At 38.7% G+C, this 72,077-nt stretch overlaps 3 protein-coding genes across 4 annotated transcripts; 1 reads left to right on the forward strand and 2 right to left on the reverse strand.

Moving 5' to 3' along the window:
- The first annotated feature begins 1,117 nt into the window (after positions 1 to 1,117).
- LOC127653000 (coenzyme Q-binding protein COQ10 homolog, mitochondrial-like) lies at positions 1,118 to 10,102 on the forward strand. 2 transcript variants are annotated; one of them, XM_052139471.1, is made up of 6 exons: positions 1,118 to 1,336; positions 1,938 to 1,974; positions 2,059 to 2,090; positions 2,230 to 2,422; positions 8,444 to 8,545; positions 9,555 to 10,102. In XM_052139471.1, exons 1-6 carry the CDS (start codon positions 1,239 to 1,241, stop codon positions 9,711 to 9,713), a joined length of 621 nt encoding a protein of 206 aa, XP_051995431.1. In that variant the 5' UTR covers positions 1,118 to 1,238; the 3' UTR covers positions 9,714 to 10,102. The 2 variants fall into 2 exon arrangements, with proteins under 2 accessions (XP_051995431.1, XP_051995430.1); XM_052139470.1 differs by having other exon boundaries at positions 1,938 to 2,090.
- A 5,967-nt stretch (positions 10,103 to 16,069) lies between these two features.
- Positions 16,070 to 58,772, reverse strand: LOC127653308 (ATP-citrate synthase-like). Its single transcript, XM_052139954.1, has 28 exons — positions 58,624 to 58,772; positions 44,374 to 44,544; positions 42,249 to 42,371; positions 41,167 to 41,229; positions 39,471 to 39,661; positions 34,168 to 34,247; positions 32,424 to 32,554; positions 30,394 to 30,512; positions 27,845 to 27,981; positions 27,699 to 27,760; positions 27,499 to 27,616; positions 27,131 to 27,285; positions 26,342 to 26,435; positions 25,628 to 25,769; positions 24,931 to 25,099; positions 24,725 to 24,829; positions 22,421 to 22,617; positions 21,654 to 21,735; positions 19,471 to 19,581; positions 19,159 to 19,286; positions 18,961 to 19,054; positions 18,706 to 18,860; positions 18,357 to 18,507; positions 18,124 to 18,267; positions 17,112 to 17,225; positions 16,899 to 16,981; positions 16,694 to 16,770; positions 16,070 to 16,383 (listed from the first exon to the last, which is right to left on the reverse strand). Exons 2-28 carry the CDS (start codon positions 44,530 to 44,532, stop codon positions 16,289 to 16,291), a joined length of 3,279 nt encoding a protein of 1,092 aa, XP_051995914.1. The 5' UTR covers positions 44,533 to 44,544; positions 58,624 to 58,772; the 3' UTR covers positions 16,070 to 16,288.
- A 3,662-nt stretch (positions 58,773 to 62,434) lies between these two features.
- LOC127653422 (2',3'-cyclic-nucleotide 3'-phosphodiesterase-like) lies at positions 62,435 to 71,060 on the reverse strand. Its single transcript, XM_052140108.1, has 4 exons — positions 70,894 to 71,060; positions 66,055 to 66,750; positions 65,843 to 65,970; positions 62,435 to 64,174 (listed from the first exon to the last, which is right to left on the reverse strand). The coding sequence occupies exons 2-4, from the start codon at positions 66,716 to 66,718 to the stop codon at positions 63,707 to 63,709; spliced, it is 1,260 nt and encodes a 419-aa protein (XP_051996068.1). The 5' UTR covers positions 66,719 to 66,750; positions 70,894 to 71,060; the 3' UTR covers positions 62,435 to 63,706.
- Positions 71,061 to 72,077: the final 1,017 nt, after the last annotated feature.

The raw sequence follows: 72,077 nt of genomic DNA on the forward strand, positions 1-72,077 counted from the left end.
CTTCACAGAGTAACGACATGTTGGGTTAGGCTCAGACAGAAGCAAGCAAGATTTTTCCTTTACTCTCAGCATTTTTCAAAGTTCAAATGCTTCCCTGCCCCATTTGTCATTGTTCTGGACAGGTTAAAGGTAATGTTTTCCGCAAAGTATTTTTGATATTAACAAAACAATACACACACATTTACACACAACATCTGATAACTGATGCCATAAGAGAACATGTTTAAAGTAATATTTTGGGTTCAATACAAATTAAGCTCAAGCAAAAGCATTTGTGGCATACTGTTGACTACAACAAAAATGTATTTCGACTTGCACCTCCTTTTCTTAAAAAAGAAGCAAAAAGCAACAACAGTGCTTACATTGGAAGTGAATGGGGCCAATTTTTGAGGTTTTAAATGCCAAAATGTGAAGCTTAGAATAATAATAAAAAAAACATTAATTCTTCTGTTAAAACTTCTGTTGTGTATTATTTGAGCTGTAACGTGTTTAAATCATCATTTTTACAGTTTGTTGACTACATTCTTTGTTACACAGAAAAGGTAAGAAAGCAATTTTTTCACACTAAAATTATGTTAACACATATTGTTTATGTCCTGTGGCTGTACTTTTTGAACAGTGAGTATTTTAACATTTACAGATTGGCCCCATTCACTTCTGTTGAAAGTACCTCACTGATTATATTTTTAAGAAAAGGAGAGGCGTGGCACAAATAATTTGTGTGGTATCAACATTATGCCACAAATGCTGTGGATTGAGTTTAACTTGTTTTGAACCCAGAATATTCATTTAAGGACCCATGAACTAATACACTGAAGAACCAACAGTGGGCTATAATGTAACATAAATAGACAACTCACAAACTAGATACAGACTAAATGGTTCTTGAGGGGTGGATGGTTAGTTAAGACTTTAATTGTTAGTAGGCAAACTGTTGTAGTTGGATGCCATATTAGACTAGACTAAATCTCTCTGGTAAGACCTGAAAGCACACGATTTATCCTTGTTCACTGACTCGAGAATGTGAAACCCCTGAAGGTGTAATATGACCGGTTACCTGTCTGGGTGTTCTCAACTCCACCCCTCTATTAATGCGTCACTCAGTAGTAGCTACAGCCCTGCCCTTTAACATTACACAGTTTCACTATCGGCCAGATTTCCCGAATATTAAGACAGTTATCATTGTGAAGGGCACATTGACATATCTTCAGAGGGTTTACAAGCTCTGAAAAGTACTAATGGCAAAGAAGGCTACATCGCTTTTTCTCCGGGCTCTGGAGATGTCGGACGGACAGTCGTGTAACGTCATGAGGAGAAACACAAATGCTATTATCAGGTAAGAACGCAACACTCGACCCTTGTGATCGAAACAGTAAAGATGATTTATCAAGTTTTGTTGATTAATTTCATTTTAACATATTACTGTATTATATGTATTCAGTTATATCAGTTTCAGTAGACTGATTTTCTATGTAAACTTGCGCTAGACGAACGTCTTTGAAGGTTGCACCGCGTTTTAGACGCCTTGTCAGTTAAAAAGAACTTAAAGCGTCTCGAGACACCTGTTTGGTTCTATTGGTTGCGTCTTATTTCTTCTTTAGCGTACGAACGATTCTGTGTTAACGGCCCGTTAGTGCCTCGTTTGAATAATGCAATGCATGCCAGGGAGCGCCAGCTGGCCGTGTTCCATACAGCTGTGTAGAATGGCATAACCTGTATTGATCGACTCCTCTTCACTATTTACTAGAAACTACGTCATTTTACCGGGTCAACACAGACATTTCTAAAAACACTGCGTCATTGTATTTGTATCTGCCTACACACGTTGCAACCATTTAGAGACAACAAATTTGTAGTTGCAATATTCAGTTTAACTGCTATTATAAAATAACACAAATAATTGAATAATAAAACATGGCTGTTTTTTTTTTTTTTAGGCATTTAAGCTCATGCGGTATCCTAGCTACAGGACGGGTGAGTTTACTTCCCCCTTCAGCATCTTGTCAGATTGTGCCTTCCCTGAGCTTCATTAATTTATCTGCCCACCTCATAACACAGAGAATGGAGTATTTAGAGTGCCGGAACCTTAGGTAGGCACACACAGACACACAATAAGAGCTGATAAAGGAAGCGTTCATTCTCTGCTACAATTTCCTTCTCTTCTATCAATATTTTTGGTAACCTCCGCATCAATGAGCAGGTCATAAACGCAAGCTTATTTCCCTCCAGCTACTCACCTGAGCAGATGTACAATGTTGTTGCCAATGTGGACCAGTACCAGCAGTTCGTGCCTTGGTGCAAGAAGTCAAAGGTCACAAGGAACAGGAACGATAACATGCTAGTTCAGCTCGAAATTGGGTTCCCGCCAATAGTTGAATGCTACACCTCGGAAGTCACAGTTATCCCAAACCACCAAGTCCGAGTGAGTCTACAAATTAATCAGAGAATTAATTAGATAGAAGCAGTTTAAATTGTGAAAATACAGGAAAGTTTGAATCTTAAAATGTTCTAACTATAAAGGCTAATGTTTTGGGGACTATTCTTGTCATGTTGAATGGTGAATTAAGATTTCTTCATATTAGAGGAATATTCTGGGTTCAATACAAGTTAAACTCATTTTACAGTATTTACGGCTTAATGTTGATTACCATAAAAATTATTTTGACTCTTCCCTCCTTTTCTTTAAAAACAAAATAAGAATAAATCTGGGTTTTCTTTCTAACATTAGTTTGGTATCACACTATGGGTAATGTCTCGGGTGTACAATCCTGGAGGGGGCTGTTTGTGCTGTAATTAAGACACATCCGCTTAAATCTCCATGCTCTGAAAGACACCTTTTCATTTGTGTGTATACGGGTCTGCCGGCAGGGGCACTGTATTGTGGAAAATACACATAGGGGGATTAATTCATGAGGGCCAACCCTGTGGAGCACCTATTCCAGTACAGAGTAAATAGTACCTGTAGTGGGTCTGGTTGGGGAATTCCTCCGCTGAATTTGCGGACCAGAGGGCTAGGGAGGACGGACATCCAGGGTGCATGAATTTAGTGGACTCTCCTGGGAGAAAGGTGCACGTGAACACCTCAGTGGAGGGGAAGGGTGCTATGTGCAAGCAGAACACCTGGTCAGACGTTCTGTATTCCAGAGTTCAACCTGAGAGAACACGGGATGAGACCGACTCAACCCCGAGATTGTAAAATCTTGTAAAGGTATTGGGTGTTGCCCAGCCCGCCGCTCTGCAGATGTCTGCTAAGGAGGTCCCATTTGCCAGTACCCACGAGGATGCCACACTTCTCGTCAAGTGTGCTCGAACCCGCAAGGGGGCGGGCATGGCCTGGGTGTGATAGGCCAAAGCGATGGTGTCAATGACCCAGTGGGCTAGCCTCTGTTTGGAGACAGCGCTCCCTTTCCGCTGTCCACCAAACAGACAAAGAGCTGCTCAGGTTCTGATCCAAGATGGCGGCGCGGTAGCACGCAGCAGCCACTCCGGATCCACAATGGTGCTATTTTTGTTAAAAAAGCCAGACTTTTGCAACACATGGACATCGGAGCAACCGGTGTTCGTGTCTACCATCGCCAGACACTACTGAAATATAAGACTCATGCAAAAACCAAGCTGCATGATGACCTGCAGGAGGTGCTACGCGTACTCGGCTTGCTGCGGAGACCAGGCCTCCAGCCCTCGGCGTCGCCTGATGCCGGTGGCCGGGGGAGAGGACGTCGTAAGCCGTGTGCGAGAAAGCGGAAGCGCGGAAATAGGGCGGGGGTCCATGCTAGGCTAAAAACAAACCCTAGCCGGCCGGCTCTCCCGTCTATCCTGCTCTCAAGTGTTTGCTCCCTGGACAATAAACTGGATTATATCCGACTCCAGCAGGCTACGCAGCGTGAGTTTAGAGACTGCTGCGTCTTTGTTTTCACGGAGACGTGGCTCAGCGACAGAGTTCCGGATGCCGCCATTCAGCTAGACGGGCTCGCCTCATTTCGTGCCGACAGAAATACAGCTCTCTGCGGTAAGACTCGCGGTGGTGGCTTGTGTGTTTACATCAACACGGAATGGTGCAAGAACTCTATGCTAGTCTCTAGTTAATGTTCATCGCTGTTGGAGCTTGTGACTGTTAGATGCAGACCTTTTTATCTACCACGGAATTCACCACTGTTTGCATAACCAGAGTTTACATTCCCCCAGCTAACGCTAAGGAAGCGCTCTGTGAACTGTATGGGGCTATGAGCTGAACTGCAGAACGCTCACCCCGACGGACTGTTTATTGTCGCCGGAGATTTCAACCATACAAATCTCAAGACAGTACTCCCTAAATTCCATCAGTATGTGGACTTTGCAACGAGAGGGCTGAACGCGATTGATCTTGTTTACGCAAACATCCCAGGCGCTGCACGGGCGGAGCCCCGCCCCACCTCGGCTACTCAGACCACATCTCTGTTATGTTAATTCCAGCATACAGACCGCTCGTCAGACGCGCAAAAACCGCTTCAGAAGCAGGTGAAAACCTGGCCAGCAGGAGCCATCTCTGCTCTTCAGGACTGTTTTGAGTGTACTGACTGGCACATGTTCAGGGAGGCTGCAACATATGGCAATTCTACCAACTTGGAGGAATACACACCATCAGTGACCAGCTACATCAGCAAGTGCATTGATGATGTCACTTTCTCCAAGACCATCACCACACGCCCAACCAGAAGCCGTGGATGACTGCGGAGGTGCGCACGCTGCTGAGGTCCCGAGACTCGCCTTCAGAGCAGGCGATAAGGCAGCCCTAAGAACAGCTAGGGCCAAACTGTCACGGGCAATCAGAGAGGCAAAGCGCGACACGCCCAGAGAATCCACAGTCACTTCCAGGACAGCGGTGACACGCGGCGCATGTGGCAGGGCATCCAGGCCATCACCAACTACAGGACAACATCAGTTGCCTGTGACAAAGATGCCTCCCTTCCAGATGCGCTGAACGACTTCTACTCTCGGTTTGAAGTGCAGAACGACGTGATGGCGAGGAAGTCCACCCCTCCTCCCAACGACCAGGTGCTCTGTCTTACCACGGCAGATGTGAGGAAAACTCTACGTAGAGTCAACCCACGGAAGGCTGCTGGACCAGACAACATTTCTGGCAGAGTGCTCAGAGGATGTGCAGACCAGCTAGCAGATGTTCTTACCGACATCTTCAACATCTCTCTGAGCAGCGCCGTTGTTCCAACGTGCTTCAAGGCCACCACCATCATCCCCATGCCAAAGAAGTCTTCAGTGTCCTGCCTCAACGACTACCGTCCCGTCGCACTTACACCCATCATCATGAAGTGCTTCGAGAGGCTCGTCATGAGGCAGATTAAGACCCAGCTGCCCCCTCACTAGACCCACTGCAGTTTGCGTGATCGTTCAAACCATTCAACGGACGATGCCATCACCACAACCCTCCATCTGGCCCTCACCCACCTAGACAATAAGGACTCATACGTTCGAATGCTGTTCATAGATTTCAGCTCAGCATTCAACACAATCATTCCCCAGCACCTGATTGGAAAGCTGAACCTGCTGGGCCTGGACACCTCCCTCTGCAACTGGATCCTGGACTTCCTGACTGGGAGACCTCAGTCAGTCCGGATCGGGAACAGCATCTCCACCACCACCACACTGAGCACTGGGGCCCCCAGGGCTGTGTGCTCAGTCCAATGCTGTTCACTCTGCTGACTCACGACTGTGCAGCAATGCACAGCTCGAATCACATCATCAAGTTCGCCGATGACACGACCGTGGTGGGTCTCATCAGCAAGAACAACGAGTCAGCATACAGAGAGGAGGTGCAGCGGCTGACGAACTGGTGTAGAGCCAACAACCTGTCCCTGAATGTCGACAAAACAAAAGAGATGGTTGTTGACTTTAGGAGAGCACAAGGTGAACACACTCCGCTGAACATCGACGGCTCCTCTGTGGAGATCGTCAAAAGCACCAAATTCCTTGGTGTTCACTTGGCGGAGAACCTCACCTGGTCCCTCAACACCAGCTCTATCACCAAGAAAGCCCAGCAGCGTCTCTACTTTCTTCGAAGGCTGAGGAAAGCACATCTCCCAACCCCCATCCTCACTACATTCTATAGAGGGACTATTGAGAGCATCCTGAGCAGCTGCATCACTGCCTGGTTTGGGACTTGCACCGTTTCGGACCGTAAAGCCCTGCAGAGGATAGTGAGGACAGCTGAGAAGATCATTGGGGTCTCTCTTCCCTCCATCAAAGACATTTACAAAAAACACTGTATCCGCAAAGCAACCAGCATTGTGGTCGACCCCACACACCCCTCACACAAACTCTTTACCCTCCTCCCGTCTGGCAAGAGGTACCGAAGTATTCGGGCCCTCACGGCCAGACTGTGTAACAGCTTCTTCCCCTAAGCCATCAGACTCCTCAATACTCAGAGACTGGTTTGACACACACGTGTCCTGAGTTGCACTTTAATTACTGTCACTTTATAACTGTCTGCTACCTCAATAACTGCTATGTGCATAGAACATTATCTCATAGTATGTTATGTTTACATTTTTAGAAACTGTCATCTTTTTGCACTACTGAGTACTGGTCGGCGCTGCACTGTCTATTGTCCTGTTCATTGTCAGTAATTTGTTGTACTGTCCTGTACTTTTTGCACATGTTTGCACGTGCACTTTATATAGGTATATATAGGTAGTTTATATAGGTATTTTATTTCGTTGTGTAGTCTCATGTGGTCCTATGTTGGTCCTTTGTTGTTTTTATGTAGCACCATGGTCCTGGAGGAACGTTGTCTCGTTTTGCTGTGTACTGTACTAACTGTATATGGTTGAAACGACAATAAAAACCACTTGACTAAAGCACTGCGTGCGGTCCACACAGGTACGCAAAGCACGCACCGGACACAACAACGATAAGGGTCTGCCTCCTCCCGGGGCAGCGCTTGCAGGTTTACTACCTGGTCCCTAAAGGGAGTCGTAGGAACCTTGGGCACGTAGCCCGGTCGAGGTCTTAGGATGACATGGGTGTCTGCTGGACCAAACTCCAGGCAAGTGTCACTGACAGAGAACGCTTGCAGGTCCCCAACCCTCTTGATGGAAGCAAATGTGATCAGGAGGGCCGTCTTCAAGGAGAGGGCTCCGAGCTCGACTGATTCTAGCAGCTCGGAGATGGATGTCGGAGAAGGAAAGCCGTGACTGCAACGTTGTCATGGTTAAGTTCTCGCATTGAGAACAAGAACCATCCACAAACGCTGCCTCAGTGTGACACACAAGGCAGACACACAAGGCAGCGTCTATGACCGTCAGGAGCGGAGAGATATCGACCGCATCCAGGAACTACACAGGGGTGGAAAGGCATCTTTAAAAAGACGTGTCCTGAATAGGACGTTCAACGCCTGCTGTGTGTACTCTTATAGAGAAATAAACTCTTTTAGAAAAAATATTCTCTTTTCAGAAGCACCCAGGGGCAAAGCTGCACTGGCGTGCAGAGAAGGAGAAAGCTGCTGATACGTGCCATAGATCCAACAGCAATGCTCTGCAGAGGTGAGTGGAACAGAAGTGATCTCAGCTCGCTGATCGCACAACCGCTTGGCTCCGAAGAAGAAATCTGAATGAACAGATGCACGATTCCCTCCTTTTATACCCGTATGTCCAGGGGAGGGACATGCAAATTCTGTCTGCCAATTTCTCATTGGCCTTTTCTCAAGTTCAGAGGTAACCAAGGCCTTCAAGAAAGTCCCCTAGTGTCGTTTCATTCAACACAACGTCGAGTGAGTGACAGACAGGGAACTCCTGTTATCAGAGAACCAGGGTTATGCGAGTAACCTAAAGTTCCAGCGAGGCACTTACAATTGAAGTGAATGGGGCCAATTTCTGGAGGGTTTAAAGGCAGAAATGTGAAGCTTTTAATTTGATAAAAGCTCTCATTCATTTTTATGTTAAAAGTAATGTATTATTTGAGCTGTAAAGTTATTTAAATTGTAATGTTTACAGTCATTTTAGGGTTTGTTGACATAACATCATCAGAAAAGGTCAGTGAGCGACTTTGTCACAATCAAATAATTTTAACACGCATATTGTTTATGTCTTGTGGCTATACTTTGGAAACGTGAGTATTTTAACGTTACAGATTGGCCCCATTTGCATCCATTATATGGGCCTCACTGCAAACTTGATTTTGTCAAGTCAAAATAATTTTTGTGGTAATCAACATTATGCCACAAATGCTGTTGATTGAGCTTAACTTGTATTGAACACAGAATATTCCTTTAAATGGTACTTTGGTTAGATCTATGATTGAGGCAAAAGGTCATATACAGATGTTAGCAGAGAGATATGACGTGTGTACAGTTGCTGGTTTTAAGACTTTACAATGTGTCCATACAGCATAATATATATTTATGGCAAAGTGTACTGTCTGTGGCCCATCTGAATGTGTACATGTATTTCAGGCGGTGTGTAGAGATGGAAATCTCTTCAGTCACCTTGAAACATTGTGGCAATTCACTCCTGGGGCTGCAGGCCAAGATGATTCCTGCAATGTGGAGTTTTTTGTAAGTAGTGCATCTTACTGTACACACACACAACACACTTTCTTAAATGGAAATATTTTGTATAGAACCCTACTGAACCTTTTTTTTTTGTCTAAAAGTGACAGAGACACAGACAGTTATGTATGCAAGGTTCTAAGATTATGTGGCGTTTACGCAGACAGAATCACTCTTCTACTATCTTTTACAATTTATGTGTTTGACACTTGTTAACCTCTTGTCCCTTGCTCTTCTTTGGTGGTTTACTCACATAAATCCTGTTCAACGTGAGCACATGTATTACATTAGAGGCTATTTTTACCACGTGGCTTGTTTTCTGGTCCTCCTTATATGGTCAGTAATAGAGACAGGCATGATAACTATTCCAGTGCTGGCGGGCACTCCATAACCTAAATGTCACGGGATTAGAGATAGTGCGATTGAGATGAAGACCACAGGAAGGTGACTGGGATTTGGCAGATTAAAGGACTCATTGAGACAGAGTTTGACTAAAGAATTTATAAATGAATGTGACCATCAATACAAAACCTATGTTTGACTAAACATTTTTTAAGTTTCTACTTAAAGAACCGATTTTTTGTTCAACTGCACCTTTAAACATTCAAATATTATTAAAGGAATAGTTCACCCAAAAATAGAAATTCAAAAGGAAAAATACTGAAGAATATCCAGGGTCTTTTTTTAGTACAATGGCAGTCGAGAGTGATTCCGCTATTAAACTACAAAAAGGAGGCAAAAGTATCATAAAAGCAGTCCATGAGGATCGTGCAACATTTTTTAATTCTTTTGAAGGCTTCCCATAGGTTCTGGTGTCATTAGTCAGTGAAAATCTTGACGTCTGAGTACATAAGAGAGGCTTGTTGAAACGCATGAACTTTCGTTGTTTAATCCTGCAGTAAAACGTGTTGCCTGAGATATTTTTTTAAACAGTTAGGCCTACATAAGTTTACACAATTGTTAGAAATGTGTGCTAATTTAATCAATATCTCTGTTCTATTCTTCTTTACTCTAGGTGTCTTTTGAGTTTAAATCATTGCTCCACTCACAATTAGCAACACTGTTTTTCAATGAGGTGGTCAAACAGATGGTTAATGCTTTTGAGACACGAGCATCCAAACTTTACGGCACCGGCATCCATCGACTGCAGACTCCACTCAGAAAAGCAACATGAGAACATTTCTCCTTTGTTGAAATGGACACAAGATGTAATATAAAAACAAATACATTGTTACAATGTATCAGCTCAAGAGAAGAACAACTCATTTCAACACTTATTTCAGTCCAGTTTGTTGGATTTTGGACTGTTACTACCAGCACCTATACTATTTGCTAAAAAAGTTTTTAATACCTATTTATTCAAATCATAAGAGATATAATTTATTGACAATAATGTGAATATAATTTTACATTTTGTGGAATGAAAGAGGAAGGTGAATAGATGTGTTATTTTTTTTAAATATACATATTTATGATGAGTATGTTAACATTTTTGACCAAAAGGGAAAAAAATCAGTTCTGAATTATTATTGTTGTGTGCACTTTTTGCAAATTTGTAGTAAAGAAAATAATATATTTTCTTAATCTCCTGTCATTACTTTCCTTATGGTACACATAAAATCAAAATTGTATTGAAATATTTTCTCACCACTTCACTTATCAGAAGTTCAGTTCTTCAAAGATCTACCTAAGGGTTACAAAAATGAATCTCACCCATCAAATTCCTAATGTTAAATGATTAACCTGGGCTGCACATTATATATTTCTTTCCGGTGGGTTAATTTAAAAGCTAATTTGCTAACTCTAACCCTAAATTTTGCAGTAATGGTTGGTCTGCTTCATACTGATCTCAAAATTCATTCAAATCCATATTTTTAAATAAATCATAATATTGCAACATGAGAGGACACAATGTTTGCATATATACCGATGAGACAAAACATTATGACCACTAACAGGTGAAGCGAATAACATTGATCATCTCCTTACAAGGCCACATGTCAAGGTCTGGGTTCATTAGATGGTAAGCGAACAATAAGTTCTCATAGTCAACGAGTTGAATACAGGAGAAATGGGCAGTAAAAACCAAGTTATGGCCAGACAATGGGGTCAGAGTATCTCTGAAACAGCAAGGCTTGTGGGTTGCTCCCAGTCAGCAATGGTGAGTACCAACCTACTGTGGTCTGAGGAGGGACAAATCACAAACCAGCGATGAGGTGTTGGGCACTCAAGGCTCATTGATGCAAGATGGCAATGAAGGCTATTCCATCTGGTCCGAACCAACAGAAGGTCTACTGTGGCACATGTCACAGAGAATTTGAATGATAGTTATGGGAGAAATGTGTCACAACACACAGTGCATCGCACCCTGCTGCATATGGGGCTGCGGCCATTCATCTGGATGTCAATTTGACATGTGACACCTACCTAAACATCGTTGCAGACAAGGTACACCCCTTCATGTCAATGGTATTCCCTTATGGCATCTTTCAGCAGGATAATGCTCCCTGCCATACTGCATACATGGTTCGGGAAAGGTTTGAAGAACATGAAGAGTTCAAGGTGTTTCCCTGGCCTCCAAATTTCTCAGCTTTTAATCTGATTGAGCATCTGTGGGATGTGCTGGACTAACAAATCCAATCCATGGCAGCTTCACCTCGCAATTTACAGGACTTGAAGAATCTGCTGCTAATGCCTTGGTGCCAGATACCACAGGACACCTTCAGGGGTCTGGCGGGTCGGTGGCACCCAGAGTACCAACAGCACATTAGGCATGTGGTCATAATGTTTTGGTTTGATTATGATAATGATTTGTATTGTTTGATAAACTAATCTTGCAGAAACTCTCCCTGAAATAAATCTAATCTCCAACAACAGGTTGTTTAAACAAGCCTATTTTATACACCATATTTTGCACTTTATAAAGCTGTTACGTTTCTCATCCTCATAGTATCAAGTTAAAAGACAAGTGTGAAGTCTTAAAGATGTTCCAAGAATTTCACATGACTTCAAGATCATTTACATAAGCCCTGAATGCCCAACAAAGACCACACCCCTGTCTAAACAGCCAATTCCTCCCTGTTTCCTTAAACGTCATAACCAATCACAAATGAGCTGAGGGTAACTCAAGACACCACTTGTGAAAATATGCACAGGGGTTTTAATACCTCCTATGGTCTCAATGCAATTGTGTCCAATGAGATTCAGACTGGCAAATGCATTTGTATAAATAGTCCGTTGGTCAGATGCCACTTTGCAACTCATGATGATGCATGATGCAAATTTCTGATTACAGTAATCAGTTTATCACAAAGAGAACACTATAATTCACAAATCTACATACTGATCTTAACATGTAGCATGCAAATAGTATACTGCACTGATGCAACTGTAAATATGCGCACAGACTGATTTTAATTTCTACTTATCCCACTGTCACTATCTTCATTATTTTAGATTTCATACAAGAACTTTTGTTCTCTTCTTATACTTTCTATATCTTTTATTTAATGTCTGTCCAGTGTCAGCAACTTCCAAGTCAAATTTTGTATAAGAAACATATTCTTATTTATAGATTGAAAGCTTTACACACAAAATCCAGAAAGTAAACAGTTTTGTTAGCAATATATTATTTTGCTTACAATCTCACCATTGATTCACAGGGGCTTTGGGTCTTATATCATGTAGCACACAATAGCTGAGCTTGTAGTTCAGGCTGTCATTTCTCTAATTGATGCTATTTTTGTGTCTTCAAATTGGCTCCAACATAGTCACTAGACTAAGTGAGTCCTCCACTACTGCTAAAGGAGGGTATGATGTTGTCAATATGACATTACATTACATTAATGATCACTTTCATATAGCTAATTTTTATATCAGCTACTTGAATAAAAACAATTGTTTTTTATATTTTCTGAAGTAAATGTGAGTGGTATTCGTCTGTGCAAACCTCACTGCCACAATTATTGGGACTTCTGGGTGGTAGACAGGTTTCTATGGGGTTGTTAAGGTATTCAGGGTGATTGCTGGGGAAAAAGACCCCACACCCAAGTCCCTATGATATTCTGGTCCTTCGATATGGCTTGGGTCTCTCCTTTAATGCACGTCTATGGAATTCTTCACCATTTTATCCACCAGCAGGTGAAAATCTGAAGCGTGATTGCTTAGAAATGTCATGGCAAATCTCTCCTCCACATTCTGCATGATTTGAGGTATCATATACAGTACAGTATGTCCATAGCACGCAGGACAAACTCCGCTTAAAAGTTTAAAGGAATGTTCCAAGTTCAGTTAAGGCATAGTGTTAATTATTACTTCCAATTTAAACTCAGCCCTAACTAATTTACTTTTTTTTTTTTTTTAAAAAGGGAAAAGAAATTAGGAAAAGTTATAGTAAGCCACTTACAATGGAAGTAAAAGGGGCGGACTTAGCACCAGTCAAAGGTAGGCAACTGCCTTGGGCCCCTAAAAGCGTAGTTCCCCCCCCCTAAAAATACAAATAGTATTTTTTTATTATTATAATGCAAAACAGCATATGCTGAAACTTAAAATAATCGCTGTAATAATGGATAATTACACACACACACATATACATATATATATATATATATACATATATGTGTGTGTGGCAGTGGTGGCTCAGTATATATATATATATGTGGCAGTGGTGGCTCAGTGGCTCAGGGTTACTGACCAGAAGGTCGGGGGTTCAAGCCCCAGCATCACCAAGATGCCACTGTTGGGCCCTTGAGCAAGGCCCTTAACTCCAGGTTGCTCCGGGGGGGATTGTCCCTGTAATAAGTGCTCTGTAAGTCGCTTTGGATAAAAGCGTCTGCCAAATGCATAAATGTAAATGTAAATATATATATATATATGTGTGTGTGTGTGTAATTATCCATTATAACCATTACAATGGTTATAATGGATAATTACCAGGATATATATATATATGCTATATATTCACAGCTAAGAGGAACAAACTTTGCAGACATACGGAGTGTATTTGCAGAACACCCCAACATCCTCTCGCACACAACTCAGTTTATATGCCAGGTTGGCATCTTTATAAAATTCCTAGGGTTCATAGTCTCTGTCCTTTGCCAGCTTCTTTTTCCTGACCTACTGGATCATGGAATACATGCACAAAAAAGCCTTTACCAGTACTGAATTACATAGTGGTATAGAAACACTCAGGAAGTGTTCGTCTAGTCTTCATAATGCACGTCAGGAAGAGTTCGTCTAGTCTTCATAATGCACGTCAGGAAGAGTTCGTCTAGTCTTCATAATGCACGTCAGGAACAGTTCGTCTAGTCTTCATAATGCACGTCAGGAACAGTTAGAGTAGTCTTCATAATGCACGTCAGGAACAGTTAGAGTAGTCTTCATAATGCACGTCAGGAACAGTTAGACTAGTCTTCATAATGCTCGTCAGGAAGAGATAGACTAGTCTTCATAATGCACGTCAGGAACAGTTAGACTAGTCTTCATAATGCTCGTCAGGAAGAGTTAGTCTAGTCTTCATAATGCACGTCAGGAACAGTTAGAGTAGTCTTCATAATGCACGTCAGGAACAGTTAGAGTAGTCTTCATAATGCACGTCAGGAACAGTTAGACTAGTCTTCATAATGCACGTCAGGAACAGTTAGACTAGTCTTCATAATGCACGTCAGGAACAGTTAGTCTAGTCTTCATAATGCACGTCAGGAACAGTTAGACTAGTCTTCATAATGCACGTCAGGAACAGTTAGACTAGTCTTCATAATGCACGTCAGGAACAGTTAGACTAGTCTTCATAATGCACGTCAGGAACAGTTAGACTAGTCTTCATAATGCACGTCAGGAACAGTTAGACTAGTCTTCATAATGCACGTCAGGAACAGTTAGACTAGTCTTCATAATGCACGTCAGGAACAGTTAGACTAGTCTTCATAATGCACGTCAGGAACAGTTAGACTAGTCTTCATAATGCACGTCAGGAACAGTTAGACTAGTCTTCATAATGCTCGTCAGGAAGAGATAGACTAATGCTCGTCAGGAAGGGTTAGTCTAATCTACATGATGCATGTCAATCTGACATATTGCACTGACCCTATAGTTGTAGAAAACCATTTTGGAATCCTAGCACACTTGCATTGGTCATGTAACAGATCACCAGGTCTAGTGCAAACCTATACCTCACCTGCCTGTCTCCCTCTCCACAGCTCAAATGGTTTCACTACAACAGCTAATTAACTACCCTCCTCTAAAATTATGATCAGATAGTTTAGGATCAAGGATGACATGATTAACATTAAGAATTACCTGGATTAAAATAGGTCAGTGATGTTAGACAGACTGCATAAAAAGTGTGTGCTGGGTAGTTAATCAGACAGAAACTACAATCGACAAAAACAATGTGACAAATATGTGCAAAACTAATGACTTCAAAACAGTCAAAAACGATATCTACTCATTGGTATGAATGGCAACAATAAAACACCAAAAATAATTGCAAAATATAATTTTAACACAAAATTTTACTTACCTTTACAATTTGACAGGACTTTGTGTCTTTTCTAGAAAGCCATTCTTCAATCATCACAAATGGAGGTCTGCAACAAACTGTTGAGCTTGTGTTCCTGGAGGGCCTCTGCATTTGCATATTAGCACACTGCCATCCAGTAGGCAATTTCCTGAATCACAATACTTTAGTGACAATGACTTGGAATTCATGTGCTTAACAGTGTTCACGAATACACTTTTAATACCTTTATTAATTTAGAATTGTTACATGTTACACATCGGATTAATCTGCTTTACAAGAGACTTAATTGTCATCACAGTTGAGGTTGTGTAGGATAAAAAGTAATCTAAAGAATGGTAGTGAATTGTTTTTAACCAACAAACTTAAGTAAATGCCAGACACTGTACTGCTTCATTTGATCTTCATACTTCACTGCTAAACGGCAGATGGGCTGTAAACATCATGGGAGAAATGTATGGCATACTTCACGATTACAAATAGCGTTGACGTTCAAAATATTCCTTTAATTTTTTTTATACATGAATTATTAAAAATAGCAACATTCTTTTTTCCTGCATATTAGTTAATCTAACAATAGGACATTTAAACACACATGAAGCTATTGCTTGCTATTATACACAGTGAATTATGGCACTGTTATTGTATCTGCTTATAATACACTGTTAATTTTGATTAGCACGTTTCACAAAATACTTCACAAAATCACACGAGTCATGCTTAGCGTTTGGGACGCTTTAGTCTGACAATGTGATTCTACACACGCTTCTTCAATTTTTTTTATTTTAGTACTTTATGTACTTGAAAAATGCTGGAATGTTTGCAGCAACCAGGCGTTTTAGTTTCTAATCCAATTTCCCTTTTAGACTTGAAACATAATATGACTATTAGATTTATGTGGTTTAAATATTAAGTAGCAAGACATGTTAACTAAAGAGATTTGGAATGTTTTAGGGTGTTGTCACAGTGCAACACAGCAAATGAATGCTAGGTTATAGGAGTTATTGACTACAACTGCAGTTTATATCAAGACAGTAATTCAGTTTTACATCCTTGCATACATAAAATTACAAACGACATGAATTATTTTTTTGTTTTTTTTACACAAACACACCCACATTTACATGAATGCATATACACATGTACACACACATTACATTGATTTTGATTCCATAGTGTTCAGATCTGAACTCTCAGTTGATATAAGTTAACTACAGAAGTTTCCATCATTACATGGTCATATGTTCTGGTAGTACATAAGAAATATCATCCCAAGGATGGCGGTACAATCCCTGTTTCAACCTCTTCTGGTCCAGATAATGACCTGGGAAAAAAAGAGGAATGGTTGAGTTTTTTTAAATCACTGACCTATCAAACAAACAAACACAAAAATACATTTACTTAACTATCTAAATGAACATAACATATATGCATATTATATATAGCATTTTATATAAAGCTAATTCTAATTAATATAGACTAACCTCAAAATATTTTTGGCATTTCTAAAAAAAAATAATAACAATACAATAAAACATTTTATTTATTAATTATTTTCTGAAATTACGAAATCCCTGAATATCTCATGCTGGAGGTCTTTTTTGTCCTTAAACAAGAACCAAGTACACACACACCTATGAATCCCATGCTGCGACCCAAGACAAAGATTCCATTCAGTGCTCCGATCTCCACAAATTCATCTGCCTCATCACTGTAGAGAGGGAGAGAGAGAGAGAGAGAGAGAGGGAGAGAGAGAGAGAGATCAGTTTTGCTTACTATATACAGTGATGACTCATTATGTTGCAGTAAAAATCAGGCCATTTCACTCGTTTTACTGACCGAGTGAAGCCACCACAGGTCCTCAGAAGATCCACAAATGCCACTCCAATAAAACCATCAACGTTTAGGATAAGGTTTGGTTTCTGAGAGAGAGGGAAAGAGACAGATTTTACATGATTTTATACAATAGTATAACAGTAGTACTGCAGTTAAGCTTGATAAAACAGATGTACAAACATTCTGTCACAGCAAGACACAAAAAGGTGTTTTTACCTTTGAGGTGGTGATTTTCTCAACCTCCAGAGCATAGTCGAGCATCTGAGTGGCAGGAAAATGCTGTTTCACAAAGTCTTTGAGGATCTGCACTCGCATGTCAGGATTATTGATCTGAGAAACAAATCAATCAATCGGTAAAGCCAGCAAACCAAAAGAAGCACTGTTAAATTGCCCCATGTTTGCAAAACACATTTCTAATCACTTTAGAAATATGTTACTTGTGTGCTGCTAGTGTCACCAAATGGAATTGCAAAAGTAATTTGGTTTCTTGATTACTCCAACTGTCTTCCATTGGTCATGACATAACTATGACATAACTCATGACATAAACCAACCTATGAATGTCTTACTTGGTTACTTAATTGTTACTGAACATTAAAGCGATAGTTTACCCAAAAATAAAATTTCAGTCATTGTTTGCTCACCCCTGTTTTGTATAACCCTATATGACTTTCTTTCTTAACACAAAGGGAGAAAATGTGAAAAATTTTGTTCTCAGTGATGTCATAAAATGGCAGTTTATAGTAACTACATCTTCAAGCTTAAAAAGAATTACACTTTTATATTCTTTTCAAGATTGAAAGTTAGTTACTATAAACTGCCATTGTATGACATCACTGAGCACAAAATGTTCTCACGATTTCTCCATTTGTCTTAAGAAAAAGAAAGTCATAAAGGGTTATACAAAACAGGGGTGAGCAAACAATGACTACGTTTTCATTTTCAACTAATCCTTTAAGTTGGGATAAGACAAAGTGTTGTATCACCATTAAAAATTTACTCACTTCAGCTTTAATTGGCTTCATTGGCTTTGCTTTAAATGCATGGGGTGGGGCATTTTTATTCAACTACATTTTGTCAATACCATTGTGCCATTTTATTGGCACTATTAAAAATATTAATTTAAGATGGGACCAAGACCTGGCATGAACTGGACTCAAATCACAGCGGCTCAATGTGTGCCAACCTCTTGGCCACAGCTCTAACAAATGAGTGTTTGTATACTCACTGATTTCACCCTGTGTCCAATGCCCATAATGAGTTTGCCATCTTTCTTCATTTTGTTGACAAACTCCATTGGCAGCATGCCACTGTCAAATGCCTTACTGAACTGCTTAGCAGCTGCATCCAGAGCACCTCCAAAACGGTCCCCCTAAACACACACACTTTAAACTATGCTCTTTTAATGCTACTCATATGGTTGAAACAGCCTGTATGCACGTAATACTGCAACATTCTTACAATAGTGAGGAGTCCAGACGTGAGGCTGGAGATCAGGTCTTTGCCAGCACGTGCACACACTATAGTGTTATGAGCTCCAGACACAGCAGGGCCGTGATCAGCTGTCACCATCAGACACATCTCAATGAACTGACATGCATAGCGCGGCAGCCTGCAACCCACACACACATGGAAATCATAAAAGACTAAATAAATGTATGATAAGAGGTACTGGTAAACTGGGAAAAGGTCTTAGGATTTAGGGGTGAAATGTGACCTGCAAATGTTTTTGTGAGGTTCACCCAAAGAGAGAAAGTGAGACAAACTTATAGTGGATTTGAAAATGCAAACTGTTGAAATGCGCACACACCTTCTTTGGAACCAGAGTAGACCGAGGGTTCCTCCCAGTCCAATCTCAGACTTGAACACCTCAGTAATGGGCATGCCAGCATAAATGAGCTCCTGCCCTCGTTCATCACAGATACTAGTCATGAAGGACGCCGGCTTACGGATCAGACCCAGCTCCTACAGAGGGAGAGACATACAGATAATGTTTGCCCACCATCAACACACTTAACACGCAAGTGAAAATCTTTCTGCCACATGCATAATAGTTCATACTCACGCGTGCCCAGGAGTAATCCATTGGCACTGTGGGGGGAGGAAGCTCTGTGGCAGGCACAATCACACCATTGGCCACCAGATTATCATACATAGATCTACAAGATACAGAAACATGTGGTTACTAAAGACCATGAGCTGCAGCCATCAATAACTCCACCCAATTCTATGTTTGGATGATAGGCAAAGTGCCATGACGTACTTGATGACATCACCCAGTTCATCAAAGCTCTTGGGCACACAGGCTCCTGCCTCTTCAAGCGCTTTGTTCTTAGCCACTGCAGTCTCAGATGCCTGGTTGGCACAAGCTCCAGCATGGCCAAACTGGACCTAAACATACAAACCAAGCCAGAAAAATAGCCAAAATATAAACTGGACTGGATTGTTTGGTTGATTTTGAAAAATTGATTCTCTCATCTCAATTAGTCATTACTTTGACACACATCAGACTTAACCTGCTCGTGACAAGCAATGCAACATCTCAATCGGTCATATAATTGGATATCATACACACCTCAGATGAGAACAGGGTGGCACAGGTTCCGATACACCAGCAGACTACAGGTTTGGTGATTCTGCCCTCTTTAATACCATTACAAATCTTGTACTCTTCGTTTCCTCCAATCTATCAAGAAAGAAATAGTCAGAGAGAGACTGATGCAGAGAAGACTCATCTGCATTACTGTGTATTCCACACTCTCATTTCATTGAGCTCTACAGTCACTAACCTTTAGAGAGCTAACCTTTGACACCTGCATATAAGTCTGCTAAGCCTATGATGGTAACTTGATTAATGTTGTGGCTAGAGATCGACCAATATATCAGTTTTACTGATTAATCGGTACCGATAGCTGCTTTTGATCTACACACATAATTTTTTTTTATTGTGTCATTATTATTTCTTTGTGTTCATTTGTAATATGGAGTATAAATGCTGTATGAGCAATTAGTTCCAATGTTTAGTTTATTGTGTTTCTTTTGTAATTACAGCAGTCAAAAATGCACGTTAACACATGCGATAACTTTAAAAAGTTCAACACGTTAAATTATCTTAAAAAGTTCAACACGTTAAATTATCTTAATCGTGAATAACGCAATTACCATTAATAAAGCATAAACGAGCAAAAACACTGGTTGGACCACCTTCGCGATGTGTCCGCCTAGAGACATTGCACTGAAACCTACACCACAACGTGCACACAACAGCGATGGGGAAAGGACCTCTATGCACTATATGTATGTACAAAACAAGCCCAGATGGGACTTGTGATAGAAAGCAAGCACTTTACAGCCTCTGTAAGGCACAGTTGAATTACCACAGAAGCAGGACAAATCTTAACTACCACGAAAACGCAGAATGAAGTTGTCTGCATTGCTTTTCATTTGGAGATCAGAGGCGCGCGATTAATGTTGGCATTGACGCGCTTATGTGAATAATGACTTCACGATTGCTGTATCAAAGTGGATAGCCACAGTCTACCAGCAGATTAATATTGTGGAGAATGAGAGTTTAAAAGATTTAATGCCCACTGCAATGAATATGCAACCTATGTGGGGGACTAATTCTTTCAATTAGTCACCCACTTAAACTTGGTGCTAATTTAGCCTCATCCAATGGAAGGCTTTGTTTTGAAAATGTCAATTAAGCATTATATTGTTACATAATATTTAGCTTTCCTAAAAAGAGAATAAAATGCATTTTGACAAGAAAATAAATATATATGAGTCAAATTTTAGCACTTTCAAAATCAGCGATTAATTGCGATTAACTAGGAAAATTATGCGATTAAATATGTTAATCGACTAACAACACTAATTGTAATACCTTATATATGATTGTAAGTGCATGTTTTGTTTCCCTAATGTGTTTGTGTGAGCTGGAAGCACAGCCTTTTCGGTGTATTTCAGTCTTATTTATAGTTTAAAGTCCCGCATTATGTACCAAATATTTATGTTATAATTATTATTATTATTGGGATTTTGGTTACACAATATCGACTACATCTGGGATTTTATTAATTTTGGACTCTTGTTGCTACTTTGCCTGTGCCCATCACAGTAATGAAAGACTGAGACAATTTGTTTTACATTCAATAAATCAAGTTTTAGATCTATTGGCCGAATTGGTTAGAATCGGTTATTGGCTTTTACCATCACTTTAGTTATCGGCAAAATCCTCTATCAATTGACTTCTAGTTGTGGCTACCTAATTTGTTTTTGCACATACATAATATTTTTATGTTGTAACTAGGCCTAGGTGGAATCTGCTGACTTATTTGGTATTTTCTGCAATTATTTTAAGGGTACAATCTGCAGAATTCTGAGGAAGGAATTTAAACGGAGCAAAATTTAAAAGGATCTGAGAGTACTAAACCCTAATAAGTAGCTGAAAGCATCACGAAATTAGATAAAATATTTAATAAACAAACATGAAAGGGGTGAGGAATTCATAGAACTTTTGAGAATGATGTGTAGAAATTCTGCCGAGTTTCCTGTTTTCTGGTGGCTCTTATGTCAACTAGCTCTTTACTTCTTACTTTTAAATCTCTTCATGTGTGTTGAGACAGCAGAGAACAATCTAACTTCAGTTAATCTCTCCAATTGATTAAATCATGACACTGGGGTGGTTTATTATTCATTACACATATTGGGGACAAGCTGTATTCCCTTGGCTGAATAAATGGTTCAGTCACCTACCTCTCCGAGCACAACGATCATCTTCACTCCTGGTGTGTCCTGATACCTCAACACATGATCCATAAACACGGAGCCTGGATACCTACAGGAGAAACATTGGATTTTAACTCACAAAAACAGTGACTACGTTTACATGGACACCAGAAAGCAGCTTATTGCGAGAAAGTAGCGTTCTGGTTTACATGCACTGTATAAGCAGTGTACTCTTTACTCCTGTATACATATGGCTCGGTCAATAAGCAGCTTTCCCCACAGCAATGCAATTTCCCCACAACACTTTTGTAAATAACAAACATGCTATCCAAGGAAGACGTTGCTATTTTATTCCCCGTTGCTTCACTTTATTTCCAGATATTCCAGAGTTGTTGCTGTGTTTGTTTCCTTCGTGAACTGTGGCATGAGGGACGGTCAATATTTTACATTGAGGTGTATAAATGGGTATAGTTTACAATATATGCGCATTTCCCACTGTAATGTTGAATTCTTTCCACAGTGTTGACTTGGGCTCCATCCTATGATGTTTGTTCCCTGGTCTGATCATGCACACGCACATTCATCAATCACCCATCAGAACGTAACTTATGTGTTTACATGACAAACCCAGGTGTGTTAAACCACATTCTCTTAAGCCCTTAAAATGGCATTAATTGGAAACTGGCATTCTTGTTTACATGAAAAAAACCCTGGAATAAACAGTTTTCTTAAATGTGTGTAAACATGGTGACTATGTGCTTCAACTTTACTTCGAATCAAAGACTCAAACACACCTGTCACCTCCAATGGCAACTCCTTCAAAGACTCCATCAGTAGTGCGTGAGATAATGTTGTTGAGCTCGTTGGACATTCCTCCAGAGCGAGACACATAGGCAACACTGCCTGGCCTGTACAGCTTAGAAGCCAGGATGTTATCCAGCATTCCACCAGTGTTGCCAATCTTAAAACAGCCTGGTTTAATACCACCAACCTACAACACACACATTCAGGTTACAGTGTTTCATGTGTTCCCTTAACTATCTAAATGAGGACATATCATTCAGGTTTTATTTTATATAAATTCTACCTATCTACAGAATGATTTGGTTTGGAATCGGTCTACTCTGGTAGAACTTCATGTCTCACGCTGAAGATATAAGAAGCAGTGAGGGTTGCTGTTGCACTTAATGATAGTACAGGAAAAACTGAGTATTTAATTGTTTTTTGTCTTCATCGCCAGAAGAATGCACGTTCAAGAACTGTTAACAAAACTGAACATCATAAAAATTATTTGGTTCCTGTATTATAATGCAATCATTACCAGAGAATTTATATAGGTGGCGGTGGGCTATTAAAACTTACTCGCACATTCACTGAAAATCTGAAAATGGTCTTCCCTTCACCCGAACGCTCCTGAACATTGCAATATGTAAGCCTGAAAAATTACTGGTTGTAAGCCTACAGAGCCCACTTGAGGACAAAACTGGAACATGTTAAATTATTTTACAAGCACCCACCAAAATGCCATGTGACACTGAAATTCACCAGCCAAATAGAAATGTACCCACATTTGGCACTTGGCGGTGTTAATTTCAGACCCTGCATTCATCCATCCAACCACAGTCTCAGTCCACCCATCCATCCATAGTATCCATCCACCCATCAATAGCATTCATCCAGAGTATCCACCAATCCATCCACAATATCATCATCCATCCACTCATCCACAGTCTCCATCCAGTCATCCATCCATCAAAAATATCCATCCATCCAGCCATCCATCCATCCATAGTATCCAGCCCTCCATCCACCCATCCATTTATACACCCATCCATCCATTAATCCATCCATTAATCCATCCACAGTATCCATCCATCCATTAATCCATCCACAGTATCTGGAACATGTTAAATTATTTTACAAGCACCTGCCAAAATGGTGTGTGACACTGTGAAATTCATCGGCCATATAGAGCATTTCCCAGCATTTGGTGCTTGTTAATTTTGGATCCTGCATTCATCCATCTATCCATCCATTCATTCATTCATCCATCCACCAATCCACAGTATCAATCCATCCATCCATCCATCCACCCACCAATCCACAGTATCCATCCATCCATTCTGAATATCCATCCATCCATCCATCCATCCATCACATCCACAGTATCCATCCATCCACCCACCAATCCACAGTATCTATCCATCCTGAATATCCATCCATCCAGCCATCCATCCACCCACCAATCCACAGTATCCATCCATCCATTCTGAATATCCATCCATCCATCCATCCATCCACCCACCAATCCACAGTATCCATCCATCCATTCTGAATATCCATCCATACATCCATCCACCCACCCACCAATCCATAGTATCCATCCATCCATCCATCCACCCACCCACCAATCCATAGTATCCATCCATCCATTCTGAATATCCACCCACCCACCAATCCATAGTATCCATCCATCCATTCTGAATATCCATCCACCCACCAATCCATAGTATCCATCCATTCTGAATATCCATCCACCCACCAATCCATAGTATCCATCCATCCATTCTGAATATCCATCCACCCACCAATCCATAGTATCCATCCATCATTCTGAATATCCATCCACCCACCCAAAATATCCATCCAAAGTACGTACACACATACACACACGTTGTGTTTCCATGTTTTATGGGGACTTTCCATAGACATAATGGTGTTTATACTGTACAAACTTTATATTCTATCCCCTAAACCTAACTCTACCCCTAAACCTAACCCTCACAGAAAACATTCTGCATTTTAACATTTTCAAAAAACATAATTTAGTATGATTTATAAGCTGTTTTCCCTCATGGGGACCGACAAAATGTCCCCACTAGGTCAACAATTTCGGGTTTTACTATCCTTATGGGGACATTTGGTCCCCACAAAGTGATACACACACACACACACACACACACACACACACACACACACACACACACACACACACACACACACACACACACACACACACACACACACACACACACACACACACACACACACACACACACACACACACACACACACACACACACACACACACACAATACCGTTGCAGGGCCAATAATGGTAACTCCCTTCTCATCTGCAATTTTGATGATCTTGCGAGTCAACGCCTCAGGGATACCTTCAGCAATGATCGCTATGGTGTGGATCTGCGTATAAATACAGATACAAAAGTTCAACAAACAGATGACACTGGTTTTAAAATAGCACAGTCATGCAAACGGTCTTAATGACGATGCTGATCACAGACCTGCGTGTACTGCATGGTCTCTATGGTGCTGTCGTAAGCAGAACGGAGGGAGGCAAAGTTGATGAGCACGTCCACCTCTGGATGTTTCTTCATGGCATCAGCCATGTTTTTATATACTGGCAGCAGGATCTCTTTATGACCCCAGTAAAACTTCTGTTTATGGTCTCCACTGATTAAAAATATAAAAAGACAAATGTATGAACTAGTGATCAACCAATATTGGTCCTTCAATGAGTGATTTTTCAATATCTATTGAACAGGATGGCCAATGACAATATAAATGTGTAATATTCATGTATTATGATATAATACAATAAAAAAAATAAAAGCAAGAGAAATTGCTCATCTTTTTTTTACATTTTTATTTAATTTCTTATATTCATCCTAAAAAGCATTAATATTATCCATTGACAAGGCTATCTGTAGATTAAGTATTAGCCAGCTATTTAGCCTGGCTTCTGTATTGTTCTATAACTAGTGTAAAAATGATAAATTAACTCTGCATGGACAGCTAATCTGACAAAATGTCTTGTAAATGTAAATCAGACCTCAATAACAGTTTGTTGGTTGCCCCTAATTGACTCAAACCTGCAACTATATAACATGTTCTTACCTCTAGACATACAGTAACTCTATAATGCCAGTTTTTCATGTAAGATTGTGGCAGACCATTTTTAATGTACTGGGTTGGACTTACGTGAAGGGGTAAACCATGGCTGCTACTGACGGCTCCTCACGTGAGCACACGTAATCAAAGTCCAACATGCCCTGCACAGCACGCGTCTGCATCCCCCACACTATGGCCTTGGTGTGGTTACTGAACAGAGTGGTGCTTTTGGCTACAGAGACAGCGATAGACAGAAGGACAAAGAAAGAAAAATAAAGACAGGAGATAAAAAGTGACATGTTATATTTCATTCAGTACATTTCTGAGAGTCTCAAACTCTCTGCTGTGTAATATTTTCAGAATAGCTCCTGTTTGCACGAACACAAACTATGCATCCGAATGTTTTTAATAGAGTGTTATTAAACCGTAATTAACCACCCAAAAAAATGTCATTTTAAATGTGGCTAAAAACCTGTGCACTTTCAAATATATCAACTAAATGTTTTCAGCTAAAGCCATGAAGGTACAGAATGTTCATTATATCAGCCTCATAATACTCTATACTAATTCATGTGACCAGTGCTGAAGACTTTCTAAACTCAGAAGAGAGACCAATAGACTTTTGGGGTCATCTGAAGACCTTTAATAATAGATAAGAGTCAGAACTATTGGTTTTATAAATCTCATTTGCTGATCACGGTATAAAAAGTTCCACTTCAATCATTGGCCTGTAGGGGGAGTACACACAAAATAAATCTGTTTAGCTTCTACTGTTATGTGTCCACTTGTGCACCTGTTACTAACCTGCTGGAACTCCTGTTTGGGTCTTTTGGGCTGAAGAGCTTTCTGCTCCAGCCTTGGCTTCAGAGAAAGAGGCAGATCTGGTGGAGGCGGGAGTCTGAATGTGCCAGTTACAGTGAGACAGAAGGTTGGAGACATAAAAAAAAAAAAGAGAACACTCATTTTAGGAGGTTAAAGGCAGCCTAGGCAGCCATTTATTTACTAAATGCTACTTTAGGAATACATATTTAAGTTTGTCATCAGAAATATAGATAAAGCCCAGACCTAATCTCAATAGAGCATCAAAAAGGATAATTCACCTAAATAAATTATTTTTGTTCCAAGATCATTTGTTTTACTTGCTTCTGTGGAACACAAAAGGAGAGGTAAGGGAGTAAGTTAGTGTCAGTTACCATTCAGTTACCATATCCATACAATGAAAGTGAATGATGACTGAGGTTAACAATCTGCTTAACATCTCCATTTGTGTTCCACAGAAGAAAGTTATACAGAATTGGAGCAGAATTAGGCTACAGTAAATAATGACATGGGTAAAATATTCATTTAAATGCAATATTGACCAGAATGTGATTCGGTCAATGATTGCTGTGACAATTACGGGTAAATGCATAAAGCTCTTTTAGATCTGATATATAAATACTATGGTCTGGAGAAATAAGGAAGAGGAGAAAATGCAATTCATTTCACTGAAAGACCAGGATCATCTAATGGCATGCTTGAGGCTATAAGAGGTTTTAATGCAAGTAAACTCAAAGTAAGACTAAACAAACACACACACACAAAATCACTCACAGTGGCACCGCTGTCCGAGTTGAGAAGAAAGTTGGCAGTGTGGTCCGCACCGCGAGGCTGTGTGGCGATTGGCCGGTGACCTAGTGCCATTCCAACAATAGCTGTCATGTGAGTCTCAGTGCCAAACACATGAATGGGGATACCAGTGGTCTTTCCTGCACACACACACACACACACACACACACACACACACACACAAACACAAACACAAACACAAACACAAACACAAACACACACACAAACACACACACAAACACACACACAAACACACACACAAACACACACACACACACACATACACACACACAAGCTGTGACTCCTTGTACACTAAAAAAGTGACACACAAATATGCACATGACCACACTCACCAATTTCCCCCATCACTCTTAAACCTTCCTGGTAGTTTGGGCCACCACGTCTGACAAAAATAGTGACCTCATGCTCTTTCAGTGGGTTCTGGTAATCTTTGATTGCTCTGACAATACCCTGATGCACAAAACAACAGTTACACAAAACACTTAACTATCTTAAATATAAAAGCATAGTTTGAATGTCTAGCTTATCCAACCTTGAATGTTGCCGCCACATTAGTGAAGTTGGCAATGCTGCCTCCAATTATCAGGACTTTACCTATACAACAAAAATGAAGAATGAACACTGTGAGACAGAAACAAACATATCAATTCACACATGTGCACGTGCTGGTGGACATACCATTGGGGTGTTTCTCACGGGTCATGAGGGACAGGATGGTTTTGGCGTAGTCATAGGTCTGCTGTTCACTTGGAGCACCTGAATACTCTCCGTAATTTGCCAGTTCATTGACTCCACCCAGATCACAGATTGTGTCACTATAAGTGAGAATACTTCAGTATGTTAAAGCATGAAATAGTATATAGAAAGACTTGCTAGTTGGACAAAATCTGAGTAGTGCAAGAAGAGTCAATTATATTTTTTGGACAGCACCAGGGTTATTATAGTTTAAAAAATGTCAAATTTTTTATTTCATTTTGTGTTTTGGTTTAAACTTAGTTTTAATAAATGGTTTTTATTTCGTTTGTAATTTTTGTTTTCATTTCATTTCATTATATATATATATATATATATTTCTTCTTCTATATTCTTCTCACCACAATTGTATTGTTTATCTGAGTTACTGTAAACTTTGTCAGTTTGAATCAGTCTGGCCATTCTCTGCTGACCTCTGTCATCAACAAGGCATTTCCATCCACAGAACTGCCACTCACTGGATGTTTTTTGTTTTTGGCACCATTGGCAAAACAATTACAGCACTTATTAATCTTGATTAATGTTAATTCCAACATATACAAGCATATTTTTAAAAGTTTGTTAATACATGCAATGCAATTTAAGTTTGTGAAAGTATGGTATCTGTTAATATACATTAGGAAAAGTATGAAGTTCATGGAATGAAATATATTCAGAAGTTTTGTCTAAGATCAACTAAACGAGGCTCTAATTTCTTTTGCGCTCTAATTTCTTCAGAGATGGCAGCACCATTATTTCCCATCGGCGCTTTGCTGGTTTATTTTGCCGTCGTCCAGAGCCCCTTCCCCAGATTTGCATGCCTCTAAAAGATGTATGCAGGCAAACTGTGATTGGCAGGTTGTTTTAAATTGTTAAGCAGATGGCCACTAGCCGGTTCTTTTTGATAAATCAGGCTCAAGAGGTTATTATATCATCCAACAGTTATTGAAAATTATTCTATTTAGTTTTCATTCGTATTGTAGTGCACGTTTGTAGTTTCAGGTTAGTTTGTTTTTTTCTTCATTGAAAACTGCGGTTTTTATTTTTATTTTAGTTAACGGAAAAATGTTTCACTATAGTTTTCATTTTAGTAATAATTTTCATTATCGATAACAATCTTGGATTGTGCATTTTACATGTGTATAATCGGCAAAGAGTTTCTTTTGTCAACTTTTAGGAGTACACTAGTATAGATGGTTTCATAGCTCATCAACTTTCACTCCAAATCTGATTTCATGGGCTAGGTTCAAACTGCAGCTGAATGTAGCACGAACCGGATTTTTTTTACTCCCATGTGACACAGATCTGTTATTTAGATGACCATGTGAACAGACAAAAGCACTTTGAATCTGACATTTTCAAATCTACTCTGGGCCACTTTCATATCTGGAAATAAATCGGACATGCATCAGATTTTTCCAATATGCCTTCAGTGTGAGCAGCCAGGTCAATTATAATGTAATTTTTTTAATCAAATCTATTGATTTTATGGAATGTTTAGCACTTAAGTAATTGTAACAGTTAAAAGGATGAACAAGGAGGAGGCGGGAACCGGCTGATCAGTCAAAGATATAAATTAACTTAAAACAACATAAAACAATGACACAGATGCAGCCATGTGCGTCTCTCTCTCTCGAACTGGTGTCTCCGGCCCCCCTTTATCTTGCTCTCCTGCTGATCATCCGATTCAGTGCCGGCCGTTCATCCTAACGGCCCACTTCTCCTCATCACAGTAATGTTACACTCTGATAATTAAATCGTATAATTCGATGGCACGCATGCGGGTGAGTTTCAGAGCTTCGGCTGTTCAGACCAGAATCTGATAAGGGCTACATTTAATAGGTCATGTGAACGACATTAAAAAAATAAAATAAAACAGAAAATCACATTTGCCCGTGGGGTCATGAATCTAAGTGGGTATGGTATACCAGGAAAATGTACAACTGTGTCTTACTAATGAATTCAATGCTACTGATAAACAGAGCAAGGGAAATTATGCAGTAAATCTAGAATTGGTTTTAATTGCATTTATGTTTTGTATGGGTGCATCACAGAAAAACAAAATGGTTTTGTTATCCTTTTTACTACTCTCAGAGGAAAACACACACAAACTAATTAGTCTCCCTATAGTCGCTCTCTCTCGCACTATCTCCTCCCTCCATCCAGAGAGAGGGACAGATGCAGATGTGAACGCTAACTCTCCAGATTATACTTATCAGGCATGGATGGGTAATGTGATTTTGCTCTCACAGTAAAGAGACACAGTGTCTGACTCACACAGGTATCTGCTCCATCTAGAGTCTTCAGAGGACAAGAGTTCTGCTCATTACCTCTATCTTTCTCTTACTATCATTTTCCTAATCTAAGCTATTCGATAAAAACTTAGAAAGAGCTAAATTTCATGAAACTCCAAGGGTATCATTTATTCTTGTTAGTAGTAAGTTACACAGGTAATTTGCAAACTAGAGACACTCCAGAAGAACTTTGAGTGGTACCTGTACACAACAGAAGCTCCACCCCCTGCCACCATAGTCCAGATCCGTCCGCATGGGTTCAAAATAGTGAGTTTGAGGCTGGCACCACTCTTAGCATCTAAATCGGCAATGTACGCCTCCTATAGGCACATTTAGGAAATATTGTTAGGATACAATCATATGGGTTTAGAACAACATGAGAGAAAGCACATAATGACAAGTTATTTTTGGGTGTACTATCCCTTTAAGCCAAAGCTTCTCTGTCAAAACCATATGTTAAAAACAGCCAATTAGAAGAGCTCATCTGACAGAAGAACAGTTGAATCTGTTGTTTATTTATAAACCAGCTCTGAATTTATTCCTGTTAAACCAGTAAAGCCATAACAATGGAGCTAGAGTGTGGTTGCAACCAGTTAAACTGGTCAGAGCACAATAAATATTTCCAACATGTGTAACTATCTTAGGAAGGCTATAAAAAAATAAAATATAAATGACAAAGGGCAGGAGACTCATCACTTTCTGCCTTCAGTGATTTTAAACTGTAATTACAGTGAGTCAGTTAACACACATTTACATCATGATGCAATAAAAGATTAATGATTAATTAAAGATTAATTATAAGATTACAGATCAAGTCTCCAATTAATTATTAAATCATATTCTTTTCAAAAGGAAGTGCAAGTAAGCAAACACAGCAGAATCAGAGGTGTACAAGCTTTCTCTGGTGATCATCAAAAAGAGCAAAGAAGAGAAAATGACTGGCTATTCCTTCCGGTTCATTGTATGGTAGGGTGACCAGATCCCACCCAGCAAAAATGAAATTGAAGTATCTTTACCTAGGCACAGATCAATAAAGTAAAGGGTGCATCCGCATCTGTAACTGTTGTCAACTTGTACTTTTTGCTGGCAGCAATTTTTCTCAGTGTGCCGCTTCAGATTTGGTGCGGGCAGAAGAAAATTATGGATCATACAATTTCGCAGTGCAGTCAGCCGACCAAAAACTATGGCCATGCACAAAAGAATGATAAGCAAAAAGTCCTTCACTTGCATGCACCTTGTCAGATTCAGAAATTTGCTTCACAAAAATAATAATAATAAAAAAAATGCAAAAAAAAAAAACAAACAAACATGAACACAGTCTCCACATGCTTTTATGTAGGAAGATGCTGCACGATGTCGGTGTGGCCTCCATGGGCGATGGAAATGCGAGCTCCACAAATCTAACACCTCACTTTTTTTTTGTTGTTGAAATTTTTACTCTTTTTAAAGATCTTCATTAAATGTACATGCAGGCTTTCTTGACATTTTCCTAGCTGCAATTTCATCTGTGTGCTCTTTCAAACGGCCTCTTCAATCGGTTCACTAACTGGAAGTCTATTGATAGGGGATTGTGATTGGATAGTTTAATCCAATCATGTACTTCAAATAACATGTTGTGATTTTATTGGTTTTACAAGTCATATCCTTGGCTACCTTTGATTAGAATTGTCATGTGACTGAGAAAGCCGCATAAGTGAAATACGGGACAAAACAAATTTTTTTTTAATAAAGTTGTGACACTAGAAAAAATGCTTAAATACGGGAATGTTCTAGGAAAAACGGGACATCTGGCCACCCTACTTGGCAAAGAACTCTTCGGAATGAATGATTGGATTACATATTTCACTGAAAATTTGCAATATTAAACTTAAGCCACACTAAATATGAAAGTTTTTCCAAAAAATTACAAGAGAAATATAGCACAAACACGCTTTAAGCAAAACATAAATATGTCTGTACAAATATATAGGATGTCAAATTGCTTGTGAAACATGTCCAATTTAAAGTGATGAACTACCTCTGTGGTAACTCTAGGACACCTGTGTGAACTTGCACTAATACATCCATTAAAAATACAAAAATTGCCAGTTAGTTCTGAGAAAAAGGTCTAGCATCATTTTACTGCCAATGCCACTTGTGAAATGTTATCGATTCATGAATTAAGTGTGGCTTAAGTGTCCAAACAATTGCAAACACGTGTTTAGATAGCCTATTGATCATGTGCTTTTTACCTCAGGATAGGCCTCTCTGCCAAAGGGAGGGGGAAAATCCACATCACCCCATTTGGCCTTACATAAGTAATCAGCTGTAGCATCAATTTTAGCAGCCATGTCCAACACATATACTCCATCCTTAGTGACCACTAACAGAGAGAAAAAGAAAAGTGTTCATTCATACCATAGAATATTCCTTTTATTTACATTTACATTGAAATTGATTGTACAGAGCCAAAAGTGTTAATTTTCATGCTATAAATGCATGTTTACACAACCGGTACGTACGCGTGTGTGTGTGTGTGTGTGTGTGTGTGTGTGTGTGTGTGTGTGTGTGTGTATGGAGAGAACATCAAAAGGAAGCTCAGTTCACAACACAGGAACAGATGCCACCCTGTACACAGTGATTCTTAATTAGTGCCTCACAGTCACCATCAAACAGCATTCATGTTCATTAATTAGCAATCTATTGCCTAAATATTTCCTCAAAAACCTTCTATGATGTTTATTTGACATCAAGTTGGATCAGAGTTAGGCCATTAAAGACCCAATGAAATGGCATGACGAGCACAGTTTTCATTCTTATGATGACAGATTTCCTAATGAAATAGGAAGTCGAGGCAGGACATATCAAAGAGTTTGTCCCCGGTTTTTAAACAACCTTTTTTTTTCCACAGCCATGAACAAATTATTTGCCACTTGCTATATCTAGTCAGGTGTATGTGGTGTTAGGAGAGAACGTTGCCATTCTAGACAAGTTAAGAGAAGTCATCATTTTCTAAGAAGAGAATTTTGTTTTTTGTACCACTTTGTGGAAACTAATGGGGATCTGAACAAAAAAGAAAAAAAAGAATGGAAATGTGAATATCTGCTAAAAGATACTTTAGCCAACTTTCTGGAGTATACAGTATAGAAGTAAATATGGACTAAAAAAACAAAAAACAAACAAACACACACTCAAATTTAAAGGGATAGTTCACCCAAAAATGTAAATGATCTCATCACTCATTCACCCTCATGCCATCCCAGATGTGTAGAACTTTCTTTCATCTACTGAACACAAATAAAGATATTTAGAAGGATATCTCAGCTCTATAGGTCCATACAATGCAATTGAATGGTCATCAAAATGTTTAAGCTCCAAAAGCACATAAAGGCAGATATAAATCTCCACTTTTACATTCTTCTTTTGTTTATGGCAATACACATTCGTTGTGCATATCAGCAGGGAGGGGAATTTATAGAAAAAATAATATTGAACTTTCTCACCCACACCACATATCATATCACTTCCAAAGATATAGATTAAACCATTTGAGTCTTGTGGATTACTTTTAACCTGCCTTGATGTGTTTTTTGACCTTCAAAGGCCATCAATCACTTGCATTGTATGAACCTAAACAGAGTGGGATATTTTTCAAAAATAAAAATCTTCATTTGTGTGAAGAAAGACATACGCATCTTGTATGGCATTAGGGTGAGTAAATAATTCGAGAATTTTCATTTTTGGGTGAACTATCCTTTTAATGGGGTCTTTAATAATGATAAATACAATATCCATGAGTAAATAAATTATGTGAAACAAAATAAATAAATTAGTTTTTGTGCTTAGTCATCCAAGTGTAATGAACAAAAAGAACTTGACAGATTTGTCTTGGGTTTTCATAAAGCAAGTCACTGAGTATCTGCTCTGGCAGATGCAAAACTAATGTCAAAAACAGCCCACCCCCCCAAAGTGGGGTGGGCTGCTATGGAGACTTACCAAGAGGGTTTATCTCCAAGTATGTAAAGTACAAGTCTTCGTACAGGTTGAACAAGCCGACCAGGAAACTAGTCAACACGCTGCAAAGACAAAAACATTAACATCTTAATACAATGGAGTTGTTTAGTTTCTAGTCCAAAAAAGAAACCTAGAGGACAATTTTCAATTAAAAAAAAAAAATATATATAGGTTTTTCAATTTATGGTCTTAAAATATGGTCTTAACATTACTTAAAGAGACTTTACCATTTGGTTCAATATCATAAATTCCCTCCCATTATACTTCTGAAACAGTTGTGTGCTTTAAAATATGCAAGTTGCGAAAATATAAGGACTATAACATTAACTAAATGATTCATCAAGCAGGGAAGCCATAGCGAATTAGCCTTCCGGTTTGGCCAACAACATTTATGCCATGACTGAACAGTTAAATTATTGTTACAATAATATTAAACTAAACAGACTCAACAGACACAACCAGAGTACAATGCGAAACAATCCCAAACATCCCACATAATTGCTTCACTGTCGACACACACCCAAAGTAAATATGTGCAATTATGTTTGACATTGTAATGACTTTCATTTAAAACTCAAATGAATGAACAAACTGACAACAAAAAACAGACAGACAGCGTACGGTTATGATGCTTGATTTAGTGACAGAATCAGTTCAAACCTGAACAGCTGGTGTTTGAAGTAACAAGGGTAAACAGAGAGAGACAGGCAGGAGAGAGTGAGAAAACATCATTCGTCATCCACCTCATAAAAAAGTCCACAGTCCAGAAAACAGAAATTACACAAGAGGATAAATGATGGGGAGACTGAATCACTAGAGACAATGAGGGGAATGCACTTGTGGGATGACAGTAGGCTAAATGTACTCATAAAAATAGCAATGATGGGACTATACAAAGACCCCATAAAATAAAAATGGGCATGCTTATAGACCATCTACATTAGCTGTGAGGTCATCTATATGCTGGAATACTCCTAAAACTTCACAAAAGTAACGTTTAGCAGACTAAAGCATTTACATTTTCTGTAATTTTCTCTCTTTACTTTTTTGATAATGTGTCGTGGGTGTGCAAAATTCAGAATTAAACTCCCTTTCAATTCATGAGTTGGAATTTGAATTGAAATGGCCACGCTCCAAAAAGGAAGTTGAATTTGATTTGGAATGATAGGAAGTGGAATGTACTGAATTGCAATTCAAAGAAATTCAAAACAGTAACACTACACAATTAAATTAAACAAAGACACATTTTGTGACAAATAATTACGTTATTATTTTTTACCAAGTATGCCTATTTATTCCCTAATAGAATACAATTTTTAAACTCTTAGACATAAAATTTCTCTCTAAAATACACAAATAAATAAAACAAAAATTAATATAGCCTCTAACATTTTGTTTTTGCTGTACAGCACCAGCAATTGTCCACCACGCCGTTATATAAAAAATTCGGATTTATTGATGGTTTAATACAGGGGCATCCACACTCTGTCTTGCCGGCCAAGAGATTTTGGAAAAATAACAATTAAGCCCACTATTGAGAAATTATGTGAAATTCGTAGTCTGAACACTGGGTGTCGCTGTTATGTACAGCACGTTTGTCTCCACTAGTGCATTCTCTTTAGTTGCCACTAGCTTCATCCATTAGAAGAGTTCCGGAATTTGGATTTCTCCAGATTTCCATGGATGAAGCGCCATACAAAAAGAATGTGTTTGTTATAGAACTGGTATCGGGTTAGATAATTTGCTCATGTACTCGTTCTCGATAAAATGTCCTGATACCACACATCATACAACTGAGTGTTGCTGTCGTTGTCCAGCGCGAGTGGCCACACCGAGCATGCAAGCAGAGCACACTCTCCTGTAACGTTCTTTGCAGCGCTGGGAAGTTTAGTACTTTGTCAATTGGTTTGTTTTTATGTATCATTAAAACAAGATAATCATTCATGGACTTCTCAGTGCCATTTGAGAATAAGGATATAAGAGAGAGCGCTAAAAACACTTGTCCATCTCTAAGCTCAGCTCACACTTGAGTATCAACCAAATAAAGAGATTTCAATTTTGATCAAATTAAAATCATATATTTGTAACAAGTAACATCAGAATATGATTGAATTACTAATAAATAAAGAGTCATAGCAGGAAAATGGAACATATTCCTAATTATTTTTTGTATATAAACATATACTAGACAGATGACTTTGGCCGTTGTTATGTATCTCAGCCTGCTTTAAAAAGACACAATGTCAAGTTACAACTCTGAAGAGAAGAAGCCATTCTCTTTTATTCAGCTGCTGCCTCTTGCGGTTTTGAGCACAAACACGTCCTGGATGCTTTCTCGAGCTCATCTGTGCCATTTAAAATTTTTGGTGCATGTAAATATGCACTAGATGGGAGTCTTTGACCATTTTGATGCATTCCTGGCTTCAGTGTATGATGATACTGTATGTATGTGCATCTTCATTGTGCATTTTATCGGCTCATATCAGCATGGATTGCCTGTGAACCAGTCATAATATGATTCAAGCTTTGCAATAGAACTGTTATTGAAGAATGAGGCAATAAAAACACTTGGACCCAATCAAAAAACATAAGTAAACAGTTTCATTCATGAATATTTCAAATGTCATGACTGTGCAAAAAAATAAAAGTTTACCAACTTCATCAGTGGACCTAAGGGAAGATAATACAATTATAAAAATAAAAAAAGACCCCTTTAAAAAAATAAACAAAACAGTAAAATAAATTTCTTTGAATTTAATTCTACTTCCTTAAATCAAATTCTAATAGCAATCAACATCCTTTTTGCTACCTCAATTCAAATTCAGGAATTGAAATTCAATTAGCATTCTTCAGTCAATTCTAAAAGGTGCACAACCCTGATGTGTGTGTGTGAGCCTGATGGAGAAAGAGAGAGAGATAGAAAGAGCTAAATGGAGAGAGAGACAGGTGTGGATATTGGCCAGAGCTGGCTAACAATCTTCCAGTCAATCTCAATGTCAGCCAAGACATTGAGCCCAGCCAGTCCCATCAAAAGGACAGACAGGCATGAAATACGTGACCTGCATAATACTATGGGGTGGGTGGAGTCAGAGAAAGAGAAAAGATTTCATTTGTGTAATGGATCGAAGAGCCACTACTGCCAGAATACTGCCACAATGGAGTGCATCTTGTTTGCCCATTAGCCCTCTCTCTCTTTCTCTCTATTTTAGCTCACTGTCATCCTGATCTGCTCTGTGAAGACCAAGAAGTGCCTGCAGCAAAATTATGAATTTGACAGCCTGTGACCCTGTTGTTTTCACCTACCATACAAACAAACATTCATTAGCACACAGACACACCTTCTTTAGGACTCTAACAGCCCTAAATATAATGAAATAATTTAGGTTCATCAGATATTAGCCGTTTTATTCTGAGAGAGATTAGTTTAACTTTCTGGCAATTGAGGTATTGATCGGTCAAATATTGTTTTTACTAAACCATATTTTTGACCATTGTCCATGGTTGCCACAGTACATCCGGAAAGTATTCACAGCACTTCACTTTTTCCACATTTTGTTGTTACAGCCTTATTCCAAAATGGATTAAATTAATTATTTTCCTCAATTCTACAAACAATACCCCATAATGACAATGTGAAATAGTTTGTTTGAAAACTTAGCAAAATTATTACAAATAAAAACGAAAAGGGGAAAAAAAAAAAAAAAAAAAAAACACACACACACACCTCACATGAACTTGCCTTTGCCCTAGACACTAAAAATTAAGCTCAGGTGCATCCGGTTTCAACTGATCATCCTGGAGTTGTTTCTACAACTTGATTGGAGTCCACCCATTCAGTTGACTGGACATGATTTGTAAATGCACACACCTGTCTATATAAGGTCCCACAGTTAACAGTGCATATCAGAGAACAAATCAAGCCATGAAGTCCAAGGAATTGTCTGTAGACCTCAGAGACAGGATTGTATCGAGGCACAGATACATTTCTGCAGCATTGAAGGTCCTAACGAGCACAGTGGCCTCCATCATCCGTAAATGGAAGTTTGGAACCACCAGTACTCTTCCTAGAGCTGGCCACCTGGCCAAACTGAGCAATCGGGGGAGAAGGGCGTTAGTCAGGCAGGTGACCAAGAACCCGATGGTCACTCTGACAGAACTCCAGCATTTCTCTGTGGAGAGAGGAGAACCTTCCAGAAGCATAACCACCTCTGCAGCACTCCACCAATCAGGACGGACGGAAGCCACTCCTCAGTAAAAGGCACATGACAGCCCGCATGGAGTTTGCCAAAAGGCACCTGAAGGACTCTCAGATCATGAGAAACAAAATTCTCTGATGAAACAAACATTGAACGTTTTGGCCTAAATGGCAAGCGTCGTGTCTGGAGGAAACCAGGCACCACTCATCACCTGGCCAATACCATCCCTACAGTGAAGCATGGTGGTGGCAGCATAATGCTGTGGAGATGTTTTTCAGCAGCAGGAACTGGGAGACAAGTTAGGATTGAGGGAAAGATGAATGAGGCAATGTACAGAGACATCCTTGATGAAAACCTACTCCAGAGCACTCTGGACCTCAGACTGGAGTGAAGATTCATCTTCCAACAGGACAATGACCCTAAGCACACAGCCAAGATAACAAAGGAGTGGCTTTGTGAATGTCCTTGATTGGCCCAGCCAGAGCCCAGACTTCAACCCGATTGAACATCTCTGGAGAGATCTGAAAATGGCTGTGCACCGACGCTCCCCATCCAACCTGATGGAGCTTGAGAGGTCCTGCAAAGAAGAATGGGAGAAACTGCCCAAAAATAGGTGTGCCAAGGCGTTTTTTATTTTTAATAAATTTGCAAAGATTTCAAACAAACTTCTTTCACGTTGTCATTATGGGGTATTGTTTGTAGAATTGAGGAAAATAATGACTTTAAGCAATTTTGGATAACATAACAATGTGGAAAAAGTGAAGCGCTGTGAATACTTTCCGAATGCACTGTACATGCTACTTCAGGTCACTCTCCATCCATACCAATGTTAGAATAGCTAATTGGTGCGGTCTTGCAACTCAAACTTTAAAAAAAAAAAATAATTTTAAAGCGAGCATAAACCTTGATAGATGGCAAGACGTTTGGGAGCAAGAAACCAAAACCTATGCTCCACCTTGGGGTCCTGATCACCCTGTCGGTTTATTGTGCACTGATGACCACTGTACATTATCCCTTAAGGGTATGTTTGCTTCATTTTCCCACACTATTTACTTTATTTATATTTTAGCTTTTTGTTGTCTCACTCACTCTTTCTTTTCAGCAGGAGTGTGTTGGAGGAGTTGACTCTTGACTGTTTCAGGGTCGATCTTCTCATCCACTCCCACCAGGAGTTTTAGAGCTTTGGAGTCCACATCTCCCACATCCACACCTCCCTCATGATGGAAGAGCATGTAATCGCCCTCACGTGTGGCATAGATACACACGTAAAACTCCTCCTCCTGAAGATTAAATAATGTATGTTTATGGGTTACTTTACAAAAATCATGATCTACACTTTGTATGTATATGGTAACTTTGCAAAAGTTTTTATTAGTTGTGAAAATGTTGTAAAGTGAGAAGGTTTATCAATCAATTAACTTAATACAAAAGTGGAGTAAACAAAAAAAATTAAAATCAATATTTGGTGTGACCACCCTAAAACAGCATCAATTTCCTAGGTACACTTGTGGAAAGTTTATCAAGGTTGTTGGCAGATACTGTAGGTTGTTCCAAGCATTTATGAGAACATGCCACATTTTTATGAATTTAGCCTCAATTGCTTCTGTCTCTTTATGTAATCTCAGACTGACTCAAAGTACTGTGGGGGCATGCCAATTGTTACAGGGCTCCCTGCTCTTCTATTCTATTCACAAAAGGTTTGAGAGTCTAAAATGTATATTCCCTATTGACACACTAAAGGTGAAGATATAAATAACAATCTTAAGACAAATGCTTTTGTGAAACATCATATTTGCTTAAAATGTTGCAAAGAACTGTACATACACTGCCTGGCCATAAAAAAAAAAAGTTGCATACTCTAATATTTAGTTGGACCAACTTTAGCTTTGATTACAGTGTGCATTTGCTGTGGCATTGTCACAAAATTTATTTCTGTCTAGAGTTGCATTCATTTTTGGCCAAGATCTTGTATTGATGAGAGGTTGAATCACTCCGCAATGTCTTTTCCAGCACATCCCAAAGACTTTCGATGGGGTTAAGGTCAGGAATCTGTAGTGGCTAATTCATGTGTGAAAATTATTCCTCATGCTCTCTAAACCACTATTTCACAATTTAAGCCCGATGACTCTTGGCATTGTCGTCCTGGAATATGCCCGTCACGTCAGGGAAGAAAAAAATACATTGATGGGATAACCTGGTCATTCAGTACAATCAGGAAGTCAGCTGACTTCATTATATTGGTGCATAATGTTGCTGAGCCTAGACCTGACCAACTGAAGCAACCCCAGATCATATCACTGCCTTGTACAGTGAGCAATATGCATGATGGGTGCATCGCTTCATCCTCTTTCCTTCTTACCCTGATGCGCCCATCACTTTGGAATAAGGTAAAGGTGGACTCTGACCAAATTACCTTTTTCCATTGCTCCACAGAACATTCTTTACACGCATGCAGCCTGCACGCTACACGCCATGCACACACACACACACACACGCACACACACACACACGCACGCACACACACACACACACACACACACACACACACACACACACACACACCTAAAACGTTTCCACAGAACTGTATATATGAATACTTTATATGTAAATAAAAAAGTAAATGATAAATAATTCTTACTATTTACTAACTACTAATAAAAAATGCCTGTAATCCCAGGCATTCCAGTCAAATTATAGTCATTTTCAGAAGAGTTCATTCTTGCGTTATATTTCTTTGGACTAAACTATAAAGTGTGTTTTATGCAAATTTGTGCTGCAAGCTCACCTGCTTGTGGGCAACAAAGGGTTCAATCAGGAAGTTCTTCAGAATGCCTTTAGCCTTCCCCACCTGAGAGACAGAGAGAAATACATTTTAAAAGTTTGTGCTTTTATAGTGAGCATGCATGGTTACCTACGGAGTTAAACATCAAAAACCGCCTACGGTCTAATAGCTTCTCTTATTACAAACTTTCAATGAAAGAGACTAAAGCAAAGGGGCCAGATATGGAAGGAGGAGGTAAAGAAGAGGGGAGGCAGTATTCAGACAGTCTAAAGTCTTTGTGTTGGACATTTGTTTTGTGCACTTGTGACTGGACCGCAGAGCTCAGAGACTTAATGAGAAAATTGAAAGATTTGACAGGCATAGCTGCAAGCCAAACACATACACAGCAATCTCATTTGTGGTGCAGTCACAACAGCAGCTCAAAAGGCCAGTTGATATAAATCAACTAGAGTGAAAAAGGAAGGCAAGGTGGCATTTTAAAGAAAGGCAGAGAAAAATAGATGGATGATGAGGTGATAAAAAAAAAAAAAAAAAAAACACTCAGTGGAGAGTGGGAGATCCTCTAGGCCTCATGACCAGAAGGTGTGAAAGTGAGAGTAAGAGACAGGATATGAAAGAGATGGAGAAAAAAAAGTGTTTTTAAAAGATAGACTTGCAGAGACCTTGCAGAAATTGTTGAAATGCATGCAGAGAGACAAGCGGAAAAATAATGGTGTGGGACAATATGTCATAAAACAGACATATTTGCTACAAAATAGCTTCAGCTCTAAATGTCACTTTTAAGCAGGAATACATAAAGTGTGTTCTGTGAAACTCTTATTGTGTGCCTGCAGTGTGACACAAATAGAAAGGAGTCTATCGGTCTCAGCAATACCTTCTCAAATATATTTTACACCCTCAGGCAACAATGTGTAAAGGGTTATTAGATGAAGAATGAAATAGGATGCAGAAACTGCACATACAAATTAAAACCTAAATGTGCACACACCAGATGAATGTGTTCACTTCCAGAGGGAAAAGAGCTTATCAGCAAAATAGTAAAGATAAAGTTTGACAAGGATTTATATGTTTGTGTGCATCCTCACCATAGTCTCCTTCATAAGGCAGGGCTTGAGCCATTCTTTCACGCCAATCAGATCCAGATTCACACCAACCAATCCCAGCTTTCCCCGGCGCTTGATCAGCTGATCAGGCTTAACAACCAATCTCTGAACAGAAACAATATAAGCAACACGATAGTCAATAATCATATATCTAATGTATGACTGGTCTGATTATTTTTTCGGAGCAACTATTTGCAGTAGTTGTAAATAGCAGCAGCAACACATTTGCACACAAATAGTCTGATACACAGAAATTGAAGACAATTTGTGCCACCCAGTGTCGCTGTAATGGCGTAGTGTGTTAAGACGGTGTGAATGTCCTTTTTTATGCGGTTGATCCGGGTTCGATTCCCCCTTTTGTCCCACTTTTTCCCATACTGTTTTGTGTTTCCACTCTTAATATTTCCTTTAACACTACTTATAAAAATGGATATAAAGGTTGATTGCCTCACAGTGATTTGGTAATTGTGATAGTCGGAGAGATTTGATGGTTTGATGGAGGTAAAATTAACCAATTTTACAGTAGGAATATTGTAGTAACCATGTTTTTGGGCAATAGATTTAATGCCATTAACCATGGTGTTACTATAGTAATATAGAAACCATGTTTAATTTTGTGGTTACTATTATTTTACAACAAAATACCATGGTGATACTATGGTTACTGTAGTAAAACCACTGTATTTTTTTTAAGGTAAGGTTTAGGGGTTGGTGTTGTGTGTCTGTGGGACTCTAAATAAACAATTAATACACTGCAGTGATGCCCTAGTGTATTTTAGTATTCAATTAGGAGTGCAAATAGCATCTTACACTATTTGCACTTGGTGCTAAGAAGATGCTTTTTCTTGCCATTCACACTTAGTGCAAATAGCCTCTGCATCCCCCCCCCATCAATGAAGAACAGTAGACATGAGCTTCTGAATTATGTAGATTATTTCAGAGACTAATCACCTAAGCTAATTTAGATTTATTGAGATAGAGAGCCAATAAAACATTTGCGCAGGAGGGAAAAGGTCTAAAGTCTGAGACCACAAGTGAAAATGATACTATCTAGCATTATTTCCCCATTTCAAACAATTAAATTAATATACTAATATTTTTATTGCATACTATAAGCATGATATTTGAATAAAAGGTTTACATGAGCTTATGAAGCGTGTTAGTATTTGGTAAGTTTCCCCATTTAATCCCAGCATGCATTCGAGCTGGCATGGACTCCACGTGTTTGTGCAAAACCTGAAGATCCATGTTATCTCAGCATGATTTAAGAAGTGTGCATCAATTAAGGAAATCGGAGTTATCATGGTCCGTCACAAATTTGCTTACATTTGATTAGTGACTTTGAAAAATTAAATGAAGAAAAAATATATAACATTCAACCCTTTTTCTAAGTCAACTTTCAAAACTTATTTCCAAGTAAAAAAAAATATATATATACACATACATACATATATATATATATATATATATACACAAATATTTTGTTAAATAAAACAAGATTTCCTTTTTTTAATAAATACAGAAAAAACAAATCAGGATATACAATAGCTTTCTCAGTCTCTTGACTGATAGAGAGAGAGATGAGTCATATCTAATATCATTATCCTTTGGGCTCCTCCATAAAGGTGATTAAGAGTGCTTTTACAGCAGTAACTGAGAGGCTGTCCCTTTACTGTCACAATAGCTCCTGATAGCACAGCAGAATACTAATGCCTCTTCGTCCTTCTTCCTCTATATCTCTCCATATGATTTCCTTTTACTCAATTACCACTCATGGTGACTTCTTAGTATAACTGCCCTACATTGAGTAACCAGTGGTAATTGTAATGCCCATTACTTTAATTGATGAGTGCTGGACATAGTAACATAGTGCAAGAACTACAGTACACTGAAGGTTTGTGAATCATATGGGGGAGCTATACTTTTAAAAATATAGCTGACCCCAAAACAAACATTTTGTTTTCAAACCCTTATGAGGTGATGAAAGAAGGATTCATAAGAAATTGTCATAAAGCCTCTTAAACTTTTAGCATGCTACTTAGAGGTAACAGATTCAGGTTAAGTCCAAATCTGACCCCGGATCAGTTATTTCCAACAGTTTTCTTACCTCCGTCAGAAGCCAAGGGTGATCCTGGACAAGCCGTTCCCAGTCAGTTTCTGCGGTCACATTAGCATAGCGGAAACGGTTCTGAACAGCGGCTTCAGTACAGATGTGTTTGTAGAGGAATTCCTTCCCCGTCTGCTCAGATATAGCTTTGGCTGACATGTTGTTAAACCACTGCAGAGAAATTGACACAGCAACTCAGAGCTTTATTTACAATCAGCCATATGAGATCAAAAGAAGAAAGATTGAAAAACAGCTTTCCAAACGCGTCACAAAAGTTACTGATCTTTCCTCAAGAGCAAACCGGAAGACTGTGATATAAAGTCTTTAGTCAGATAGTCAGTCGTTTAAAAAAAAAAAAAAAAAGATCCTTAGTAACCAGGACATTGACCAGGAAGTTTGGCTCAATGAAAGTAACTCATTTAACCCTTCCTTGCTCTTCTGTGTCAATTTGACCCTTTTGAATTTTTAACACTGATTTAACTTAAATTACATTACATTAACTTAACTATGTTTTTGGCCAAAAACTTCATGACATCCTCCACAGAGATGATCTGAACCTGACAATGTCATTTTTTTTTAAATTTCATGTATTTTTACACAAAGCTACAAAAAAAAAAAGTCCCTACGTTTTCCTTAAAGCTGCGCCATGTAATATTTTTTTACAAAGTTAATTTTTGAGTGAGTTCTTAAAAAATCCATGTTCAAAACCACGTCCCTGTCTCATCCCGATTCACTACAGTCAGCCTACAATAATGATTTTTATTTTGAGGTAATTTGAGTTGTTGGGTCGGATTTGGCACGAAATCGCAGGCATTTGTCATTCATCCTTGTGTGTTTACGTCATACAGTGCATCCGGAAAGTATTCACAGTGCTTCACTTTTTGCACATTTTGTTGTTACAGCCTTATTCAAAACTTTATTAAATTAATTATTTTCTTCAAAATTCTACAAACAATACCCCATAATGACAACGTGAAAGAAGTTTGTTTGAAATCTTTTATTAAAAATCACATGTACATAAGTATTCACAGCCTTTGCTCAATACTTTGTTGAAGCACCTTTGGCACCAATTACAGCCTCAAGTCTGTTTGTGTATGATGCTACAAACTTGGCACACCTATTTTTGGGCAGTTTCTCCCATTCTTCTTTGCAGGACATCTCATGCTCCATCAGGATGGACTAGTCTCCCAGTTCCTGTCACTGAAAAACATCTCCACAGCATTATGCTGCCACAACCATGCTTCACTGTAGGGACGGTATTGGCCAGGTGATGAGCGGTCCCTGGTTTCCTCCAGACATGATGCTTGCCATTCAGGCCAAAAAGTTCAATCTTTGTTTCATCAGAGAATTTTGTTTCTCATGGTCTGAGAGTCCTTCAGGTGCCTTTTGGCAAACTCAAGGCAGGCTGTCATGTGCCTTTTACTGAGGACTCCGTCTGGCCACTCTACCATACAGGCCTGATTGGTGGAGTGCTGCAGAGATGGTTGTTCTTCTGGAAGTTTCTCTTCTATCCACAGAGAAATGCTGGAGCTCTGTCAGAGTGACCATCGGGTTCTTCCCTTCTCCCCCAATCACTCACTTTGGCCGGGCGGCCAGCAATAGGAAGAGTCCTGGTTGTTCCAAACTTCTTCCATTTACGGATGATGGAGGCTACTGTGCTAATTCGGACCTTCAATGCTGCAGACATTTTTCTGTACCCTTCCCAATCAAGTTGTAGAAACATCTCAAGGATGATCAGTGGAAACAGGATGCACCAGAGCTCAATTTTGAGTGTCACGGCAAAGGCTGTGAATACTTATGTACATGTGATTTTTTATTTTTTTTTATTTGTAATAAATTTGCAAAGATTTCAAACAAACTTCTTTCACGTTGTCATTATGGGGTATTGTTTGTAGAATTTTGAGGAAAAGAATGAATTTAATCAATTCTGGAATAAGGCTGTAACATAACAAAATGTAGAAAAAGTGAAGTGCTGTGAATATTTTCCGGATGCACTGTATACGTAAGCTGAGAATGAAGATCTGGATGAGAAGCGGGAAGCGAGTGCAACAGCAACAGCAACAACTGTTAAGTCAGTCCAGTCACGATTTCAGAAGTCAGGACAGCAGCGGAGTAATATTACTCTCCTAATGGATTTAACTGTTTTTTTTTGTTGTTTGGTGGTAAGTTCCCTGCTGCTTCAAATGCTCCACTATCATCCTTGGCCCAAAGAAACCCAAGATCAAGGAACTTAATGACTACAAACCTGTCGATCTGATGTCTGTGGTCATAAAGTCTTTTGAGAGACTGATGTTGGCTAGGGCCCAAATGATTAGTCGATGTTATCGACAATGTCGACAATAAAAAAATTGTCAACAAACATTTTCATTGTCAAATAGACATTTGATCTAATTTAATGTAACATGAGATCACTTTAAACTCTAATGATGAGAGCAGCATTGCAGCAGTAAATACAGAAGCACTCTCGTTGTGGAATAAGTGGAGCTGGAGCTGCCACTCCGCTGAAGAAAAACCTTGCGCGTCGAGTGTCTTTTAAAGGAAACACCCCGGCCGGCATGACATCTTTAATGCAGTTATATTTAAAGCGTTATAGCTTTATTAAAAGTTCAAATAATACGGAAACAGATCATGTAAATAACTACAAACTCCGAAACTGGCATTTATCTGAGTGGTCAGCTCCTTTTCTATGAGTTGCACAAATGTCCCGATCTGAAGGGAGAGATTGTAACCTACCCAGCTGATGCAAACTCTCTCGCGGGGACATTCATACCTCAAGCGTGAAAACTTGCTGCAGCTTGATTATAACGTAATGGCTCATGACTTATTGAATCATAATATGTCACTGTGCATTTCTTATCGTGAAGAAAATTGGCAATACACAGCTTTATTATGAGAGTTTGTTTTTTTGTGAGTTAAAGATGGATTGAAGTGAACAGAAATGTGAGAGAGGTGTAGTCTTCGCCCCATTATACACTGCAACAAAATACGTTTTTGATATGTTTGTTTTTTGGCTTGTTTTCCAATATAGATATGCAAAACTCTTAAAACAACATACATGTTTTAGCAACTATACTGCAGAAGAAAAAATTGTTATCTGAGAATGTTGAATATAACATTAAAAATACAAATATTTTAAAATAAATCTAAAAATCCTTTAAAAAAAAAAAAAAAAAAAAAATTTTGTCTTTACTGCACTCGCAGAAGTATAACAAGTAAAAAAATACTTGGATACAAAATACAGTTCCTGTATATTTAAGATACATTCTCTTAAAGCAAGTCTAAATATCTTATATGTTGCTTCTAAATTAAATGTATCTTGTTTTAAGGATTTTTAGATATTTTTAAATGGAAAACAAGACAAAAACCCTTTTAATAGGATTTGCAGTGAATATCTTGTCTGAATTAAACTTATAAAAAATATACCCATATATGTCATATGTGTGTGTGTGTGTGTGTGTGTGAGATCAAGTTGACACTTGTACATTTGTATTTATTGATGCTCAAGAAGGCAACATACTACTATATTTTATGTAATTATCTGTAATGTGGATTCTGAAGGGCAGTACTATAAAAAACATTTTATCTCTTATACATGTATAAATTATGAAAGGGGTGTGAATATTTGAGACAAAAGTGAATGCAAACTTATCTTCTCAACAATATATTCTGTTTATTAAACCTCCCATTAATGGGTTATCAGCTGTCTTCCTTTTTTTCAGCTTTCTATCTTGTTTCTGAACAGCAATCTAAATCGAGCATTTCTGTGATTTGGTGACTAAAAACAGCCATTTGGCTCCTTGGTGTTTCAGTTTAGGAGCCAATGACCCCTACGTCATTTTTGTAATCTGTAGCCTTGGAACCCATGCACATTTAAATTGACTTTATTAAACACTCACGGTTTAATAAAATGCTACCCCAATACCTGCTACTAACTAGCAATAGAAAGTAACTAATCATAATTCACAGCTGTGGCATAAACTAAAGGCTATTGGCCATTTAAAAATGTCCCTAACATATTGTTTCAATAAGAAGTACATCAGCAAACAACAGAAAACTGTACTCATCGAGAGGGGTCTTTAAAGAAGTAACTGTTGTAAAGTAAATGATTAATTTTCTTTAACAATTCGTAGCATCTGTACATTTCCTGCACTTTCTTTGCTTACAATGTCTCTTCATCCATCACCTCATCCCCTTGTCTCAGTCTTTACCTTTCCCTGAATCAGAGATGGCAGCTAAAAATAGTCTGGGTGCCAACCCTGATTTGATTAGCACAAGACCCTGCACCTGTTTTGCAAGAGGGCAACATTACTTCTGCAGTCTGATTGATAGATAATAGAAGTACAATCAGGTACATCAGTGAACAGCACTAATCTGCTGAGCTCTCGAAAACCAAAAAGCATCAACACATTGAAGGAGCACTCAGGGATTTTTTTCCTCATTAAAAAGGTTTTACTCCTTAAGAAATAAATATTAATTTTTAAGCATATGTATAAAATCATTAGCAGCTCACATGAGATGAAGACTCCAGTCATTTCAGTAGCCTTATAAAAGCCGTTACAATCTACATGGAGAGGGTCCCCTCATGGGGACTGCCATATTAGATTCCCATGATCAGCTGAATACTACTTGTGTATCTTAATATTTTTCTTAAGAATAAATTGACAGTCATTGAAATAATCTGATTTTATTAGCCTGCTCATAAGCTTGCCTTGTCTAATACAATAAATTCAATACTTCCACACTGGTAACAACCAATGTATTTATCTATTAACCTTTTTTGTAACCACCTCACAATAATTGTTTGAATATAAAGTCTGTAATATGTGTTAGTTTAATGACACCAACTGTCATAAGAAAATGTACTTTTGACATGGAAGAAAAGAAACAAAACTTTTGGTAGCCAAGAGCTGGAGGTTCTCATTGAGGAAATTACTGCAAGGAAAAACGTTCCCCTTGGGGAGCTTAAAATTATATCACGTCACAAAGTAAGGGCGGGTATTGGAAAGGGTCTACGCTGTGGCCAACTCTGTTAGGGATGTGGATGGAGTGGAAAAGATAATCTCAGTTTTCTAATGATGTTTCTATGGACTCCAAAGACCGCAGAGAGAGTGCTCTATGTAGCTCATCCATTTGAATTAACTAGCATTAACATTAAGAAACTTCAAAACAACATTTATTGTTTGAATTTCATGATAATGTTTACATAGTTTGAAAGCAAAATCTTACCTTTTGGGATTTAAGACAACTGTGTGGTTATCCTAAATTACGATGATATTTACAACGATTTTAACTGAATTATTCTTGTTTTCCTTATAGCAACAATCTTAAGAACTTAGAGGTTTTTTTCAGGAATACAAAATATTCTTAACTTATTTAGATAGAAATGAAGAAGAAAATGGAAGTTAGGAAACATTTTCTTCTTAGGAATATTTTGTGAATCCAGCAACAGGTGTCAGTGTAAGTCCAAGATGACATATTAAATTATAGAGTGCAATTTTAAACATGTAATTAGGTACAGACCACATAAGATACAGATATACCACAGAGCTACATCGACAAGTAGGCTAATCTTCAAAACATTTCCACAGATCTGGGCCCATGAAATATACATTTTGCCATTATAATAAAAATGTTTAAAACTAGAGTCATCAATATATAAATGCTCAGAGCCAACTTTTAATTTCCACAAGATCCTCACATCTTCTTCTGTATGAGAAGCTGCTGTTGATCACAAGAAGATAAACACAGTACCATTCCCCAAAAAACCCTATAATAGACCTTTTACACACTCCTGGTTTTGGAACGCAGAAGTAAACGTTTGCAGGGTTTACTTTGACAGCAATGAATGGGAGTGAATGGAAGATCACAGCAAATATTTTTTTTCCACTTAACCATTTGCAATCAATCCAAAAGAAAAACAAATCCTCCATTACGTTTGAATGACTTTCCAGAAGAGGAAAAAAAAATAGAGAGAGTGGTGGATTAAGACAGTTAGATCGCAGCTGTGGTAATTCAGTTTTTAAAACTAATTCCAGGGTAATAAAACACAAAGCATAATGTTATAAATTTACACTCAATATTTAAAAAAAATTAATATAAAAAAATTGGAGAGATTCACGCTGATAATAAGGCAGAAATGCCTCATCGCAGTCTGTGGAAAAGGTCTATTACTACTAGATATGAATACCAAGACCTGCTCTCAATGGAAACTTTCATACATGAATGCATTTGTGACTGGCAGGCTGCGGTCTCATTCTGATGACGTAATCAGCCTGCCAGAGACCTTTCAGAATGTGCAGTACCAGACTGTCAGTGGGGTGACCATTTAACCTTTGTTTGAAAGTCAAGAGGCAAAATAAACTGGTCGGCAGAGAATGGAACGGAAAGTCAAATATCTTGTGTCAAATTTAGCAGAACAACACAGACACAATTTAGAAACAAAGACTTACATATAAAATATATATATTATATCAGGCTTTTAATGAACAAAAGCATGAGGGAAAGAGTAAGGCAAGATGATAAACCAGCCGATAAGGACAGCAGCAGTTACGGGAGTCACGGTTTCCCGTACAGCTGATAAAAATCTGTGGTTTTATTCTCAAACTGCACAAGAGAAATCTGGCTCTATAAAAACTCACAAAACCAAACATCTAAAATTAAAAGAACAAGGAACTTTTATTGATTTCATGTGCAGCATTGTCTCCCGACAAAACAAAATTCTGTTTCGCAATTTCATTATTTTCCTTATGACATCCTACTGTAATTATGGCAATGAAATCCAATGTACATCCTTCTCTGTAGTCATCTTAATCAGACTGCAGGATTCATAAAATGTCTTCATTTTAATCAAAAAGACATATGCCTACAAATACATATTTTCACTTTCTACCAGCAAGGACAAACAAGAACGCTCAAAGTTAAATGGCATTTTCTCTCCTTTTTGATATTCGAAAAAAATAAATTTCTAAAATATCACACAGTTTTTCACCATTCCCATTATCCAATTAAAATTGATGTGGCTGGACATGCAGAGAAGAACAGAGTGTTCAGTCCTTGACCTGAGCAATTTACTAATGAACAGAGACCACTCCACCCCCAACACCCTTCTTGCACATTACCTATCCACCAAGATATCTTTGCTGTGTGGTATGTTTATAAATAGAATTAGCTATTTATAGAGTACTGTATGGGATACATATGCATATCAGTTGATTTGAAATCAGTTATTCAAAATGTATAACTTAAACATGTCATAAAAGTTGGGACAAGTGGTCTCAGTCAGATCAGGTTTAGATGTGATTGTTTTCATACTGAGGTGGGGTGTTTATGTGCTGCATTCTTATGAGGCAAGTGCTGTGTTGGAACACAGTCAAGCTAGAACTTAGGGCAATTAAAGGATGCTTTCAAATGTGACCTCTAAAAACAAACAAAATTCAGTAGAACGAGAAAATTATTTGTTTTGGTGAGATAATAAAAATAAGATGAGTTTAGGCCTTTTGCCCCTTTCCTATAGAAATTCTGCTCTAGCCTTGCACTATACAAGTAATCAATTAAAATATAGTAATGTAGCACTTGATTTATTTTAGCCCTTGAATTACTCACTTCTGCTTGCATTATTCTCCTTTGCAAGTCATACTTTATAAAAGTGTCTGCTAGAAGTACGGAGAAGCGAACATGTATTCAGAAACTCATCCTCTCTGGGTCACACTCACAATGCTGTATCAATCTTAATCTCAGAGGTGGGGGCAAGTCACACATTTTGAAGTCACAAGCATGTCTCAAGTATTAACCATCAAGTCGCAGTGCAGACAAATCAAGCAAGTCAAGTCGAGTCCTGATATGTATAAAGTCAAGTCAAAATCACAGAACCAAACATAAATAAAAGTTAATATTTGGGCTACATATTTATTTTTACCCTGAAAAGATGAACTTATATAGATATCTCTACATACATGCATATTAATTATATACATATCTGTGCTACATGAATATCTGAAAATAAAATAAATAAATAAAATTCAGTTACTTACATAAAATTGAAATGAAAATACAATCTAAATTATTGTGTCTAAAATTGGTTGGAGAGTTGTTAACTGTGAGTTGTTAATTGTTGGCAGTGTTAACTGCACAGGCACCAATCAGTAGTGCTGGCGGTTCTGTTGTGCTTCAGTTCATTCTTGCATATTAATTAATTAATGTCACAATAACTAATTTTTAAACAAAAATTGTATTACTGTTTACACATTATTGAAAATGAAAAACAGTCAAGTCATTATGAGACACTACGTTCTCAGAAATGACGTGACACTGCAAACATACTTTAAACAACTTTTTTTTGCAATCTTAACACTCTGGTTCATGTAAATGAAAACTATGACTGGCGTTAGACTTTGGCTGTGTCTCAAGACTTCGTGTGCTGCCTACAAACAGTAGACAGCATTTTTGGGCATCAAAACATCTCGGTTACGTACATAAACTCGGTTCCCTGAGACGAAGGGAATGAGACATTGTGTTCTGCTAACACATATGGGGATTGTTACTCTGTTTTGGCATAAAGTGTCTCATAGCCTGCGAGTGTTGCCGTCATGATGTAATGCATGAAAAATGTATCCACAGAGCCACCGAAGAGGCCGGATGGAGACACTGGAACCTCCAACAGAGCGGCTTATTCCTTATCACGCATTTCTGTGAGGGTTAGACAGATGTGACGATCCAGAACAACCATGTTGCTCATTTACTTGCCAATGGCCGGTGCAGTGAATTCCGTAGCGGCGCGGACCTCTTTGAATGTCCCTGGATCGGAGCCTTGCTCGTCCATTTGCTTGAGGAGCTTGACTTGAAAGACCTGGAGCACCGCCATCGAGTGGAGTGCCGAACCAGCTTGGCCCACTGCTGAGTATGCTCTTCCAGCCAGTGTGGACATCAGTCAACACAGCTTGGAAGGATAAATGGGCCATGATTTTCACACCCTGCTACTCGCCGGGTAGAGGTGTGCCGCTACATCCTCCTCCACAGGGGTTAGTTTTCTTCCCTGTGATGCACATTAGAGAGGATGGAATCGCTGCACGGGCAAGCTGAATAGGACACGCACCAGGATTTTGACTGTTCGTTATAAACTTCTGGGAAGAAGGGGGCAGAACCAGCTGCGGGGACATCCAGTCTGCAGGAACCATTAATCAAGGTGAGATTGTGCAAGTTCCTCTGGAGGAGAACACTCAAGATCGAGCTCTTCGACTGCCCTGGAAAAGGATGTGAAGCATCTCCTTGTCAGTGGCATGTACACGCTCCTCGTCCTCGCTGGGGGAAGGGGCGGTAGCGTCATCCAATGACTACTCAGCAAGACATGACATCATCCCCAGTGTCAGAACTGCCGAACGAGATGATGCCGTGCACAACTGCAGAAGGCCGGAGCTCATCACGTACATAATGTATTGTCATAGATGCGCTACATGGAGATTGAGGAGTTTGCGGGGTGTGTGCCAAAGAGGCGGGTGGGAGGGCACAGGAGGCCGAATCATCACTCAGAACGAGGGCGATTTGCGAACAAAGCGCCTTGAGACTCATTCTCTCACAGTGAGGGCAGTTTGTCTCCATGAGAGCTGACTGAAATCAACAGGAGCGAAAATTTTCTTTGTTAGTTTAAACGTTTTTCTATAACAGATTCCGATTGCCTTTGTTGACATTCATGCTTCTCTTTGTAGTTTCAGTCCTCCACTTCAAGTCAAATTCGAGTCTGAATTAATTTACTCTCAAGTCAAAGTAAAGTAATTTTCTTACTTCAATCAAGCAAGTTGCGACCTGAATGAGACTTGAGTCAAGTCTTGTAACTCGAGTCCCCCACCTCTGCTTCATCTTGATTCATCTATAATATAGGCTATTAGCCATTGACCCGCATAATCAATGTAGAGGCATCAGCCAACAGAAACAGATGAGTCACTGCTTTGGCCACAGTGGACTTGTAGGCATTAATTTACAAATTTTGGCAAACTGAGTTTTTCGTGCCTCATTTTACATTTTGCCCCAGTTCACTGGTGAAATGAACACTTGGGGCACTAGAAGAAGTGTTTATATTATTCACTGTCACACAAATCACGAGTAAAATGGCTGATTATGACTTTATAAATGCTTATTTTTCCACTCTTTCACTAACACACTGCTATGTTATCGAAACACTCTAACGTATCATTTGAATTTTTTTGAATTTTAGGCTTATATTACCACTTACATTTACACACTAGCCTAATTAACCCTCATTTTAATTTACCTTGAATGAAATGTAGGTGTCCTCGCTGTTGTTATTCATGTAGGGGCCCGAATCCAATCATAAAAAAGGAATGAAATATTAAACGTAGAATATCACTGAATTTGACATGTTTGACATAAAATGAATATATAAATGCACAATAAATCAAACTAAAATGGTGATATGTCCATGTGTGATGTAAAAATTTTATATTCAATGTAGTAGTAGTAATAAGAATAATAAGCATAAGATTAATAATAATAAGACGACGACTTTATCAATAATAATTAGATTATATTTAAGCAATTTCTCCAGCAATTTGTGGCTCAGGTGGTATTGAGTTGGCCACTAATCGCAGGGTTGGCGGTTCAATTCCCGGCCCACATGACTCCACATGTCAAAGTGTCCTTGGGCAAGACACTGAACCCCAAGTTGCTCCCAATGGCAGGCTAGCGCCTTGCATGACCGCTCTGCTGTCATTGGTGTGCGAGTGTGTGTATGAATGAGTCACAGTGTACAATGCTTTGAAAACCGCTAAGGTTAAAAAAAAGCGCAATAAAAGGGCAGACCATTTCCCATTTTCTCTACTTAGGCTGGGCGATAAAACGATATCGATATTTATCACGATAAAGAAAATCCACGATAAGCTTTTGAGGAATTTTCAATATTTACTGCGTGTCGCAAAAACACAAACAGTTCGGCTTTCTCAGGCTGCGTTTCCTCTGGGGCAGATGAAATCCGCTCAAAGAGCTAGGAGAGAGTTTGCTCCGCACCGCTGCCAATCCTACGATCCACCTTGTGAGCATGACACCCAGCTTTCATAGGAATGAATTGAAAACGCTATAAGCTTCACTCAGTGGTAACGTAGGGTCAGACTGGATGAACTTGCTAATGCTAGCTGCCTTGCTAACGATTAGGTTGCGTCGGTCACCGGATTGATTCCATCCGCACCGCAAGATTTCATGACAACGGTTGTGCCCTCTCATCGTCTCTAGTGAAGAGCGCGACAGAACAACAGTGATGTGGACAACAGCTCTGATCTTTCTGCGCTGTAATCTTAAATATTGTTCTCTAGCAACAAACATGCATCATATCTGCCCTGTCCCGCTCCGCACGCATTGCCTCTTTTCCCTGCATGTGTGTAGACATGAAGCTCCGCATGAGTTAACGTGGTTTCAAAGCACCTTTTAGACCATAACGTTTTTCCCTTCTAAATTTATTTTTATTAATCAGCATGTTACAAGCCTTTAATATTAAACAAATCGATTTCGGTTCTAATTTTGTGAAAATGTATTAGATGTCTGGAATGGATAAAGAAAGACTAAAATTACTAGTTGGTAGACTAGTCTCTCACTTGAATGAAAATATTAAAAAAAAAAACTTTTCTAAATTTTCTCTTGGGACACCCCTGAACCCACATTCAGCATCATTCCACAGTCACAAGGGCTTCTATGCCCCATACTTGGGTATCTGAATCTAAAGAAATATAAAAAATATTTTATTTTAAATGTAAAAATATTCCAACAAACACTGGACTGCTGTCACTATGCTTCAGAACAAACAGATGATCTTTTAACATTCATTTCAATTGATAAACTATAAAATATTTTAATATTTTGGTAAAAGATCCCACAGACCCCACTGCTTTGGCTGTCTCTGGACACCCTGAGCAGTATTGTAGACACTATTTTGACTGTTTAGAATTTATTTTTTCTTCCTTTCTTCCGTCAACTTTGAAATAAAAAAAAAGAAAGTGCAATGTGTAAATGTATATCGTGATAAATATCGAACAATATGAAAAAGATTATCGTGATAACAATTTTTGCCATATCGCCAAGCCCTAATATATATAATGTTTGTATGCATGTATTTGTGTATTACTGCAGCTGCTGGGTTCAAGACAATTTCCCTACAGGATAATAAAGCATAACTTAACCTAACCTAACACAGATAACTAGCTTGACAAACACTACAGCCAAAAATAGATTATTGTAGGCCTTCTAAAATTACCAGGCGATCAAAGTACAACATAAATGCATCATAAAGCATTGCTGACGTGTTACATGCATATTCAATTAAAAGTATTCACCTTAAAAGCAGGTCTTTCATATATGCATGTTACAAAGTAGCATATAAAATTCCATCCTTGCTGTGAGTAGAGGTTTACATTTGCATCCCACACTTAACAAAAATGTACATAGTTCCTGACAAAACACCACAGTTACTACAATTACTGTTGTACAGTAAAACTTGAACAATATTATGCCATTAGCCACCAATATAGTCAAAAAAGCTTTAGAAGGCTTTCTAGACTGTCTGAATTACATTGCATATATTTATTATTTTACCGGGGTAGCAATAACTGTACTAACTATGGTAAATGATGCTATTACCATGGTATTTTTTGTAAGGGCCAAGATGGATAATGGGCAAGAGAAAAAAATGGGAATATGTTTCTAAACACAGTGGCTAGTCGCAGCTACAGCATCCGTTGTTCCATTTAATTCCTTAGATTACAGATAGGGCTGCATACCGTCTTACTATTGATTTCCTGCATACAAAATTACCAGTTGGTTTCTGGCCAGTGTGCGGACATGCTCATACTGGGACACGCAGCTGGTTTTGTGGCACAGTAGTGTTAAAGCTGATTTATGACTGCGTTTCCACACATAAGAAAGATGTGGGGATGAGTGGTGTGATAAAGATATTGATCTTATTACACTCTACATGCAACCACAGATATATCTGATACATGAGTGGTTTCTGTTACATTTCCTTTCTCTACAGATGCTGAGATAATACATCAAATTTTAAAGACAGTTTATTAACGACATGTTGCAGTCACTAAAATGCAATCAGTCTCGTAGCCCACTAATGTTAAAGTGCAGGGTGACTGACATTATCCAAGCTTATTTTGGTCCTCACTGATTAGCTAGATTCATATAAAGAGCACAAATGCAGCATCCTGTCTGTTACATTAACTGCTGTCTGCCTAAACGTCCCATCTCCTCCCTTACTCATAAAACTGAAAGGGATGTTTTGGTTCAATAGAAGTTGAGCTTACTTGACAGGATTTGTAGAATATTGTTGAGTGCCACAAAAAAAATATTTTGACTTGTCCGTCGTTTACAAAAAAAAAAATGAAAGTGAATGGGGCCAGTCCATAATCATTCAAATACACAGAGTTTCAAAAGTATAGCCACAAGATGTTATCATTATACGTGCTAACATGATTTTTACGTCATAAAATCGATTACAAACATTATTAGTGTAAAATGTTATCCAATATTACAACTTAACTTGTAATGCCGGTCAACCCTGTAATCTGGTAAATTCTGTAAAACCAGTAAATCCCTGATTTTATCTCACTAAAATAAGATTAACACATATAATGTTTACGTCTTGTTGCTATCCTTATCAAACAGTGTGTATTTTAACATTTATGGACTAGCCCCATTTACTTCTATTGTTAAATTTAGTCTGTAATATTGTTTTTCGTGTTATTCATCATTATGCCACAAATGCTGCAGAATGATCTTAACTTGTATTAAACCTGTAACATTCATTTAAAACAGTGGACCGAGCTCCAGCAACAAGGAAACAATTATTTAATGAATGCGTTTTAACGCGTGATGAGTGTTTTGGTTTGTTATCAAGAAGAACAAATACACCTTACACTTCCGTATACGTAAAAGATGTGACAGGAGCAATTCATACATTAATATCTGAAGTAAAGACCGGTAGAACCTGTCTGTATTCGGATCTGTTATCGTGAGTGCCTGATATAATTATTTAAAGGAACTAATAACAATATACATGAATAAGCCATGTCAGAGTTCGTCAAGGATGTTTACAGATTTTTGTAAACAAACAGAGCTGTGGCAATGTACCTTTTATACTGTCCGGCCCATATCTTTCTTTGCTATATTTAAGTCCCAATGATGGACGAACTGTTTTCAGTAGTCACTTTTTGTGTTACTAATACATTTATCACAAAAGTTCCTTACCAGTCTTATGTATGTTTCCGGATTGCAGGTATTCTCCTTCCAGAGAGTTCCGATGTGCAGTGTGTTGACAGTCGAGATATGTATGGTTGCAGGAGACACTTTCTTCCTCCCTCACTGTTCTGTCATCCGTTCCTGTTTTCTCTACGCCGAAATCTGACGATGGCCTTGGCTGATTTCTTCTTTCTCTGATTGGCTTTCGCCATGCCATGTTTCTCAAGGTCACGCCCACTTTAACGGTGAACCATTCATCGGATAATTGTTTGATTGGCTAATTCCATGCCGTTTAGCCAATCTTGCTGCACCGTGAGACTGCCTATTGTGTGTTTAGCAACGAGCTTCATTGAACCCCAATAAATTCGGAAAATGACCCAAATGGGCAATGTGGACTGAGTTTTGAAAGTGGTGACTTCTAAACTGAATTGCCACATTTAAATTTTGCCAGACAAGTAAACAGTCATAGACAGTAAGTGCATCATGACATTCACCCAAATATGTAGGTCAAATAGGCCTACAGTGTAGGGTAACTTTCTTAATAGTAATCCACTACAAATTATGAATAATTTCTCTAAAATTTTAATTAGATTACCAATTACTTCACTGAAAAAATAATCACGTTGCTAATTACTTTACTTTCAAATTACTTTCTGAAACACTTTTCTATTCAAATTCATATTTCTTCCTTGTTCATTTTTATACACAAGTCATACACTCGTGACTCGGCATCTCACATTTCTCCTTCACAATGACTCGTTACAAGGCATAATTAATGTAGGCTACTCTACATAAATAATACATTAGAAATAAACAACCATATAATGTACGTAAAAGTATTACATTCATTGAAAGTCAGTAACTGTAATCTGAATTTAAAATGTAATGCACTACACTACCTTTTTGACTAAAAGTAATTATATTAAAGTAATTCATTATTTTTTAATCAGATTACACCCAACACTGGTCAAACATATATATCACTATCTATCTAATATATATATATATATATATATATATATATATATATATATATATATATATATATATATATATGAGAGAGAGAGAGAGAGAGAGAAATGTATAACGATATATAGGCTAGATAGTATATTTAGGCAGTTGTATAGTCAGTATGTTTTCAAAATATAATAATAATTATATTGATAGGTGCAAAAACAAAAACACAGATGTCACTCAGTAATTTTTCCTCTTTTAAAAAGTATTACTCCCAAAGAAAATTTTTACCTATTAAAAACGTATTAAATCAGTACCGCCGCTCCTTATAAGCAGACTACGCAGTCTGCGTAGGGCACCAACTCCCTAGGGGGGCATCATCTTACCGGCTGCCTTCACTCACACGTTATACGTTATTATAGGACACGAAAGGAGTTGCGGAACACAGATGATCGCTTCACGCTCATATCACGCGAACGCATGTCGTGTAATCATGGATAACTGTGATTTCTACAATGGCAACAGTATCTAAAAACTATTGTTTGAATGATACTGTATGCACGCCTCTAGGTGTCAGTGTAAATCCAAGACAACATAACCAAAACATTACTGAGAGCGCCTCTTTAAAAAAAATGCTTCTCTATGTCTTTGCACAAGTTTAACTAGAAGAATTGGTGCTGGTTTACAGACTTTTTTTTGCACAGTAATTAATTTATTTTACATATGTTGTCTCCTATGCAAGAGCAAATTTTTACATATGTAGTCTCTTATACAAGGAAAAATTAGACCGAGGTAAAATGAATAGAACTACAGTTATTTCAAGGTGTCTGCCATCACAAACATATACAAATGTATCCATAGCCCTTATTTAGGGGTAATATGCGCCATCTGGTGTTAAACTGACCAATTAAATTTTTCACCTAAAGAATTTTTCCAGATTTAGGTCTTCTTTTAACTTCAAATATGTTAAACAAAAAAAGTAATTGGAACCAATTTGTTTACACAAACTTATGCAGTATTAAAATCATGGATGAAAACAAAAAAAATCTCTCTTTTAAAAGCAAACATTGTAAACTGTAAAAACCAGTGGCTCACCTTTCCCAAGACGGTTTCATGAGTGTATATATTTTCTTTTGCCCAATAGTGACAAGTAAAAAAAAAAAAAAAAGGACCTAGCTTAGTACTTCATTGCTAATATTGTGGTAATAAGATCAATGGTATTAATACACCATTTTGCACCTCAAATTTGCTTTGGCACAACAATCAGTAAACCTGGAAAAAAAAAAAAAAAATAACATGTTGCATAAAAACATACCTCTTTTTCTATGCGTTTCTCCTCTTCACAGCCAGATAAATACAATGGATACTTCCTGCTTACAACATCTGATAAATCATGATAAACATATGTACAATTGCCTAGCTTCACGGGATGGGTCAACTTACTCGTAGGCTCACCTTACCCCACTCTCCCCTACTGATATATATACACATATACAAACACACACACTCAACATTAAGTACAACAAAAGGACAAACTCAAGTCAAGAACCATTAATGCAACAGCCCTTCATCTTTACCAAATAAGGTACATATTTGCCAACCAAATATTGAATTGTTAAATCAATATGCAAAATGAACAGAGGCTTTCAAACCAGCATATGCTCCCCTTTCAGAAGAAGCCAAAAATAAAATTAACATTCTGGTCAGTTAATATCAGTGTGATGTAGATGTCTCTCTCTCTCGCTCTATAGGGCTTTGCAACTCTGGCTATTGTTGCTAAAACACTAGATGGTTCCTCGGTCCACAGCAGCATCACTTAATGGGTCAGTTAAAAAGCTCCAGCCAAGAAACATGACATGAATTTATATATTTATTAAACAAAACTGTACAGGCTTTAAATAGTAACACTGCCATTGACTGCTGAATGTCAACAGTGTTTGCAGATGCAAGACTTTTGTGAGAAGTTCACCTGCCTGAAATGGGATCATTTTGCTTAAAGATTGCAGTGAAATAAATTAGTGACAAATAAATCTGGACCAAATTCTTGGCCGACTCACATCTTTCCATTCTTCTCTGATGTTCATAATGCAAACACACTTTTTATACTTGACCACAACTTCGACAATTCAACAAATATCAAACTTAAACAAGAATTCTTTATTTTTACATTTTAAGGTATAAGTGGGTTTGCATTTATTCATCCTACATCAATTTCCCCTCAAGCATATGCACTGGAATGACACTTACTCTTGGCAGGGAATTCAAGTGAGAGTACTCTTGGCAGGGAATTCAAGTGAGAGTACTATTGAGCAAGCTGAAACAAATGCACATTCATGGATTCTCTGTCTAGTCTTGTGTAATGAGAAATAAACGTGAAGGGAATATTTAAACCAAAACATTATTGCAGAAGACTTCTCTGCTTGGCCAATTCAGTCAAGATAACAGTTTAGCTACAGTCGCAAACAGGCTAAAATTACTTGTATACAGCGTATGTTTGTGTAATGTGTGTGAATATAATACAAATATCAGTCTTCAAGCTATTGTTGGTAAGTCACCACCATGTGGAAAAATGCAAAACCGAGATTCAGACATCCTCGAGTGAAATAGGAAGATGCACTTCTGCTCTAAATAGTTATAAACTTATAAAACAGATATGACATCAGGTCAGCGGTTAGCTACAATTATACATACTCAATTTGGGCAAAGAGGGAATCCAATTTAAGGGGAAAACTTTGAGCTTGCAACCACCTATTCGAAACAAATGATTATATGCACGCTCTATTTAATCTACCTAATGAATAAATTAAATGTAAACCATGTCAAGACCATAATTCACTCTTCAAAAAACAAGAACAGAAAGACAGGGTTTTCAGAGCCAAGCACATTCTTTTATTAAGTGTACAAAATCAAATGGAAAAACAAGGTAAGTGCAAAAATATAGTGCCTTGTTGTCAAAGACCTAAGATAATCATGGCTTCGGCCATCTAGAAACCTACCGAGGAGGAAGGCATCAGACAGATGCCTGTCAGTATTCAGGGTACACATTTTCCAGAACTGAAATGAATAAGCATAAATGTACCATCACATGTGAAAACACTGGTTTAAGGAAAGAGCTGATTGTATGGAAAATATGGCAGATATAATAAAGAGTAGTACAGGTTTGTGTTCACCGATATTAGGGGCTGTAATTCAAAAGGTGTCTCCCTTGGTTTGACCAACACTGTAAATGGTAAGGCTCAGGAGAGACCATTCAATTTCATCCACACACACACACACAATACACACAAGTTAGCCTAAAAACACATCTCACAGACAGTATGCAGTTTCACATATGAAAAAAATTTGAATGAATTTTACATGATTACAAAGGAATGAGAAGAACCGTGTCAAAATGTTGGCATGCACACAGAACAGATCATCATTAGTGGTTAGCGGAGATTAATAAAGGTGCAGCACGCATTTCTGGAAATGTTCATCGTACAAGTCGTCTCAGATCCACAAAGGCTGAAGAGAGGGACATTAAAGAGGCACGCTAAACTAACAAATTTATGTTTTGTTTCCAAACCTCAGCCCAAGTTCCTTTTGATGTATGCATGTATAAACGGATCAAAACTACCACATATTTTTTGCATGAGATAGATTAGAGTCAGAAGTTAGATCTAAATCTATATTGAGAATCGAAATCTTTTAAATGGTACAGCAAAACTAACTTCAAACTGAAGTGAGGGCTGTATAATAAGACTATTTATCAACAAGAAAAAAGCTGGGACAGGGTACAAGTTGTGCTAAATCTAAGTGTAGGGAAGACGGATCGTAAACGCACCTGTGTGATGGGAACAAGGATGGCGTGGAGGCCAAAGCCATGTTAAAAAAAAAAAAGATTGAACTTTCCAACAGAGTAATCTATTGACCATAGGCAGATACTAGACCTCTTGTTGCTGAGCAAAAGGAAAAAGGCACCAGCTAAGAGAAAGCTGGGAATGTCTGGTCTCACATTGCCTGCCAAATCATCCCAAGCATCACAAGCTGCAAAACATACACGCAATCCACCTACATACATGCAAAAACACAACATCCTACCCAGCCAACCGAGGGTCAGAGCCCATTGAAAATTTAGCCCCCCTTCTTCTCTTTGCCCTCACAGAATGGTACATTTTTTCTTTTTCTTCTCTCCATCCTTTTTGCTCTGGTCACTGGTAGGCTTGTCATCAGAGAAGCTAGAGAAGGTGGTATCTGCTGTAATTGGTTCCCTCAAGGCAAGAAACCAACGGCCCTCATCCAGGTAGGACAAAGTACCCATCTCCATCTCTACCTGGGTACCCTCCTTGCCTTCTTTCTGCAGGCCCAGGATCTCCAGCAGATCCAAACCGGTCTGAACCGCCTCTGTTCCAGCAGAGCAACCTAATGTAACATGGGCACGGCTACCTGATGGGAGACCCTCTATGCTGGGCAGAAGAGCTGGAGGAACCATGTCCTTGTCTGCCCCTTCAGGCCACAGCTTCATCTGAGTTTCTGTCAATGCTACACGGGCCCCAAATGTACGAGGGGTGACAATGAGAGCAGTGACTGAAAGCTCGTAAGAATTGCCAAATGAATCCTTGACCACCTATAAAAACAAAATTAAAAAAAAAGTATATTTATGTTCAAATAGGTGAATACACTTCTGGTCTACAACAGAGATCTTATTAATATTGTCAGTTATTTTATCAGCTGTTTGTGTTAGTTTATGTAATTAATTGTTCATTTTTATTTTTAGTTCCATTTCAGTTAACTCAGAGTTAATGGCTTGGCAGGGGACAACTTTATGTAATGTTCTTTAAATTAAACTGTTCTCTATCAGTACAGATTACACATAGGTCTACATAGTGTATAGCTAGGCTGACATACAACATGCTAAAAACAACCAAAGACTTACAAATGTGGAGATACACTCACCAACCACTTGAATAGGAACACCTTTACACTTATTCATATGATTATCTAATCAGCCAATTGTAGCAGCAGTTTAATGCATAAAATCACGCAGATATGGGTTAGGACCTTAACTTCACATCAACCATCAGTGTGGGGAACAAAAATGCGTTCTCTGTGATTTTGACCTTAGCATAATTGTTGGTGCCAGATGGGCTGGTTTGAGGAATTACAGCAGCTACATTTCTGCGGAACGCACAACACGTCAAACCTTGAGGAGAATGAGCAACAACAGCAAAAGACCACGTCCAGTTCCACTTCTGTCAGCCAAGAACAGAAAGCTGAAATGGTCTTCTGCTGTTGTAGCCCATCCGCCTCAAGGTTCGACATGTTGTGCATTCTGAGATTCTATTCCACTCACTACAATTGTACAGCGTGTTTATCAGAGTTACCGTAGCCTTTCTGTAAGCTCAAACCAGTCTGGCCATTCTCCATTGCATGTTTTTTGCTTTTGGCACCATTCTGAGTAAACTTTAGAAACTGTGTGAAAATCCCAGGAGATCAGCAGTTTCAGAAATACTCAGCCCATCTGGCACCAACAATAATGCCATAGTTGAAATCACGGAGATCAATTTTTTCCCCCCATTCCGATGGGTGATGTGAACATTAACTGAATCTCCTGACCCCTATCCGAATAAGATGATTACACAGCCACATGAATAAGTAGGTGTACAGGTGTTCCTAATAAAGTGGTCGATGAGTGTGCGTATCCCTTTATTATACAGCAATGGATTATGTGATTAAACAAACTAATCCATTTATCTAGGTCAGCACGATTTTCACCAAAAATCAGTGTGATTATTTAGTTTAGTTCCTTTTGAACAATTTTTTTTTTTCAAAGTTCTACTGCCAACAAAAATACTTTGGCTACTATGAGGGTTCCTCCTCTGTCCACAAATACCCACTGCCATGAGGTGTATTATTTGTATTTGATTATTAACTTGTAGCGTAATTTTTAAAATTAAGCAAAAGTGAAATTAAAACTTAATCTGGAGTGCTTTAAATCCAACACGCTCAAGTGCACACAAGCAAACAGAACCGAACTCTGAGTACATTGGTTACTCCAAGCAAGAGATGATGGTATTGGGGAGCACAGAACCACTGTAAAAAAACACTAATAATACACCCAAAATAATAACACAATACAAACAAGACAGTGCTAAGTAAAACATTGAAACAAGCAGATAATTAATTTATTTAAATAAACTTCAGCCTTATGCAGTTTAATAATCACATAAGCTCAATGCAGATTACGATTTTTATCGATTGTGAAGCCCTAGATCAGGCTGTATGGAACACTGACCTGTAGCTCCATATACTCTTTTGCCCCCTCTGCTTTGCCATAGTCACAGAACTTTGTGGTGCAGTGGAGGGGCTGTACAGTCTGAAAGTACTGCTCGAGATCAACCTCTTTCTCCGCCTCACCAGTAACTGGAACAGACAAATCAGCATTAACCAATCTACAAAAATACAAATGCAAGGTAGGATCATGATTGTATATGCACAAACACTCACATTCACTAATGTGTTGTTTAAAGGCCTCCAAAGTGTCCAACGTCTTGAGAAAGTCCATGGTGGCACACTTTATCCGCTCCTCTTCCTCTGGAAGCAGAAACCAGCCAAAGAAGAGCGGTAGCTCTGGTTCTTTCTGCTCAGGCTCTGCCTCTTTTGGAAGCTCAGCTTGAACCCCCTCAGCCTCTGATGTTTGTACCTTATCCTCTTTTGTCATCGTCTCCTGACCTTTGTCAAGCTCTTCTGGCTTAGCATCATTCACAGCAATGGGTTTGGACTCTGCATCTTTGGCAGGCTCCTCCTCCTGTTTCTCCAGTTCAGAATTCACTTGAACCTGTGGTTCAGACACTTTCTGCTGTACTGGCTCCAATGACTTTTCCACCTCTGGAGGCTTCTCGGAGGACTCAGCAGCTGGGCATTTCTCTGGAGCTACCTCAGAAGGTTTGGAAGGAGACACCACAGCTTCTGTGGTTCTCTCCTTTTCTGGCAATTCCTCAGCAGAATTCTCCATCACTGGGGTCTTCACCTGTGAAATCTCTTGTTCAGGGGCCATTTCTGGAGGTACATCAACCAACTCTACACATTTGGGCTCCGATTTCTCCTCCATCCTCACTGCCTGCGTTTCAACAACAGCCTCTGGAACTTCCTGATTCTGCTCCGCTTCCATTGCCACACAGCAGGCAGTTTATGATAATTCAACTGAAACAAGAGTTAGAGTAAGTGCATTTTAGATGAGATTACGGCATCTGGATGGTCAATCAAACTTCAGTTCTGTTGAATTACATAAAACCTCAAACTAGATGGGGTTAAACAAGTGCTAGCTTCAGGAACACTGGGTAAAGATTAACAGAAACTGAACTGCGAGTCTATCTTGCACCAAATGGCACAGAAATGCAAAGCAATGTCCACAGAACATTTTTTTTTTTAAATATTGGAGTGAAATTTACCTTAAATTTCAATGCTAGTAAGTTTAACAGACCATATTTTCAAGTAAAGGCTACACACAATTCTTGGTGGCTTTAATTAGAAAGTTTCAAGACAATTTGACTTGCTCTGTTTGTACATTATACTCAAGTGATGCATCAGTTAAGTGTACTGGCATTTCATTGCTTTTTTTAACATACTTAGTCAAAAACCCCACTACACAAAAGTCTTCCAAAGGGTAGCTTTATGTATTGCTCAACATCTTGCATCAACTTGACATAACATCAACTTGCTTTAAATAGCAAATAAATACAGGTTACAGATTATGCAGACCTGAAAACTTGGCGCACAAAACATGATTATGGTAACAATCAGACAATTGATTTTACTTCAGTTACAAAATATAACAATAAAAACGCAGTGAATCAACTTGCAAACAGTAAAAACATACAAGCTTGTGAATTATTCAAGCTGGGAACACCAGCTTTGAAAAAGTACATTTTACTTATTTTATTTACCTGTGAAATTCTCAAATTAGCAAATATGACAAGGTATTCTACTTTAGGACTGATAAATGATGACACATTTTAAAGATAAACAATCATAAATAATATTTACTTACAAGCTAGAGCATTCATTTTCACTTGTTTGAGTGGAGTACAAATGTAGAATTTACTACTGCTCTGCGAGACCAATACACATTTGAGGTCAGACGAAATGATGCCACTGTGCATTTCTAGTGAAATCAGAGGATCTAATAATGGTCAATGTAAGAGCCACTTTCTCTCTGGCCTACACATTAATTACACCTTTATCCATCTTCCACTCTTTTCAAGCGGCCTAAAAAAAAAAACCTGTTGACACTTCTGTCTATACGTCACATAACTTCATGTAGGTAAGTCTTCTAAAGTTTCATGTAGTGTTGTCAAAAGTACAGGTACTTCGGTACCAAGTCGATATTAAAATTAAAAAAAAAGATGCAACTATACCAGTGTTTCTGCGGTACCGGTAGTACAGAGCACCAACTCAATCCGTTACCAGCACGCACCGCAGTATTACTGACACATAACACCTTTAAAATGCTCATGCTTATTTTGAACGTGTGGTCTTGTTACTCCTTACACTGAAATGGACATTGAATCAAATTAAAATCGTGACATGTCCTAGTGTGATTTATTAATGTGGATGAGCTGTGTACTTTGTAGAAATCCGAACGCTCAAACCCTAGAAACTCCACAGTCATTGAGAATCATTCACATTGTATCAGATGAGAGCACTTCTCCATTGTGAACCACGCAGCACATGTAAAATATATATTTATATAATTAAAATCACAGCATTTACGCTTTAATCTCAACTCAAACTTTATTTATATAGCATTTAAAACGTTGACCAGTGCTTCACAAACACCAGTCATCTAAAATACAAACACTTCAAATCTGTGTCCTACATTTCATTTGTCAGACACAAAGGCCAGTGTAAAGAGATGACTAAAGTCTTCAATGATCACACTGGGATGTGTGAACGGTTTATTATGAAACATAAATACATGTCATATATAGATGCCTGAAATTACATATATATATATATATATACACACACAGCCTTCCCAAGACCTTGTTTTATTATTATGCGTTCAGTCTCAGGCATTTTGCTCATTGGTCGCTTCCACCTTAGAGAGCCCTCCCTGGTTTTCTATTGAACAGCAAGTCCTTGCCCCTATTTGGCCATTGCAAAGCCTTTCTATCAAACCAACCAGAAGTAACACCCCATTATCTCAGGTTTGCACGTGATTTGGACAAGAGTGGCCAGAGTATTTAATTCAGACATTTATTTAAATGTTGCCTCAAGTATATGGCTGAACCCCAAATGATGCACCAACAAGTCCCCTTTCTGTTGGTCAGAGTGGATTGTGAGGGGGGCTACTACACTCTGCGAGTAGTTTGAGAGTAGAGTGTTGAGATCTTTTGAGAATTTGGGTCATCATTTTGGGATTCTCAAATCTCAGTTTTATAGGTATTTACAGCTGCGCCACCTGTTTTTGGGAGTAGCATGTCAGGGTTCTGACTAGCATGATAATTGGCAGACAAATTATTTTAAGGAGTTGGAAGTCAGACAGAGCACCACAATTCCCAGAGAGGTGTACGGAGATGGGGAGGGTGGTGACTCTTGTGGAGATGACAGATAGAAGGCTGGGATTGGGGGACTTGTTTTTCAAGAAGTGGGGTAGGTATTTGGTGGTTTTGGGGGACTCTTGGGGAAGGGATGAGGAGAGAGAAGTTTAGTTTAATTATGTATGTTTATTATATATATTTTTTGTGCACGTGTGCATTATTTTATGTGATCAAAGGGGAGTTATTTGGGGTGGGATATTAATGAGGGTTAATATTTAAATGTCGATTCAGTGTGTATGTGTTTTTCTCTGTGTTATTTTCTTTGAAATTAAACTGGCGTGTTCAGTAGCACATTATAATTAGCATATTTTGGATTTGGCATCGAAATTGGTATCGAGAACCATGACATTTTACTGGCGTCCGTACTGACAACTGAAATTATGGTACCATGACAACACTAGTTTCATAGATAATGTACCATCACCCCAGATGTCTTGTGATATCGTCATGTATGACGTCAAAGGCCATGCTTTCATTGTGAAACCAGTGACTAGTTGTCATCACCCATGTTCACCATTTAAATGGAACTATGCAAATCTTTACAGCTTAATCAAACAAGCCTTTCATATCGCGCTGGAGATAAAATTCACACCTGATGGATTGAAAAGGCACGGCCACTTAATAACACAAACTTCTGTTAATACCCAAAGACTAGATTTTACAACAACCAGCAAGGCTTTAATGTCACCTTGGACAGTCAAACTCTGATGAATCTATGCGAAAAAGCAGAAGCGGCACCTTGTTTTACACGCTAGGCTATAAGGCCAGTGTCGTGTGACACGAACACCTGCACATCATTTGGGCCGCTTATTTGTGGCTCTGACTCAAAACCTAGTGAGCTGCCTACCTAGATAGCTACCAGAGCCAACTAAACTCAGTAGTTCTATGTCCAAAATGCTGTCTAAGTGGCCATTCACACCTAAATAAAAAACTAGATGTAGTGCAACTAATAGAACAGAAGGCGTCTCGAGACGCTTTTTTTTAAAAGTCTGTTACTATTTAAATTGAAATGGCACCTAAAAACGCGACTGCCCAGTGCGCGAGATGTTGAAAAATAGTGAGATACAGCCAACGACGTCCGTCTAGTTCCCGTTTACATGGGAAAAAAAAGACCAAATAGAAAAACAGCGCAGACTGTGCGGCGTGAACGGCCCCATGCAGCCCAAGATGTTTGGACACAGCCTTTGTGTGGTCAAATTAGATTCGGACAGGCAACCTAATCAATGGAAGACAAAGAAAATCAATCTTCAGCTTCAAATCTACCAGAAGAGGTGAACGTCCGCAAATTTCAAACCAAGATAACGTTAATTTACTAAGACATTGTGCACAAGAATTTAGTTAACTATAGGAGGAAAATTGGTGCGCAAGTCAAAAAGAAATGCGGAAAGCACTATTCACAACGCATAAAATGTATACAGGTTGTAGAAGGAATAAAACGGTAAGACGGAACGCATCAGTTTGTGTGCTCCGTTAATTAGGGGTAACAATAAAAACCAAGCGATTCGGGAGTGGCAGTGCCCGACCACGCCGCATGCAGACAAAACAAATCAGCGTGGCAATGCCACGCACAGCGGAAAAAGGTGCACACGCCATAAATACCTTAGTGTTTTTTGGTTTCAGACAAATATTTGCGGTCAAATAGTCAGATCAAAACTTCTCGGTTTAAAATGTTATCCAAAATATTAAAAAGTAGACATAAATGGGGGAAATGCGATGAAGAGTGCGCAATGTAAATGCAACTCACTTGATTACAACGTTGGCAGATACACGAAAAGCTGTCACCTTTCCCGGGGCCTGAAGCTTCCAAACGCCGTACAGCCAAATTGAACGTTTCTCCAGAGCCCTGCACAGAAACCCCCGCCTGGCCGAGCACTAGCAGTAATCAGGAAACAAAACGGAAGCCACTGGCACTTGAGCACGCTCACAGCGTGCACGAGAGCGCGGGCGTGAATGGGAGAGGCAGATAGTAGCCTACTAAGCGCGCTCCCGCTACATCAATTTTACTGACCCTGTTCCTCATTCTGCTCGTCAGCAACCGTAATATGATCCTTCCCCAATACCGCTAATCTTTATCTTTATTTATGACTCAAAACTTTGTATTAATCGAGTTGTCTCTTAACGTTAAAGGAACATTCCGGGTTCAATAGGCTACATGTTAAGCTAAATCGACAGCATTTGTGGCAACATGTTCATTATTTTTTTGTGGTAAGCAACATTGTGCCACAACTGCTTTCGACTGAGGTGAACTTGTATTGAACCCAGAATATTCCTTTAATTCCATCAAATGACAAATCCAAAATTTAGTAAATGCCTTAATATTTGTGGAGAAAAACACTGAGAAGTAACAGAGTGCAAATTGTGACCTGTCATGCTACTTTTGAACAACGAAAGCACATATTGAATACTTAATGGTTACTAAAAAGGTCCAAAGTTATCCAATCGAGGAAAAATATAAATTAAAACATGCTTTTGACAGGCTGAGATGTCAGACAATTTCATTTTGCTTTCCACACCTCTCACAAGTTTGGCCTTGACTGCCAACAAACTCACAGAGGTCCATAAAATCTTACATGAAGATTTTTATCATATTATTGTGGATATGTAGGAATTAAAATGTAGTATTCATTGTATATACTGTTGTATTTGTAAAAATCAGGAAATTGCTTTTAAATCATGAGAAAGCAAGCCTCATAAAGCAAGGCTTGTTGTACAGGAGCATACCAAGATACTTTTAACAGCTGCAGTGTGCAGGTTTTGTCTTGTTGACATCTGTGATGGACATGTGAAATGTGTGCAAGATTGCTAAGTGTTATGCGTTTGAACATTGCACTGACAAGTTGAGCAGGTAAGAATCTTGCTTTAGTTTATCTGCCAGGAGTTAAGCTAAGTGTTTGTGTAATTGAAAGAAGTAACCTTCACAAACATACT

The sequence above is a fragment of the Xyrauchen texanus genome, chromosome 12, assembly GCF_025860055.1.
Source record: "Xyrauchen texanus isolate HMW12.3.18 chromosome 12, RBS_HiC_50CHRs, whole genome shotgun sequence".
In the NCBI taxonomy this organism is placed as follows: Eukaryota; Metazoa; Chordata; class Actinopteri; order Cypriniformes; family Catostomidae; genus Xyrauchen; species Xyrauchen texanus.

What these genes read in the sequence shown, in the direction of transcription:
- LOC127653000 (XM_052139470.1), top strand. Translation starts at nt 1,239, where the DNA reads ATGGCAAAGAAGGCTACATCGCTTTTTCTCCGGGCTCTGGAGATGTCG. An exon ending in TCCCAAACCACCAAGTCCGA is followed by an intron (nt 2,423 to 8,443) that starts GTGAGTCTACAA and finishes CATGTATTTCAG; the next exon opens with GCGGTGTGTAGAGATGGAAA. An exon ending in CCTGCAATGTGGAGTTTTTT is followed by an intron (nt 8,546 to 9,554) that starts GTAAGTAGTGCA and finishes TCTTTACTCTAG; the next exon opens with GTGTCTTTTGAGTTTAAATC.
- LOC127653308 (XM_052139954.1), bottom strand. Translation starts at nt 44,532, where the DNA reads ATGTCAGCCAAAGCTATATCTGAGCAGACGGGGAAGGAATTCCTCTAC. An exon ending in AGACCATGCAGTACACGCAG is followed by an intron (nt 24,830 to 24,930) that starts GTCTGTGATCAG and finishes ATTTATACGCAG; the next exon opens with ATCCACACCATAGCGATCAT. An exon ending in CCACCCTGTTCTCATCTGAG is followed by an intron (nt 19,287 to 19,470) that starts GTGTGTATGATA and finishes TTGTATGTTTAG; the next exon opens with GTCCAGTTTGGCCATGCTGG.
- LOC127653422 (XM_052140108.1), bottom strand. Translation starts at nt 66,718, where the DNA reads ATGGAAGCGGAGCAGAATCAGGAAGTTCCAGAGGCTGTTGTTGAAACG. An exon ending in TAAACAACACATTAGTGAAT is followed by an intron (nt 65,971 to 66,054) that starts GTGAGTGTTTGT and finishes TGTCTGTTCCAG; the next exon opens with TTACTGGTGAGGCGGAGAAA. An exon ending in AAGAGTATATGGAGCTACAG is followed by an intron (nt 64,175 to 65,842) that starts GTCAGTGTTCCA and finishes TTGTTTTTATAG; the next exon opens with GTGGTCAAGGATTCATTTGG.